Source organism: Arvicanthis niloticus, chromosome 13 (genome assembly GCF_011762505.2).
Source record: "Arvicanthis niloticus isolate mArvNil1 chromosome 13, mArvNil1.pat.X, whole genome shotgun sequence".
NCBI lineage: Eukaryota > Metazoa > Chordata > Mammalia > Rodentia > Muridae > Arvicanthis > Arvicanthis niloticus.
Window position 1 is genome coordinate 39,956,724 of NC_047670.1, and position 72,089 is coordinate 40,028,812.

At 44.3% G+C, this 72,089-nt stretch overlaps 2 protein-coding genes across 2 annotated transcripts in view; one reads left to right on the forward strand and one right to left on the reverse strand.

The window, feature by feature from the left end:
• Nucleotides 1-43,267: 43,267 nt before the first annotated feature.
• Gsdmc (gasdermin C) lies at nucleotides 43,268-58,944 on the reverse strand. Its single transcript, XM_076911405.1, is given in 14 exon segments — nucleotides 43,268-43,449; nucleotides 43,451-43,675; nucleotides 44,219-44,292; nucleotides 44,714-44,843; nucleotides 45,345-45,484; nucleotides 46,287-46,313; nucleotides 46,517-46,546; nucleotides 46,768-46,791; nucleotides 46,971-47,102; nucleotides 49,621-49,732; nucleotides 52,289-52,451; nucleotides 53,721-53,904; nucleotides 54,513-54,727; nucleotides 58,594-58,944. Coding segments are annotated over 13 exon segments (1,506 nt in total). The 5' UTR covers nucleotides 54,724-54,727; nucleotides 58,594-58,944; the 3' UTR covers nucleotides 43,268-43,395.
• Nucleotides 58,945-64,665: 5,721 nt separating this feature from the next.
• Nucleotides 64,666-72,089, forward strand: part of LOC117719115 (gasdermin-A-like) — an 8,454-nt gene continuing 1,030 nt past the window's right edge. The window contains exons 1-8 of the mRNA XM_076911406.1: nucleotides 64,666-64,967; nucleotides 66,267-66,453; nucleotides 67,077-67,251; nucleotides 69,250-69,355; nucleotides 70,035-70,082; nucleotides 70,683-70,858; nucleotides 71,237-71,378; nucleotides 71,811-71,884. Of these exons, the coding sequence (XP_076767521.1) occupies nucleotides 64,748-64,967; nucleotides 66,267-66,453; nucleotides 67,077-67,251; nucleotides 69,250-69,355; nucleotides 70,035-70,082; nucleotides 70,683-70,858; nucleotides 71,237-71,378; nucleotides 71,811-71,884 (1,128 nt within the window). The 5' untranslated portion in view covers nucleotides 64,666-64,747. The remainder of the gene's footprint in view (nucleotides 64,968-66,266; nucleotides 66,454-67,076; nucleotides 67,252-69,249; nucleotides 69,356-70,034; nucleotides 70,083-70,682; nucleotides 70,859-71,236; nucleotides 71,379-71,810; nucleotides 71,885-72,089) is intronic.

Consider the following 72,089-nt stretch of genomic DNA (forward strand, 5'->3'; position numbering starts at 1 on the left):
GAAGAACATACGGCCAGTGGGCAGTTTTCAAGATGATAGCCCCAAATGTTGCTCCAAACAAAAAGTTCAAAGCACCTTACAACTGATTCTGGTGCAAAACAAGGCTGACATTCAAGCAGGACACACTGACAAGTGTCCATTCTGACATGTTCAGAGATGGTATCATAGTATCCAATACTGTCACTGTCACCCCTGAACGGAGTCATGTAGAGAAATGTTAAATGTTGGTGGTAGGAAGGGCAGAGTGCTCACAATGTGTTGGGGGGGAGCTCATGTGTACATGCTATGACATAGGAAACATGGATGAAAGCAGGGATGGCAGGGAAGAGCCATGGCACAGCACCCTGCTGGTCTAGATTCCTTCACCCAGAACTGTTCTGTTCATCTACTCGGACATGTACTTCTTTGAAGAGAAGGGAAAGTGAAAGCATTATCGTTACACTGTTAAAACAATCTTAACAAACTTGTAAAGCAAGACTTTCTAGGATGAAAACTAAGGACCATAGTAATTTAGTGACATCAGCAGGATTACCCAGTAAGTGAAACTGCACTGACTGACAGCTATGACCGGAATCTCGAACTCTGTTCGTTTATCTGTTGCTTCTGAAGCAACTGCCTCAGTAGTCCAGCCCCACAGCCTTGGCTTTACAGTGTCAGTACCTTGGTTCCCATAACTCCCCTTCAGGTACAACAGCGCCACACTCCAAAGAAGGGTCCGCATCCAGGACAGCAGAGGTTGTCGGACAGAGCAGTCAGAATCCCTGCAGGAAGTGTGGTCTTCACCAGGCTCAGGCAGCCTAACTTCCAGGCTGTTGCTATGGACTCCTTGCTAGGAAATCTTGTGCTAATCAGATCTTCCTGCCCACTGTACCTTTGCCTTCCCAAGCACTAACAGCCAGGCTTTATCTGACTGAGAAATGTCCAGAGCATAGGGCCGTTGAGATAGTTCTCGGAACACAATGGCGAGGCACATGTTTTCACAGAGAAGATAGGAAGGAGGCAAAAGAACATGGTGACTACCAAGATGCTTCTAAGAACGAGCCTTTATCTACCCCGACCCAGCTCTAGACACTTGGGCTGGTGTCATAACTGCTTCATCAGGTATTTGTGTAAAGTCCAAAGTGATCCAGAGGTAAGGATGCACAGAAACACCAATAAGAGTCATCTGTCAACTACCACAATGAATTACCAGTGAAGAACAGGCTTAGTGACACATATCTGAAATACCAGGACTTGGGATAGAAATTCAGGAGGATCAAGAGTTTGAATCTGGCTTAAACTATATGGACAGACCCTGTCTCAAGCTAGAGAGATGGCTTAGCCGTTGAGAGTAATTGGTTCTCTTGCAGAATGCCACACGCAATTCAGTTCCCAGCACCCATACAAGGCAGCTCACAACAGCCTGAAACTCCAGCTTCAGGGGAACCATTGCCTTCTTCTGACCTCTGGGTACACAAGCACTCATGGACATGGACGCATACACATAATTAAAAACAAATCTTTTTTAAAAATAAATATACAATAAATTTCTGGAAACCAAACCCCTACCATGGAGGGGTTCACTGAACTTAGTCAAAATGGAATGTCTGTATGGGGTCTTTCCTCAGGAAAACCTAATTCTATAAGCAGGGTGCTATGCATCTCTTACGAATGAGGTGGATATAAGATCCCAATAATTATCCTAAGAAAGGAAAGGGAAGAGGGAAGAGTTGCAAATGAAGGAAGCAGGGGAGAAGAAAGGAAGAGAGAGGGAAAGGTTGAGGGAACAGAAAAGACAAGACGGAAAGAAAAAAACAGAGGATACTAAGTAAGTACTATAGGGTCAGGGATGACCAGATAAATAGTATATAAGTAATTCCCAGAAGGGGGTGTCAGCAAGACAGTTAGCAACATTAGGCTTAACTGTGCCTACCATCTATCGACTACCCAATAGGAATTCCTTTATCCAAAATGCCTCAAGGTCTGAATAAATAATAGCTCCACATCATGGGGGAGGGGGGAACCTTGAGCTGAAACACAGAAAGACTAAGTGTCCTCTGCCAGAGGAATTCAGCTTTGGAACACCATGGGCAAGTGAAGCTCTGTTTGACTCTAAGTCCTGGTGTTTTCTGACCATCTCCAGCCATGTAGGATGAGGAAGGAGGTCATGAGTAAGCTTAAGAGGAAACAGGGATTGTTGCAGACAGCAACATCTGATATCACAGACAAAAAGAAAAGGCAAACTCAGGACCATTAAAGAGATGGAAGGTTCTGGAATGTGCAGTATACACTGAATGCTTACTATCCTAGTAAAAGGAGCCTCACACAGATCACCTCCTTGTGCCCTGAGGATAATACTGTAAAGTGCCAAGTAGCATCCTTCCAGAGAACAGGAAAAAAAATTGAGGCAAAGAGAAGTTAATTAAGTTGCCCAAGGTACATAATTGGACAGTCATAGAGGGAGACCGAAAGTCTATGCTCTTAGTCACCTTGTACTTAAGGAAGTTTGTGGTAAACAGGATGGGAGGGCTGGTCAACCAGAGCATCCCTTCACATGGCCAGATGTCTGCATTTAATCCTTCTGCAGAAAAGCAAATGGAATTATGGTCAAGTAACTGTTCTTGGAGAAATCAAGACCTGGCAAGGAGGGTTTCAAGTGTTCTCAACACAAACAGGTGACAAATGTCTAAAGTGATGGATACACCTGAGCATTACACACCGTGGACATGCCATGAAGTGTTACTCTTTTACCCCATAAATGTGCAATTACTATCTTATCAGTTAAAGATTCAAAATAGGCAAGTGACTAAGGAAAAATTAAAACAGCAAGCAGAGAAGTTGTCCACCAGACCCCCCCCACCCCCGTGTCAGCCACAACATTCCTCTTATCCCTCTGAGTTTTCTTTATTTCAGGGTCATGGCCAACATATGATAATAGTAGAGGAGTTGGGGGCTGAGGAGTTGGGGGCTTAGTGGATCCAGTGCTTGTTGCACAAGCATGAAGACCAGAGTTTATATCCCAGCAGTCAAAGTTGGTCAGGCTTGTCTGCCTGTAATCTCAGCTTTCAGGGAGATCTAATGTGGAGAGAGGGGAACGGACCTTCCAGGGCAGGCTGCTAGCAAGACTAGCAGGTCTTGCTAAACCATAGCTCTGTGTTCAGAGAAACTCTGCCTCAATTTAATCAAGTAGAAAGTGATGGAGGAAGACAACTGCCATCAAAATCTAGCCTAGACATGAATGTACATGCATGCATCCACATAACAGGCAAACACCACCCACACATATATACTCAGAAGGAAGGAAGGAAGGAAGGAAGGAAGGAAGGAAGGGAGGGAGGGAGGGAGGGAGGGAGGGAGGGAGGGAGGGAGGGAAGGAAAAAAGGAAAGAAGGAAAGAAGGAAGGAAAAAAAGAAAAAGGTTCTTTGTGGAACTGTGGAGGGCAGGGGATGACTGACAGGAGAACAGTGGAAACCAGGCATGAAGTCCACAGATTGACAGCTTTCTAGTAGGGGAGAAATCATGGGAAGGTTGGATGTTGGAGGAGCTGACTGTGCCCTAGGAAGTCAAGGCAAGCCTATCTCCTGTTTGTTCATTACCCTCTACATACACACAGCAGAGGAGTTCCTAGCCCTGGGAGTTCTTCAGGAGAAGGTAGTACTCAAGGAGCCCGTTCTCACAGGAATCCAACTTAGGGGTTTTCAGATTCTCCTCTTTAGAAATCTTCAAAAAGCTCTGTGGATTGATGGAGGGTGCGACCTGTCAAAAGGAGACTTAATGTGTTAACTCTCTTAACTCCATCCACCCCTTCCAAAAGCAAGGAGCAGAGCTCTGGGGATGCACAGCAAAGAGTATGAGTTTATCAACTCCCTAGCAGCTCTCTTGGGTGATAAGATGCAATGCATCTTGGGAGTACAAAGCCAAAATAAGCTTGGCTAAGACAGGAGCATGGAGAAAGGCAATAAGCAAAGAAAGCATAGATGTTATTTCCAAATTGAGGTGAGTCCCTCCTCCCTAAAAGGACATTTTAGGAATTTTATTTCGGAACTTTACAGATACTCATATTAAAAAAGCACTTTAGAGACATGCTCATTCCCAAGCATTCAAGGTTAGAGTTTAGGATGGAAAGACAGCAAATACATTTTTGAACATGCTTAGCTCAAGGTCACAAAGCACATGTTTTAAAGGTTAAAATGACAGGAACACGTTGGCGCATTCTCAGTATATGTTATAATGACTGTGGACAGAAGCATGCTCAGTACCCCTCATGAAAACACTGCACAGGAACATCTTTGAGCATGCTGAGCCTGAATCATAAAGATGGTGGACAGAGACAAGATGCCCTTAGGCTTGCTCAAGACGAACTGTATGGTTTTAGCTGAAAGCAAAAAGAAAAGGACACTTTGGTGGTATATGACATGAGAATTTGTCTCTAAAAGGTGCCTGGTGCCTTTAATAAGTAACACACATGCTCCCAGTGGCAGATGAAAGAAATCATTTTCATGTCGCACAACTAAGAAAGAAAGACTCAAAGCTGGATACTTACTGCCTTTTCCTTTTTCTGAGACGAGAAAGTGGGTCTACTTCTTCACAAATTCACAGATGAAAAACAGTCAAGGCCCTGAGACTTCAGACAAGAAAATGCTAGAACAAGACAGTACTGCAGATCTTACACCCCCATCTTGTCACATTGCCTCCTACTGGGCCATGTGAGTACATGTGTGTTTTCCCCTCAGTAGATGTCAAGTCCCTTGAAGAAATGGGTCCAGCATTCCCTCTGACATCTCTACTGTGCCCACTCCAAGGATGGCCTCTGGAGACATTCAGTGAGGCTGGTTTCCTTGTTGGAAGAGCCACTTGTAAGACCACATGTCTTTCTTTGACAGCAACACTTCACTTCTGTCCTTCCCTCATCCCACTACTGAAGTATAGTGTTTAAGCCTACACAGTAAATTATCACTAGCTCCACTAACAAATTCAATCCTTTTCCTCTTTCAAAGCTTGTCTCAAATGCCATCTTTCCAGGTAAGCATTCTATATTCCTCCCGTGACACTCCCCTGTGCCCCCTTCCCTGTGACGCTCCCCTGTGCCCCCTTCCCCATGACACTCCCCTGTGCCCCCTTCCCTGTGACACTCCCCTGTGCCCCCTTCCCTGTGAAGCTCCCCTGTGCCCCCTTCCCCATGACACTCCCCTGTGCCCCCTTCCCTGTGACACTCCCCTGTGCCCCCTTCCCCATGACACTCCCCTCTACCACTTACAGTGTCTCCTCCACGGCATTGATCCTTTCCTGGAGGCACCTTTGTATCTCTAATAAATGCTGGTGAGCAAACATTTAAAGAGTGCATGAGTGAAGAATGGCTGATTTAGTCGATGAATAAGTAAATACAGATATCCAATGCGAGGGAGGTGACATGTGGGAACCCAGGGGCTAAAACGCAGTGAGAGGCCCCAAACTCTAACCAGAGCTCCAGCCCTGAGTTTTGTGTGATCTCGATGAGGTTGCTTCTCTTCTCATGGCTTTCTTTCCACTCACTCCTGAGCACACAAAGATACCCAAGGATCCCTCCGTCCCACCATAGAGATATATACACACTCGTGTTCATAGCTTCACTGTTCACAATAGCCAAGAAACGGAGCCAACCTAGATATCTACCAACAGATGGAGAGGTAAAGAAAACGTGGGATATACGTGCAATGGAATTCCATCGTGAAGGGAAATGAGGTGCATAGGACTTCCAGGTAAAGGGATGTAACTGGAAGTCATCATTACATAAAACAAACGAGGCTCAGGAAGCCATACTGTGCATCTTATCATATACGCAGATGCTAGACTTCAATGCATTTCTATGGAATATAATATATGCATATATAATGTGTAAGCGTAGGTTATGAAACTAGAAAGGAGACTGTGAGAGAGGAAAGGAATCTTAAGAAGGATGGAAGGTAGCACTAGGATGTGTGTGACCTGAATGCAGCAGGGGGCAACTGGTGGGAGCAAAGCAAGCAGGGGTGCGAGGAGATGGGTAGGGGAGAGGGAAAGAAAGACCAACCAAGGCAATGTATGAAAATGCCATAATAAAGCCCATTATTTACGTGCTTAATTTATTTCTTTTTTAAAAAGAAGCTAACATGTGTTTTTCTTAAAAGAAGGGCTCAGACTTGAATTGTCACAACCCCCTGTTCAATTCTGTGAATGAAAGATGTCCTTGGACAAAAATTCGGTAACGAACGTTTTTTGTGCCTCTGCCCTTGAAAACAACAATTAGCCTCACCCAGCCCTTATCTCCAGCAACAGACTCTCCTCTACCCTCATCTGCACCAGAAACACCACTGTCTCAAGAGAGACCTCCTTTGGGTGTTGGCGAACAGAAGTGACTGTCACATCTGGTCACTCTCCCCTGCCGTGGCCTGCCCTTTGGGAAACATGAATGGACTGTGAACACTTGGGCCTCTTGAAGGCTAGAAAGACAGCCTCTGCTCTCTTGAAATGATTGTGCAACTCTGTGCTGCTATCAGGGCTGACAAGGAAGCCACTCCTAGCCCTGGACCCTTCAGCTAGGTTCAACTCCAGGTCAAGTCAGGGGCCCCCAGCAGCTTAGGGGCACAGGATCCACAGGAAGAAATTCCAGGACTTTGCCAGAAGCTAACAACAGTTCCCAGCTGTTCCCAGCCGCCTCCTGCCATTCACGATGTTTAGAGTGGGGGTCTTTGCACAAATTTCATCAGAAGGAAGGTCAGATGGATGCCTTTGCCTCTGGGTCAGGGCACAGGACAGGCCACAGAGAAACAACAGCCTCTTTGTTGCTGTCAGCTCCTGCACAGCTCCTTGACAGAGACCTCCCTCTTCCTGGATCCCTTGGGGACCTTGACATCAGTTGTACTGCTATGGCTAGCCTTATATAATGACTTTAAGTCTTTCCTGCAAGCTCAAGGAGGGCCTACAGCCTTGCTCTGCAGTTCCTCTGGGGCACATGCTACAGAACTTTCTTATCAAAGACAGTTCTTGATCAGGGCACTGTTGAGCAGTAGCAAAGCAATATTCACCTTAAAATAAATGTTGCTTGCCAAGCCTGCTGTCTGATTTTTTCCTCACACACCCCACCGTATGCCACCTTACTTCCACCATGACAGACTGTTAGATTCCTTTTTTGTCATTATCTAGGGCTCAGCTTTTAAGTCTCCAACTCAGAAATGCTTTCCCTGCCCATCTTTAGCAACCAACCTAAGCCCTTCCTTCTAATACATCCATTCAGTGTCTCTGCTCTTCCTTTGTGGACACCAGTCACACACAGCTCACATTTGTGTGTGTGTGTATTTGCCCAGAGGTCATGCCCCCACTGGGACCTCAGCCTCATGTTGGTTCACATAGTGCCTGGTACACAGTAAAGGATCGTGGGATAGTTGTGGGAAAGAACGCATAGATTCAAAACTGACATAATCTTCAGAACCCTAGAAAAGAAAATGTTTTTATTTATAAATGCTGTGAAGGCCTTAGAGGATGGTATCTCAATTGTTTCTTTTGTTCTTTGCTGTGTGTGCATGAGAGAGAGAGAGAGAGAGAGAGAGAGAGAGAGAGAGAGAGAGAGAGAATGTCTGTGTGTCTGTGTGTGTGCGTGCACGCGCACGTGCACGCGCCCATGAATGTGTTCAGGTGTATACACAGCTCTGTTTCTTTGCTCTTATGTAAAATAAATGCAGACTGGAGAAGAGAAATATTTGCTCTCAAGGAGATCACAGGCCACTGGGGAAGACAGTTAAGTCATTTGGAATTGCCAACACAGCATTCTCAAGGAAAGCACAAATGTGTGAGCGTGTGAGAGTATGCACTGAGTGGCAGGGACTCTGAGGTACAGAAGCACTAAGGTCAAACCATAGAGCCGGCAAGCAGCAGAACTAGGATCTAGGTCTGTCAACTCTCTCTCAACAAAGGTCTCTAGTGGCCTTCCTCCTGCCCTTCCCGATGAGGATGGCTTGGAATCCTTGCATCTGGCAGTAGGTGGATGCTGCATCCTGGAACTCCACACCTTGCCGGGAGAGCCTCTCCCAGGGGCACGAAGTACTTCAGAAACCTGTTCTCTAGTCCACTGCACAGCTGAGGAGTCCTGAGAAGAAAGTCGGGCCATGGCTGCAGGGGACATGATAGCCAGGCTGAACCATCTTCACTTTTTTTCCTGCTTCAGGAACATTAGGGTTTGTGCCTCTGAGGACTTCCTTTAAAGCATACGGGGTACACACATTCCATTAGTAGTCTCACAGCAGGCTCTGGCCTGCTGGGCAGCATGCACTCCCCAAAGGAAAGTCTCTGACTTAATGGACAAGGCCCTGGTGACCAGAAGCTCCCCGAGCTGCAAAGTACAAACTGTGCATTTACAAAACCGCATCATCTGGGGTGAGTTGCTCAAACTGATGCTTAGTTTCTTAATCTGAAAAGTCGATTCTTAGAGCCGATGTAAAGGCCAAATATACGACATCAAACCCCATCCCCATTGGTCACTCTGTAGCTACCCTTACTATCACCTTTTGGTGCTCTGGCTTTGAACTCTCATTCTCCTCCCCTACTTCCTGTTCTCTCTCTCCCCCACTTCCTGTTCTCTTCCCTCATCCCCTCCCCCTCCATCTCTCTCTTCCTCTCCCCCTCCACCTGCCCCACACACATACACACACCTAGAGCTTTGAAGAGCTGCACTTCAAGCTGGCTTTGAATGTGAAATCCCCCTGCCTCAGCTTTCTGAGCCTCCAGGATTATAACTACTGTACCCAGACACACCATCTTTCCCGATCTTTATCTCCTACCATTTTTGGCCATTTCTTTCCCTCCATCAAGGTTTTCTAGACTCTGACTATCTATAGAGAGCAGCTCCCAACTCCCTGGGAGGTGAGCTCATAGCATGGCCTGAAAGGAAGTGTAACCCACGCTCTGGAGGAAGTAATGGAGAAAAGCAGGATTAGGCGGTGGCCAGGAAGTGTCTGAAGTTATTCTATGGAAGAGATGGGATGGCTCTGATCAAGACAACAGACGGGGAGGTCAGAGATGGAGGAGTCAGCCGAGAGACATACCTGATATGTGACACACAACATTAGGCGATGGATTTAAACAGGAGGCGGCAGAAAGCATGTCTGAAGGCTGGCCTCGAGTGTCACCAGTAAAAGAAATCCGGAATACAGGAGCAGCACACCCATGGCAGGAAGAGACAATGACTTAAGCTGCTTTCTCTTCTAGCCGTGTTTCCCATGTCAGCATGGGATTGAGATGCCCAAGGTGTGTGCGCGTGTACACACCCCCCCACACACACACACCCACACACACACACCACAGGAAGGCATTCAAGAGTGTTGCTTAGAGCTTGCACAGTGGCTCTGGGAAATGAAGCAGCCTCCACTTCCCAGGCAGTGCTGCCCGGCCCTCCACATCAGTGTCACCATACAGACAGTGTGAAGTGACCTATGTGACACCCAGGAAATGTCCAAAAGGTACACAGCAAATAGACCTGGGGAGGAATTGAGATGTCTGCATCAGCAACGTGGTTTGTGGCCTTTGACATGAAGATATTTGGCAGAAGCTAGACAGGAATGATTTTTTAAAAAAATGCTAGTGTTATCCCTGTACCCAAGTGCTCCAAGGAAGTCAAAGCAGGGAGAGGTGAACTCAAGTTCCAGGCCAGCCTGGGCTACAGAATGAGATGATGCTTCAACACAGAGAGAGAAAGAGTAACAGAGAGAGAGAGAGAGAGAGAGAGAGAGATGCACACACACACACACACACACACACACACACATATATATATATATATATATATATATATATATATATATATACTATTTTTTTTAAAAAAAAATCATTACTGAGATCAGAAAAAGAGACATGGGGCTCACACAAATTTAAACCTAAGTTAAAAATCACAAAACGTTGGTATAGAATAATTTCTAAATAAAGCAAAACAAAAATAAAAAGTCATTTATGATCCTATCCACCAAAATACCAAACACTGCTAATGGGAACACACTTCTTTTTGGTCTTTTAAGTACCTCTTGTATTTAAAAAAAAAAAATGAGATTGTTCAATTAACAAGCCCAAGTGTGGTCTCACTATTTTAAAAACCCATATGTTAACCAAATAAGTGAGGTTCACACAGGAAAAGTGGGAGGGAGGGAAGGAGAGATAGGAGGAGGGAGGGAGGGAGGGAGGGAGGGAGGGAGGGAGGGAGGGAGGGACGGATAGAAGTAGGAGGAAGGGAGGGATGGAGGGAGAGGGAGAGGGAGAGGGAGAGGGAGAGGGAGAGGGAGAGGGAGAGAGAGAGAGAGAGAGAGAGAGAGAGAGAGAGAGAGAGAGAGAGAGAGAAACAAAAGGGCAAAGCCTGGGAGTGGGCAACAGACCTTGATGAACCCAACAGAGGCCTGAGAATAGGGCAGGTTTGAGAAGGCTCTGGTTTCTTCAAATTGGTTTTAAATATTACCTAAAACTTGGGAGTACACAAAGCCTTTTGCCATTTTTTTTAAAGAGAAGAAAGCAAAAAGGGAGAGCCTGTTCTTTCCAGTTCAAGACACGGTCCACAACTGTCCTTCGTGTAGCAACACCTCCACCTGCTGGACATGAGTGGTATCATCACAGACCACAAGGCAAGGCAGGTTGGCATACCCAGGACCCCAAAGATGTGAAAGTCAGCTCAGACCCATATGAAGACCTCATCCAGATGTACCTTCACCCTAACTCGCTCTTCAGTGGCTCCTTCATCATCTCATGTGCACCAAGAACTGAGTATTGAACATTCCCAAGAAATAGAGAGGCCTTGGCCCCCGCTGAATGCCAGGTGGTGCAAACGTGACTCAAACTATTTTGCAGCAAAAATGCAAATTCATATGAGACAAATTCATCTCCTCACCAGTGTGGTAGGTTCAGACAGCCCACAACATGTTCACAGGTAGATGAGTAGCCAGCATCTACGTCAACTCTGTAGTGTTTTAATATAATAATTTATTCATTCTTTAGGAATTTCATACATGTTTACAATGCATTTTGAACATATTCACCCCACTTCTCCTAGATCCTCCCTCTTCCTTTAAAATTTCATGTTTTCTTTCTGTTTGTTTGTTTGTTTGTTTGTTTGTTTGATGCACTGAGTCCAATCTGTGCTCTCCGTATGCTTATGAGTGTAAGGCCATTCACAGGAGCACAGTCAACCTAAGAGAGACTACTCAGTGACTCTCTGGAAAGCTATTACCTATAATAGCTATGCACTTATGGGTCTCATGAACCCCTCCCCAGTCTGTTCTAGAATGTTGACTGGCTTGATTCCACGCAGGTCTTGTGCAGGCAACCAAACTACTCTGTTGTATCTCTGATATTCTTTGAGTGCAGTAGTCCTGTCAAGTCCAAAAGACAGCTTCACTCCAATCCCCCAAGCTTCGACTCTTATAATTTTTAACCTCGTCTTTAGTGATGATCTGTGTGTTCTGGAGATGGGGTATGATACAAAACCCACTCATGGCTAAGCACTCTTCAGATTCTTGATCTCTGCCCTCTAACCCATTGAGAGTGTCCGCACTAACTGCCACAAAGAAGCTTCCCTGATGGGATCTGAGAGCCACATTGTTTGTCTATAACCACAGACATACAAATTTAGAGGACTGTTTGATATCATATCCATTTAGCAAAATAATATCTGTAGGTTTACCCCTGGGACCTTTAAGCTCCTCATCCATGGGTTCTTGGCCAGATTTACAGTACTAGGCATGTGTTTCCTCCTGTGGAGTAGGCTTTAAAGCCAATGAAAAAGTGGTTGGTGACTGCTGTAATGTTATACCACTATTGCGCCCATCGGTGCCTCCTGCTATGCTGGTCACTATTGTAGTTCCCATGTGTATGAAACTGTTGATGACCTTTGTGTACCAGCAGCCTGAAGTGCACCCTCCTGTACTATGAGAGCCTGCCAGCAGAGAGGAAGGTTCCTGATCCGTACCATATCAGTCTCTACATATCCTGCATCTGAAGAGTGAGGTGTCATCAGAAACAGGGTCTTACCTGCAAGTTCTGGTGGACAACCAAGAACAATGACAATAGGCTGTATTGTTCTGGGAACAGGGCATCTCCAGGACACTTCTGACTAACACCTCAAGGGAAATGTCTTGTACCTGGCGCTGAGATTTTCATTTGATAACCTATGACTTTGGAGAAGAGAGTTAGTCCCTCTGTAGAATAACATCAATTAAATACCAATGTCCCCCATTGCCCTGACCTCCCGTCCCTCTCTCCACTTAAACCCCATTCCTCTTCATATCACCTGTGCTCTACTATGCTCCCACTAAAATCTGTCTTCTTGCCAATGGTCCCTTTCTAATTTCCTGGCATTTATAGGTACTCCTTTATCCCTTCACCAAGCTCCACGTGTGGCTGGGAGCATATGACATTTGTCTTCTGGGTCTGAGTTACCTCACTCAACTTAATGTTTTCCAGTTCCATCCATTTACCTGCAGATTTCATAATTTCATTTTTCTTTACAACTGGGTAGAATCTCATTTTCCACAGATACCACATTTTCATTGCCCAGTCATCAGGTTATGGATATCTAGGCTGTTCCAATGTTCTCATAGCTATCAACATAGACATGCAGGTGTCTCTGACACAGGAAATAGGAGTCCTTTGAGTATATATACAGGAGGGTTTGAGTTGAGTCCCAGGATTGCACCAACAGTGTATGAACATTCCCATCCCCCTCCTACTCTCTCCCATCCTCCTCACCAGCATTTGTTGGCCTTTGGTTTCTCAATCCTATTTATTCTGGTTTTGGTAAGATGTATTTTAAATGTTCATTTCCCTAATGACTAAGGATGGTAAATGCTTTTTAAAATATGTCTTAGCCATTGTATTTTTCTGAAAACGGTCATGTTTTATAGCCTACCATTAATTGCTTCATTTTTTTTCTTTCTTGGTGTTCAACTCTTGAGTTTTTGTATAGTCTAGATGTTAATCTTCTGTCAGAGATATAGCTGGCAAAAAAAAAAAATTTATTGATTCTCTAGGCTCCCTCTTTAGCTAACTAATACTTTCCTTTGCAGTACAAATTTTAATTTCACGAGTCTCACCTGTTGATTGTTGGTCCTGTTTCTGGGTGATCAGAGTTCTATTCAGAAAGTTCTTGTCTGAGCCTATATCCTGAAGTGCACTCCCTACCGTTTCTTCTAGAACTTTCAGAATTTCTGGTCTAACATTGAGATCTTTTATCCATTTGAAACTGATGTGTGTGGGGGTTAAGAAATATAGACGTGATTTCACTCTTCTACGTGTAGCGTCCCACTTGACCAGCACCATCTGTTGACGATGATGCCTTTTTCCAATGTGTACTTTGGCCTCTTTGTCCAAATCAAGTGACTGTAAAGAGTGGGCTTGTGAATGGGTCCTCAGTTCTATCCCATTGATCAGTGTGTCTGTTTTTATGCCAGTACCATGATCTTTTAATTACAATAGCTGTGTAGTAGAATGTGACATCAGGGACGGTGATGTTTCCTATAATGTTTTTATTTTTCAGGATAGTCTTGCCTATTCTGCATCTTTTATGCTCCCATATGAATTTTTAAGTTTGTTTTTTTTTTTCAATTTCTGTAAAGAATTGTGTTGGGGTTTTTATAGGCATTGCATTAAATGTGTAGATTTGCTTTTGGAAGGGTGGTCATTTTTACAATATTAACCCTACCAATTCCTGAGATGGCCTCACTATTTTCTAGTTCCTTTCTCAATTTCTTTCTTTGGTGTTTTGCAGTTTTTATTGCATACATTTTTATTCTGAGAAAAAATTTTAGGCTACTGCAAATGGGACTGTTTTCCTGGCTTATTTTTCAATCCTTGCTATATAAGAAGGCTACTGGGTTTTCTATGTTAATTTTGTAACCTGCCGATTTGCTGAGAGTGTTTATCCAGCATGCAATCTTAACAGTAATTGAGTTAGTTTTCTAACTACCTGTCTCTTCTCCCAATTTCTTAATAGGTTGTAGACTTTGAGTAATGGAGCAAGTGTAATTAGCTAGCATCTCCAAGCTTTATTCTCTGGAAAAGGGTATCTATTTAACAAAGGCCAGTTAACACTGTCATAGGGGACCAGGGGACTTTTCAGAGCCCCTCCGAGAAGATATTTCAAATGAGAAGCTTGTCTTCTTCTCTTCCTTACATATGAAGCCACCCTTGGACCTTTAACTGTAGTTCTAAGGTGAGGCATATTTTATTCTCTTTCTTTATTCACATAGATAGCCCCAGAAACAAATGAGACTGCAAGATTACCATGTAGAAAAGGTGATAGTCCCTAACCCCCAGGACTGGTTTCACCATGGCTAATCACTGGGGACAAATGGCAGCTAAGCAAACAGATGTTGCCTAACAGCTGCCTCTAGCTGAAAGAGAGGCCAGGGGAGGAGGCATGCCACCAAGCAAGAAGTTGGCAGAAACAAGGACAATAAGAGAAGAGGGCCTCCTCACTACCCTCTGCATTACAGAGCCAGAGCCCAGGAGCCAGCTTCTAAAACCAGCCACTGCCATGACATCACCCTTCTCCCTAGACATTCCACTAACCAAATGAACAGAAAAAGGGAGATTTCTGGTAAATGAAAAAAAAAGAATAATGTGCTGTTAGTGAAGAGGCACACAAAAATGCCAGCTAGTATACCACTAAGTAGTAACATTCATTGTCTCTAAAATCATCAGTAAAGGCTGTCAAGTCACTGATGTTTGCTGTGCTATGCTTTCATTAGCACAGAGGGTCTATTTAGAACCAGTGAAGTCAAGCATGGATAGTCACCACAGCAGACAGCTGGCTCAGTGCAACAGACCCATGTTCCACCCTCCTGGTGTTCGCAGCCATGGTAGTGACATCTTGGTGAGAGCTTAGGGACCAGACAACCAGGGTTCCTACCCACCACTTCCACCTTAATACTTGGGGATAGGTTACTTCATCTGTGTTATGGTCCCTCATCTGAAAGATGCAGATTCCAATAGCACTGTCCTCATGAGAGAAGTGAATGCTCTGTGAGGTCCCAGGAACTAACTTACAGCTGTGCCAGATGCACAGCAGTGCTTAATAAATGTGCATAATAATCATGCTGCAAGTCCAAGGGGTCCTCTTTGTTCTAAAGCAATAACCATGCTGAACAGCACAGACTACAGATTTAGCAGGGAGGAGAATACACTGACTCAAAACATTGCTTAGCTATGATGATAAGCTGAATAATGCCTTCTTAAAGACGCCTGTGCCCTGATTCCTGCAATTTGTGGATATTGTTTTATACCAGGAAAAAAAACACCTGGGAAGGTATGCTGGGTTACTTGGGTGAGTCCAATATAATCAGAAAGGTCCGTGTAAGGGGAACACTCTGGATCATGGTCAGAGACAGTAGAAGGCAATGTGATCATAGAGGTAGAGTGAAAGAAGGACCTGCCTGTGATGTGAGACTAAGAGCCATGGAACATATACACATCCAAGGAAATGGGGGCAGGGAATGGGTGTCTTTAGATGGATGCAGCCCTACAAACACCTTGACCTCAGCTCTTTAGAATTCCTTTCAGACTTATGGCCTCCAAAACTATATGAGAATGTTTAAGTTGTTATAATCCACAACGTTAGTGACTGCTCATCAAAGCCACAATTAGGAAACCATCCCAAACTTGCGTACGAACATCAATGCATCTCCTTTGTACACATCTCTTTTGAAAGGCAGCCTGACAGAACAGAAAGAGCAGTGCGCTTGCTGTGAGAAGTGTCGATTTATATTGTTTCTTCCTTTGCGTAAGTGGCCGGACTTCTCACAGTCGTTAAGTGTTCCATCTCTGAAATGGAACTAAACATGATCATTTGAGGTATACACTGCAAACGCACACAGAAGGTACTCAAGAGCTGTAGAATTCCTCCCGTGAAAGATGCACAGCATCCTGTCTTTCCCCCACAGAGCTAGTCATTACAGACCCAGCTCACAGACTACTCTCCATTTCTAAGATCTGACTTGTAGCTACTTTTCAAGGTTCTGTCTGAAAGATGGGATCCGCTATGACCCCCAAGAGATAATGCTTTGGTTTTCATTGCCACCCCCTTACGGATACAGCTCATCACTCTCCTCCTGTCCTCGTTCACGAGTCAGAGGTCCCTCCTGATGATCTGTTATTAGCTTAAAGCCACATTGCCAGGAGTACACCAGCTCACCACTCTCTCGCTTTACTCAGAGTGATAGAGATGTCCAGAACCTTTCCCTTGCCCATTGGGAATAACACTGTCATCATAATTGCTAAGAACACCAATGATGGTGGGTAAATGCTGGGTACTGAGCTCTATACTGAGGACTGGAGAAGGAACTGAGGTTCCTTTTTCATCCTTCCCATTTCTCCCCCTGGGAGGATGCTTCCAAAGCTGACATACTGGAATTATGCAATAAGAGATTCAGACAATCGGTATGCCACTATAGAAGGGGAAAGGTCTCATGAGGCCCCCACCCCTTGTGAGGCACAATTGGCAGTTAATAGTTTCTTGGGGTGAGGTCACTTTCTTCCATGGTTTAACCACTTGCTTTGGTAAATAACTTCTGACCCATGCTCATGCAGACAACCCTAATTGAATTCACTGAGTCGCACACCTACACAAGACAGACATGAGGATAGAAGGGGTTTGTTGGGGAGATATATTTCAATGAACAGGGCAGAAGGCTGGGTAGGGTACAAGGATACTAACAAGACTAAAATGCATGCTAAACGGCTATGAAATTGTTTGAGTATGTGTGAAACTGAGAGATCCTGTCTCCAAAAGAACCTGAAGTGGGTGACATCTGAATAAGACTGGCCAAGGTTGTCATCTGACTTCTTCATGCATAGTAATAAATAATAAAGAGAATAAAAGAATAAAAGGTAGTTCTTTAAAAGTTTGCTCTCGAGATGTTTCGCTCATCAACAATGGCAGGTCCCCTCCCTGCTCTACCTCTGCCTCTGCTCCAGCTACAAAAGGGACCCACATGAGCCTTATTCAAACTGTAAGCTTCAAGAAAAGACAAGACAGAGTTAGTGGGGCCAGAATATGAGCTCTCAAGGTGCACAGCAAAGGAAAGAGAGTGTGTCATAGAAGAGATTGAAGGAGAAAAGTCAAGGAAGAAGGCCTAGGGGACAGCCATATCAGACGCAAAAGGAAATCTCTTTCTTGCTCCTCTTCTGGACTCTGTCTCTATTGCACAGCCATTGAATCGTATGGTTTTTTTTCTCCCGGTAATGAACTTCACCTGTGTATCTTTCTAAAGGTTCTAAACAGCTGAGATGCTGTATGTACACACATCACTTCATTTAGGCTCACTCAAGAACCTGTTAAGATGAATACAATGTTCCCATAATGTAGATGGGGCTAAATGCCCGCGGATTCATGTGTCCAATCCTAGTTGAATCTTGGATCCCAACCGTGTTGGCCTGGCCCCAAAGCTTGTGCTCTTCCCAGGCACTGCCCACTGTGGTAGCTGCTGCCAGCTTCCCCTCCCCATAAAGTGGCAGCCAGAGCCAAGAACATTTCCAGGGTCTCTTCCAACACAGGCTGAGCTTTGGGTGGTCCAGGAATACTTAGTTTTATCCTGGAACAAATGGAAGTGAAGGTTCCCTTTGCAAGCTGGAAACAGCTGGTCCCAGCTGAGGAGGAGGGAAGAAGAAAAAAAAAAAAAAAACAATCCCCTCTTGAAGAAGCTCTTTGACAGAAGGCCCCACTATCACAGATTCTTGGAAGGAGGCCAGAGGGGTGTGCTGAAAGTAGGCACGGGTGTGCAGAAGGATAGACGAAGGATGCTGGGCAGCTGCTGGGGGAAGCCACATAGAACGGGAGGCCTATGGGATGTTTTGGGGGGCTCTGAGCTGGAACTGAGGCTAAGAGATAACCATGCAAAATCCTCACTGCACATGGAAGCGGGTGGGAGAAACAGATGTTCCTGGACCATCTCCTGTGAATTGCAAGCATCAGGCTGTGAGCTTGGAAGAGTGCACCTGAAGCACCAGAGGCTCTTTAAGGTCAAAGCCTCTTCACTCCTAGGCAACAGGACACCTGTAAGGTTGCTCAGCACAGTCTGGGTGTTTCTGTGGTGTGCCTCCTGTTTTGAACTAGGCTGTGACACCTCTTTCCAAAGAGGCCTAGCTTGTCCAGCTCCCCCAAGGTTCAGGTTATAATCCTTTAGTAAACATGATAACCCTTGATCCCTTAATCTAGATTCCTTGGGCTGAAAAACACGTAGGCCATATCACAAGTGTGCGTACGCGTAGGCATGAAGAAGTCAGAGAACCTTGGCCAGTCTTATTCAGATGTCACACACATCAGGTTTTTTTGTAGATAGGATCTCTCATTGACTTAAGAAACTCCCTAAGTAGGGTAGGCTAACTGACCAGTAAGCTTCAGAAATCCACCCGTGTCTGCCTCCCTAGCTCTTGGATTACAAGTTTGTGGCCACCACGCCCAGATTTTTCTACAGGAGTTCTGGAGACTGAACTCTGGTCCTGACGCTTGCAAGGTAAGCGCTTTACAAACTGAGCTACCATTCCAGCCCTCTTCTGTGAGATCAACAATAGCAAGCACATCATCCTGCTGGTCCTGTTCCCACCAAGCATCTAGGCCAGCTTCCAGCATCTTCATTTCAACAGTGCATTTGGTATCAGTACCAAGTACAACAATCCAGGTTTGGCTCCTCACAAAACACCTGACAATAAGGTCTATCCTGTATCCTCCTAGTGGAGATGTGCACACTGCCATGTCAGCTGCATACAAAAAAAAAAAAATTGTCTTAGATGCTTTGATCTCTCTCATCTCTCTCCTCCCTCCCTTGGCTCAACTCTTTTCTTTTGCAGTTTGGTATCTTTTTCCTCCTCTACCCTGCACTACCCTGATCCACCTTGGACCCAAAGATCTTCATGTGTCCCTTGTCTTCCAAAGGTCCACCGCCAGAGAGAGGTTCTTACGGCATTTGGAAGTTCTCAAGAGCCATGTATACGGCTTGGCTAAAAAGAGAGACCGTATAGCACACAGGGCATTGGTGGATGCTAATGATCAGGAAGACAGAATAGTGTACACACAGGAAACTAGTACAATCCCTCAAGGAAAATCTTGCCTGGGTTCCTCCATGTCGTGGATTGAAAACTGAGGCTCAAACAGAAGCAGCCTGCCCAGATACAAGGGCCTGGCGGATAGTGTAGAGCCATGAAAACAAGTCCATCCCATGGCCCACCCGGGGCTCTGTCTCCTAGCCATGCTGTTCCCAGCATTACACATTTCCTTTACAGTACCTGGCTTCTCATTCATCACGAGGCTTCAAGGGCTTCTGTGAGAGGCACGAAATTGCTCTGCTCCGACCTGCAATAAATCACCCATCTAATGATCTCCAAACTCCTCAGACCATCTGCAGGCAGTCCTGTGCTCACTCACTTGGGCAATAAAACAGCTGAAGCTGCTGCCCTCCTTGAGGGAGGGGGTGGAAGTCGGGGAGGGGGGGGGGATTCAAAGGGGTAGGCTGGACTTCTATTGCTGGCCCTTCCACACTCCCTTTCTCGTACCTCTTTCTTTTTTTTTCTCTGCTCCTCCTTCCTCCCCTTATTCCCTTCTATATCGTATACGATGACACTAGAAACTGGATGAAATCTTTGGCCCTTGTCTTCTATACAAGATGTGTCTCCCCATCACAGGCTCGGTAGCTTGAACAGTTTTTGGCCACTTCTGGGCCAAGCTTCAACCATGGAAGTTTTTTGGCATCCTTAGGTCCCACCTACCTTGAACCTGGTCTTCTCCCTCTGTGCTCTGCAGCCTGGGTCTTCTTCACTGCTCTTGAGTCATAGGCATTTCTCTCCCCATCTGTGGAGGACGCCATCCTCATCATGGTGTCAAGCTGAGTACTTTCAGGAGTTCTCACAATTTTGTTTTGTTTTTCTTTTCTCCTTCCTCCCCTCCCCTAAGCCTCCCTTCCCCCACCTTCCCTTTCCCCCATATCCACCTCTTCCTCCCCTCAGAAGAGAACATGCCTCCAAGGAACAACAACCAAACATAGCATAACAAGCTACAACAAGACCAGTCACACTCTTTTTTTTATTGGATATTTTATTTACATTTCAGATGCCATCTGCTTTCCCCATTTCCCCTCCCTAGAAACCCCTGTCTCATGCCCCCTTTTCCTTTTTGCTTTTATACAATTTTTTAAAATGTTAATCAAAGGCTTTATAAGTTTGGTAATGCTCAATCAGAAGTGTAACCCAATACCCAACCTAGATATATCAACTATCTTTGGCTGGTGGAGACACATGAACATCTGCCTCCATGTCCTCCCCCCTCTCTTTCTCTCTCTTTCTCTCTCACATCACCTAGCTTCTCCCTCCTTCTCCTCCTCCTCTCCTTATTCCTTCTCTTCCTCTCGGTACTCCTCCAGTCACTCTTAAGACTCTTCTCCTAAGGACCAGATCTGTGTCAATTGTTGCCCTCTGTCTCGGTTTTCTCTTCTATAGAATGATAGAGTTTATTTATAAGATTACCAAAAGGATCAAATAAATTAGTACATACATTGAATGCCATGCGGAAGCCACAGTGTAAGTGATTAATACTATTGATGGAAATGCTACAGCTGCCAAAAAGAATGGTTCTTTGGGCAGCATTAATTAGAATATAGTTACAGTGATAGTGGATAGAAGAGTCCTTATGTGACCCCACTGCTCAGCCTGCAATGCCATCTCAGGGCTAAGAAATCTTTGAGTAAACCGAAAGTTGTTAAGAAGAGACAGGTCTAATAATTAATACCCTCTCAGACAAAAGGAGATGGAAGGCAAGAAGCTAATCCTGAAACCTAGAGGAGAAGAGGGGACACCAGAGTTGCCCTCAAATATACAAGAGGTGTGTGTCTCCCAAGTCCTGGTTGAGGGTTTAGCATTTGGCTTGTGCTTGGAAATGTCAGCTAATGCCTAACAAATAACAATAATCAGCAAACTAGTACATACATTCATATGGACAGACAGACAGACATATGATAGTAGAAATCAGAGTAACATAGAATGGTAACCAACCAATGCATACATTCCTATGGACAGACAACCTGTTGTTCCATCGGTATGACGTTAGTTGTATGTATATGATGACAGGGATGACTACTTAGTATTAAACAGCCAATGGGGGCTCTTCCCTGGTGAAAACTATTTCTCTTGCTCTCAGAATTCTTTAGTTAGCTGTAATTTGTTGTCTAGAATTGAGGCCCATGATATTTCCCATTCCATGTTAACCTGCCTATTGGTGTCAACCTTGCTCACATCATGTTAAGAAGCCGTGTTGATAAGACTTCATAGGTGTTGCTTCTCTGACTCCATGCTAGCATGCCTATTGGTGTCAGCCTTCTTCAAATCATGTTAGGTAGCCATGTTCATGAGATGTCATGGGTGTAGCTTCTCTGACATTTATAGGAGATGCAGTCTCACTGCAAGCTTCCTGTTCCCTGGGCTCTTATATTCTTTCTGCTTCTTCAATGATGTTCCTCCATAGTCCTTATTCTTTTGCCTACAGGTCTGTCTAATCTTTTGATGTTGCAACAAGACATTGTCATCTAAAGAGTTCACATTCAAGAATTAGGCACAGAGTTGGAAAGAGGAGGAGGGAGAAGAGGAAAAAGGAGGACCAAGAGGAAAGAAGAGAGGGAAGAGATGGGGAGGAGGAGAAGGAATAGAAAAGGTCCCAATGATTTAAGTTTATGATTTTGTATTGAGCCACATTCATAGTTGTAATGTTACACAGTGTATATGACCTATGGGTTACAGGTTGCATATGTCTGATATATATATATATATATATATATATATATATATATATATATCACCCGAATCTCTCTTCTCTCTCTCTCTCTCTCTCTATAGATATAGATATAGATATAGATATAGATAGATATAGATATATATATATATATATAGAGAGAGAGAGAGAGATCTCCCACTCCAACAATAAAGCTAAGCCTTCAGTAGATGCTCAGCATACATTTTTTTTTGTCCCTCATCAACCATCACTTTTGGCATAAATGTTTGACTAATACAGGAAATATCACAAATACGTTGCTATGATAGAATGAGATGCCTCGGTAATTTGTGCTTCTTGGAATGTTATTACCTTCATTAGACCTCTAAAGTGAGATTTAATTCCAATGCCTACCTTGTGCACAACCCAAAGATCCACCCGAATGCTTAAGAGCATTATGAATGCCCAGTGGGAAAGACATACTCTGCATCTCTTCTCTCTCTTATGCATTCTCTGTTGTTCCATACAATCCACTTAGAAAATAATCTCAAAGATAAAAGAACTAATAATTTCAAGACTGTGGCCATGGTGCTTTGAGCCAGACATTAAGACTCTAAGTGATACACAGGTCACGTGTCCACCGAGTTTTCTTCATCTCTATGCCATTTATGCCAAACATGGTGGTTGATGATAGGGACGCAGCCCAGGAAATGGTCCTTGAAGTACAGTTTACTAATCCATGCAAAGTCAGCCAGCTATGTCCATGTAAAGAGTGAATATTGGCTCTTATGGGAGCTTCTGTAGTAAGGAGAAAGATCCCTCTCCCTACAGGAAGAAAAGCAAGAGACTTAAGAGAGAGGAAATAGCCAAGACTGCACTTTCACAATCACCAGGACTCAGAGGTCCAAGACCTTCCAGTCATAGACACAGAAGAACCTCCTCTGACACAGATGAGGATTGCCATAGAGACAGAAATAGGGAGGAGCCACTGGAGCTGATGAAAGTCAGACAGCACTAGCAACGCAGTCAGGTGACATGAGATGGTTTATTCCTGGCCTTCATCAGTGGGAGATGAAAATTTGAAATGCCCTATGCCGTGGTTTGGATCTTAAAGTCCCCACATAGTCTCCTGTGCTGAAGGCTTAGTCCCAGTACAATGATGTTCTTGGACCATGAGGGCTCAGAACTTATTCATGGCTTTAAGTAATTGCAGATCCACAGCTGAATGGACTGTTGAGAGGTGATGGAGACTTTAGGAAGTGGGGCCTATTGGAGGAACGAGGTCATTGAGGTTGTGCCTATTAGGGGCATGTTTTGTCTCCAGTGTGCATACTCACTCCCACTCACTGTCTCACCCTCCCCCCTTCCCCTTTGCTCCCTCTCATTCCCTGAACTGTGGGACATGAGCAGCTCTGCACCATGATGCTTCCCACCAAGACAACTGCCTTCCTACCAGCAGAAAACCAATGGGATGCCCATGCACTGAGGCCTCTAAAACTGTGAACCTAGATAACTCTTCCTTTAAGCAGTGTTTCTTGTGGCCCTTGTCATGGAGATGGAAAGCTGGCTAATATACACCATCCTCAAATGGCAGCAGAGGAAACAGAGAAATCTCTTTTAGAGCACAATGTCTTCTTCAGCTGTGATGAACCGCTGGTTTTGTCTCTACTGCACTCGCTGGTTGTGGAAAGTTCCCCAACTCCAGACCTACTGGCCAAATGACCTTGGCTAGTTACCTTTATGGGCCTCAGTTTCCACATCTGAAAGTAGAAGTAACAATGTCTTAATGCCTGCTTCGTAAAGATGCTCTTCACATTGGAAGGGGCGTACATAGAAGGAGCTGCCTCTTTCCCTCCTTGAGCTTCCTCCTTGCTCTGCTTGTTCTGTTCTTCCTATCCAGAGTGTATTCCCTGTGCTCTGAATCCAATAAGGCATTTAAAACTCTTAGCCATTTATAGGGCTTCCAGTTCCAGTTCTTAATAATGTCTCCGAATGGTCAACAATAACATAAGGTTTGTTTCTGTCCCACACATTGAAGTAATCCGTCCCATTTGGTCGGCTGAACGCTATAGAAAACAGCAATAAATAACTCGAGACAAGTTTCTAAACCGGTAGGTATTTGTCTTCTTAGGAGAGTCCACAAACTCCTGTCACAGCCTGCTCTACGACCTTTTCCTAAATCTACTGCCTTATCTCCTATTCTACCCATCATTAACTTCCAACTCCACACACCCATTTTCAAAGCTTCTTTTCAAAAAATATGTATCTTGGGCCATGGAGATAGTTAAGTGGGTACAGGGGCTTGTCACCAAGCCTGATGGCCTAAGTTTTATCCCCAGAGCCCACATGGTGGAAGAGCAAACCCAATTCCTGTAATTTTGCTACACACAGACATACACACACACACATACACACACACACATACACACACACACACAGTGGCACGTGCACTGCTATCATCAAATAAATAAATACAAAAAGAATTTGTGTAATGCTGATCTTTTTCCCATGATAGGGCTCTGCATGTGTTCTTCATTCTCTTTGGAATTCATTTTCCTAACTTCTGGGCAAGCCCAAATCTCTCTTAAAATAGAGATCGCAGTTTTAATTGTGCTGGTCACTTAGACTACAGCAGTTTCCCGAGTTTCCATGAGTGAAGAAATTATATCTTCCTTGCTCATCTCCAGACACCAGCATCTAGCATTATGCATAATGCCCAGCTGGAGATTGATAAATTGAATGGATAAAGACATGAAACATACATGAAATAAATAACCCTTCTCTCCTATGCATGTTGTTGTTTTATGAGTGTCTTGCCAATGCAAACAGCATCTCCTATAAGGACACAGGCAGGATAAGAGTTATAGATTTCTTTTGTCCCCAACCCACTAAGCAGTAAAGTACAGTGCTTGTATACAACACTCAAAAAAATGTTTGATGAACAGTAAATAATTGAATGAATGAGCAACTGGGCATGTATCCAAAACTTGCTGGACTGAATTAAGTAGCCCTGTGAGCGTAAAGGAAGTGCCACATCCTCACGACAGCAAACATGTGTTCTGCGTTTTATCAGTGATGGTTGCTTGCTCAGTTCCCCCACATTGTTGTCACCCATCAACCTGATAATGGGATCATAAAGGAAGGGGAGTCAGGGTCCTGGGCTTTGTCGGCATCATCAGCTCAAAGCCCCTCTAATGGGAGTTCCTGACTCAATTGGGTGTGGAGAGAAGAGAAGAGGTGATGGATGGTCCAGACGCAAGGAAACTCAGATACCTGCCTTTGTTCTTATCTCGGGAAGAAGGCAGCATCCAGGCACACGGAGTCACGATGAACTAAGAAACTCAAGAATGTCCCTTGATAAATGTGCCTTGGGTACATGAATGAATGCCTCTGCTGTTGATTACCTTTTAAGTGAATAGGGTCAAAGGTTGGCATTAACCCAAGGCTCATGGGGTAAGATATTCTTTGTGACCTGGCAGGAATTATTACCAAGGGCAGACCAGGCCAGAAGGTTCACATGGCTAATGAAGACAGGGTCACAGGATTGAGGCCCCCCTGGAGACCAGTTATCTATGGGCAGAGGAAAAATCTGCTTCACAGCCATATTGCATGCCCTAATGCTAGGCAACCATCTCGCAAAACCAGGTTTGTTCAGCACAGGAAACTCTAGTGTGGATGCCTCAGCTCGAATACCTCAGCCAAGTCTGAACTGTTCCGTCTGCCTTCACCGGATGCTGCCGTTGCTATGAAGACATGACAGCACCCACTGCTTGCTGAGTGCCTCCTCTGTGCTGAACCCTTTGCAAGGGTTTTCTTCGCATAATCTCCACACGCAGGAATAACCATCTACTTTATAAATGAAACCCCACACACACACCAGAGCTTCAAGTTAACCAGACCCTGTCACACCCTTTCTCCCATGTGACGTGAGTGTGCTGTTGATCTGTGAGGTGGAGTTTATGCCCCTTCTTTTACAGATGAAAAACCTGACTGTGGAGATTTACTGTCCAATACAAGATCACCTAGCTTGGTAGTGACAGATCCTGAACAGGTCCAGTCGTTCTTGCTCTCTATCATTTTCTCTTTAAGTGGAACATTAATTATATGGGCTTTATGGGTAAAGGGTGATGAGTTCAAAACCAGGGGAAGCATGTAGCATTTGACATAGCAAATTCCTAAGAATTGGCCTCAGCAAGGAATATGACATTGGCCAAGGACAAGGAAGTGGACTTCAGGCAGGAATCTGACACTAGGCTAGAACAAAAAAAGTAATTTCAGGCAGGAATCTAAATTTTAGGCTAGAACAAGAAAGTAGGCTTCAGACATGAAAATGACCTTGGGCTAGAACAGGGAAGTAGGCTCAGATATTTTGGTCATCCTGATAAGCCCTTATAAACAGTGATCACAGAGTGTTCATGGAATTTTGTTTATTGCCTTGCTTGTTCACTATTTATGTTTATTGTCTTGCTTGTTCCTTGACTATTTGCATCTATTGTATTGCTAGACGCTCAACCTAGAACTGACATTATTAATACTTGCATGTAATTAAAATGAATATAAAAGCAAAAAGGAGGAGGGGGATGGGATAGGGGTTTTCTAGGGAGGGGAAATGGGGAAAGGGGATGGCATCTGAAGTGTAAATAAATAAAATATCCAACAAAAAAATAAGGAAATAAAAGAATTGGCCTCAGATTAACAAGTTTAGAAGCCTCAAGGGGAGGCTATCAAATGTAGCAGAAGGAACACATCTTCTACGCAGAGGGGTCTTGCTACAAGTTTGAGCTTCATCGTTAACTAAGTGTTGCTAGGTGGGTTATTACATAGCCCTGGGCATAGTGAGTTGGCATTGCCAATGCTTTAAATGGCCCACAGTCACCACAGCAACCATGTGAAATGGACAGCAGTAGCCCTGTTTTATGGGCACAAAACCTGAAAGGCAAAGGCTAAGTATCTTAGCTTGAATCCCTCAGCTGTGGCTCCAACACAAGATTCTGTGTCCTGAAGAAGAAGCTCACTGAGGACAAGAATGACTGGGAAGCAGACCCTTAAGCTACTTTAGTTACTTTTAGTTTTCCTAGTTACCAGTTAACTGGGAAAAGGACATCTTAAGTAAGACCTGAAGTTGAGTTCCTCTTCTCAACTATCCTGCCAGAACACAACTTGTAGATCCAAGAGCCTGGCATAGGGAGGGAGAGGTGACATGGATCAGGCTGAGAACATCCAGCTGGTAGTGAAGAGCTAACCAGGGCTGCAGTCCAGGCAGGGCCTCGACCTCCACAGACTAAGGCTGATGCGCTCCTGTCAGGGACATCAGGGTGAGGATTCCCGCATCTGGTGGAGAGCTAGGCCAGATGACCTGTGCACCTCCAACTCTGCAATCTCATCGCACTGGGCTCTCACGCTCCCTTGTCCCTTCTGGGATCATCACAAGGCGTCTATAAAGGCTAAACAGAGGCACCCCAGGACTGCTTACATGATAACGCTTTACTTCCAAATACGGAGACAGCATGATCCTCTGGAATCTGAACCTGCCAGAGATGTCTCTGGCCATAACTTCCCTAGAGCAGCAAAATGCATCCTGAAATCCGGCATTCCACAGTAATAAGTCTGTTTTTTGACTGTGATGTGACAGGCTACAGGAGGCGGGAACCCTCCCCCCCCCCCCAACTCCTCCCCGCCCCCGAGCACTGCCAAGTCTCTCGAGGATCGCGGATGGGACAATCCCAGCCATCAATGGAGCCTTGTAGCTTCGGTGGAAAGAAGGGAACACCCTGCCTCAGGAATGCACCCTCCAGAGTGCTGAAGAGAGCCACTCTGCCATTATGAAACCCCAAACACTCAGGGTGTGGTGGGGCGTTTAAAAGCGTGCTCTGCTCCCACTGGAAATGTGGAGCGCATACCACCCAACGCTACTGAAGGCCCAGACAGCTCGGACAGACACATGAACAAGGAGCCAATGAGCTCGGGGCAGACTGTCTCAAAGAAATAAACATGTGGCTAAGGTATTTCCATAGCCTGTAAATACTGTCTTTCAGGGGGTTCAGAAGGAGACCAAACAGCCTGCCTCCACTATCCCCCGAGAAAAGAGTGACACTGTATCTAAGGAGGGTTCAGCCAGGCACCAAAGCCAGATTTCCCAACCACCCTCTAATTTATAGGCCATAAATGATGGGGGCTGTGATCTATTGCCCCTGAGTCGGAGATTTATTCCAACCAAGAGCATACACAGGGCCCACTGATATAACGACCGGCCCTGGGTGGGGAAAGGTCGCGTTTTCGCTGAACACTAAGTAAAGATGTTTCCAACAGACATTCGTACTAAGAGATGATTCCAAACGTCACAGAATTCCAAACTAGCACATGCTCCACAGCCCCACCAAGGACACACTGAATGACTGTGATGCTGGAACCAAGAGAGACCACCTCCATTTATTTGCTCTGTGTATGGATTTTGTTGTTGCTTGTATGTGATTAGCAGTACTGACTTTTCCATTGTGGCCATAGACATTTTTATTTTTGTTTAAATTTCCACAAAAAAAAAATCGGGTTAAATAAAATAATAAACAAACAGAGCACAGGTACTGTCATTATTATTAGGAATGCATTTCATTATACAAATGAATTTGCTCAATTGTACAAATAAAATTATTCGCTATGCTCTTTCCATATAGACTGTGATAAAAGAATGTGGTAAAAACTATTTATGTTTGGGGCTGGAGAAACAGCTCAGAAATTAAGAGTACTTGGGACCATAGCCAAGGTTCACTTCCTAGCATCTTCACAAAAACTCACAAGAATCTGTAACTCCAAGTCATCTGATACCCCCTCTTCTGGCCTCCACAGTCCCAGGCATACATGTAATCCACAGATGTCCATGTAGGCAAAACACTCACACACAGAAAAGTTTTAAATTTTAATTTCTTAATATTTAAGGAGGATTGAAAATAATGAAGCTTTGAAAACCATCCCATTAACCAAAGACTTACGGACTGGCAAGAAGTCTAGGGTATAAGGTTCAAAGCAAAGTCCTTCATAAATTAAATTATATTTTCCCAAACATCTAAAGAGATTTTTTCTGTTTTTCTCTTCGGTTTTTATTGGTGACAGATACAATCTAATTTTTTTTATTTTGTAATTAGACATGATTGCAGATTAAGTGTATTTATCCTGCTATGGCATACCCTCCCTTAATAATCCATACCTGGAACTCTAATCCTTGTTATTTTAGACCAGTGGCTCTCAACTTGTGGATCATGATTTGGGAGTCACATATCAGATGTCATATATACCAGATACTTACAGATATTACAATTCATAACAATAGCAAAATTACAGTTATGAAGTAGCAACAAAAATAATTTTATGCTTGGGGGTTTCCCCATAACATAAGAAACTGTATTAAAGGGTTGCAGCATTAGGAAGGTTAAGAACAACTGGTTAATTAATAGTATGACTGTAGTAAAAGATAAATAGACCTTTTAAAGAGTTAAGCAAACAAAAATGAAGCCAGAAGTTAGCCCCTAATCCCATGTCATTGGTGCCTCTCTAAGAGGAAATCTGCTCAGCATGGTCCAGCATTTAGAGGGAGAGATAAGAGAATCAGGAGTTCAAAGCCAAGATGGGCTACATAGAAAGACCCTATCTCAAAAAGAAGGAAATAACAAGATGGCTCAGTGAGTAAAGGCGCTTGCCTCCAGTCCTGACAACCTGATATCAGTCTTTGAAATTCATCTGAGAAGTGAATACTAGTTACTACAAATTCTCTGAGCTCCAAATAAGCACGTGGCATATGAATCCCACCCCAAATACATTGTTCATGAAAAAGGTGTAAAAAAAAAAAAAAAGAAGAAGAAGAAAATGAAATGTAGACACACAGAGACACCAGAGATGAGCACACATTGAGGAGAGACACATGAAAACAGAGAGGACTCAGAAAGAAGGTGACATCTGTCATTGTCTCAGTCTTAGACTTTGGGCTCCTGCTGTGGTAGCCCTGACACAGTCACTACACTGAAGCATGTGCCTTGTGAACACATTTCAGCCAAGGATTGGTTGGTACCTGCAAGTGGGGATGTGTGATGAACGAGTGGGCAAGACCTGCTGAACTTTAATTAGCTAACTTCACCCAGGACTCCCTAGCCTAAAACTTAGTTCATGAGACACATTTATAACCACTGGTGTTTTCCAATAGAATCTTTATTTTATGATCAATATAGACACCTGACAATATCTGTTCCAATAAATTCTGTGAGTGGAAACTCAAAGCTTCTTCCTAATTAAAAAAATGACTTAAAATTCAAGCAGTCTTGCATTAAGTCAGCCACACACACACTGTTCGTGTGTTCGTGTTTGGCAGTCACTTGTTTACAATCTCTACTTAGGAAAAACTCACCGTAGAATTTTTTGATATACCATCAGTTTATCAAGGCCTTCACTAACTTGTATTTTAAATAATTGCATAGTTCTCACAGGTAATTAATGCTGGTCTCACAGAGTATGTTGAGTCTTGGATAAATTGATACATTCCTATGAGAGGGTTGTTATAAAAGAGCAAATTTATTATACAAATACATAGTATCCAAAACCATAGCATTGACTGGTAGTCTCCCAAGGTTTACTTGAACTGTAGTGCAAAGAGGGTGACATCATCTAGATTGTAGGGTGACACCCATGTTTTAGCTGAAGTAGGGAAAAAAAAGCAGCTCCAAATAGAATTGAAATACCAGGTATGAATATTTTAAATCCTAGAGAGAAAAACACTTAAAAACCCACAAAGAGTGATAACCAATAAAGCAATAAATAAATCAACTTGTCATCTCACTGAGAAGTAATAGAATTAATTTATTTATTTCTATTAAAAATAATCTGAGATTCTAGGGAAACCAAGGTCATTTGAGTTTGAAGAAAAAAAAATAATCAGAAAAGAGAAAGCTAAAAGTAGAGACCCTATTTTTAGAGGTTTTCAAAAGCTCTTCCCCAAGTATCTAACTAATTAGCATTTTCTAAGGAATCTACTCAAAGCTGGGGGGGGCAGGGGGGGAGTATAAAAATGTTTATAGGACAGAGGGCTCAACCTTCACTCCAGGTTAGGTTTTCTGGGATGTCAGCAGGGCATCTACAGGGTCTTTTTGTGCCACACTTGTGGGAATAGTGAGCCCAAAGCTGAGCACTGTTCTAGTGCAGCCTAAGAAGTATCCAGAGATCCTGCTTCCAAGATGCTGCACTCAGACCACAGCTCCGAATGGAACTCAGGTCACCAGGCATGGTGGCTAGTTCTCTTACTGAGTCATCTTGCCAGCCTCAAGATGCTTAAATTTGATAAACTTTATTAGCCCAGGTGCAGAATCTTCAATGTGCTGAGTACAAATACTAACAGAAAACTACCTGCCAAAAATTCTGCAACCACTAAACATATTCAAACTACTTTCCCAAACACAGAAGAGCTAAATGAGATCATCACGGACAAAACCACACCATAAAATTTAAATTAGATCAACAGGAAAGATAAAAATATCATTCTATAGACTTTTGTATAGTTACATAAAATTACTGGGGTTTTGTGTAACATGACAGTGGAAATATAGAAAGGGAGATGGATGGTGTGAAAAGGAGAGGGTATGAGATACAGGAGGTAAGATATACCCAAGGTATGTTTGATTCTTATGTGAAAAACATCCTTTTGAAATTCAGAACCATGTGTGATATACAACAATTGAGAAAATAGCATTAATAATAATAATTTTAAATTTCATTCCCAAGTAAGTCAAGAAAAGTAGATTAAATAATATAATGTTCTGATTTTTTTTTGAAAACCAGCAAGATGACGAATATAAATGTATCATTTCACTACTCCCATTAAGTATAAATGGACTAATCCTCCTAACTAAAAAGCAGAGATCTTCGAAATGTGAAAAAATAAACTAAGATCCAATTGTATGCTGCTCATAGGAGAAGCACTTAGACACAAAGACAAATACAACAATAAAAACTTGTGTAAAGCTACAGCATGCTAATGCTAATCTTTCAATAATGGAGTGGCTTATTATATCCAAACAAAAGACACTTCAAAGCAAAGACTGTAAAGGTCATTTCATAGAAATAAGATATTTCAGAATGGAACAATCCCAAATGTTGGCATACCTAATAATGTATAGAGCTTTAAGTTATGTGAAGCAAAATCTCATTTAAACTGAAAGGAAAGTTTTAAAACCAGCAGTTATAGCTTGCAATTTTAATAACCATGACTCAATAATCGATAGAGTGATAAGACAGAAAAAGCAGGATGGATGTAGAAAACTTGAAGGACACTATCAACCACCTTGACCTAATTGACATTTACAGAAAGCATCACTCAGGCATCACCATAGCACACACTTTTTCCGAGCAAACATAAACACTGTGTTCTGAGCTGAGAAGTAACACAATACACTTTAAAGGATTCAAGTCAAACTCTTGAAGATGATAGTAAATTGATAAGAGTCAGAAGAACTCAGTGATACCAAATAGAGGTTCCGGCTCCTAACAAGTCTCAAATCCAATCTTTCACAAGGCTCTGGTGAGAACAAAGTCACCTCTTAGCAACAGTCCTGCTTACCAACACCCAAGACTATAGGAAGTATTTGCAATGTTCTGATACTAGTACATAGCACCTAAATTTTTTTATTAGAGTAAATTCTTTAGACTATATCTTCAATGCTAATAACTTGCTTCCTAACTACTAAATACACTTTATCACCTTAGAAAATATATCATGTACAAATAAATACATTTATCAGAATAATTATGCAGATACTGTGAGTGTTATTTTACATGCATGCATGCTTTATCATCTATAATGCACACATTCACAAGTACCATACGCACACATGCAAAATGCCACCATAAACACAGGTCATCAATAACAAAGGATAGTAATGTCAGTTCATACACATAATTGTTAAGTTATACCTTTAAAACAATTTCATACATATCTGCTCAGTTTCCCCACCCATAGTCAATGCATAGCAGGACCCAAGCGCCTTCTATAGTCGGGAAGATTTTATTTCAAATCCTAGCCTGGTCCATGGTACAAGCTGAATCATAGATATAATGAAAACAAACTCAAGTGAGCCTAGTGGGGACTGACACAAAGCCCCAGCTCCCAGGGGGTCAGGACCACTCATGTCCATACACATACAAACATAGCATTATGGGAAACCTCTTCCATTAATGCCATTGCTTCCTCTAGCATCCCTTTCAGTCAACCCATGACCCATTTTCCTTAATGATATACTGCATGCCCCCTTAGTGCTGTCACTCACTCCACTGCATTTTAATTGCTACTTTAGAATGCCAGTTCTCCATGTTTCCATCCCAAATCTCCATGCACAGGTTGGATGCCAGCGCTGGCAGTCAACGTCTCTACGAACATGTTCATTTCCTCCCCCGAACATGTTCATTTCCTCCCCGTGTCCTTGCTCCTCACTTTCCCTTGACTTCTTTGCTTCTCATCCTCACATTCCCTGATGTTATCATTATCCCATGATGGTAAGTGTTGCGGCTTCATCCCTGATGCCTTCACCCACCACGTTCTCTAATCAAACCCATGCTAACTGCAATCACATCACCATTCTGCGTTAAAGCCTTTCTGCTGACTACTTGTATTAAATATCCCACTTCATGAACCAGGGCACTTGTTAGGGGACATAGCAAAATTCCCACTCAAATTACCTTCAAATTAGCTAGATGACTTATTGACTAATGTAACTGAAATAGGCTTCGGGTAAGGCTGGGTCCAAGCCTTCCTCATTACCAAATAATTCCTTGAGCTGACCTTACTCTCAATAATAACTTTCTTCTGCAATGACCAATACAGTTCAGGGGTTATACTTTAGCAATTAGCAACCTCACTGTTAAGAAGGTGCCGTGTCTATGGTTTCATGATTCCAGTAAACATTACTTTAATGACAATCATGGTTTCAGAACAATGTATGCTGTCTTCTCCTGTTGATCATATATAATCCATTGATCCTACCCTTACTGGGGGCTAGATGAGACCCCCCACCCATCCAAATCACAATGGCTAAGACTGAAGTGCTGCCACTCCAAACTGAGAAGGGCATCTGATGGACAAAAAAAGGAAACAAATTAAAATGGTCTATCTGTCCAATGTGCTTCTGCTGTAGTTACTACTTGCACTTTCACTTGGCTGTATGTCCTATCAGCATCTTTGGTCATTTTATTCCCTTCTGGGCTCAGGAAACCGTGAATTTCCCATTCAAGTGAACACAGTGTTTTCGAAAGAAGAGGAAGAAGGAAGCAGAAAGAGACAGTTTCTGTGAAATAATCAGAATGGCAAGAGGAAGAGCTCTAGCTTTGGTTTCTCTCCAGGGATCAATTGGACACCTTAGACTGGGGTGATATAGCAAGACTGCTATATAGGTACCACCCAGTATGGACATGCCCAACAAAGTTTCCAGAAAGATGGCTGTGGGTAGTTCCAAGGTCCCCAGGTAGCTATCAAGATCGCCACCTCACCTACTGGAGTCTGACGGCTACATGAATTTGTCTCCCTTCTTGTCAGGAGCCTTTCTAAGCTGTTATACCTGGAGACCTGAAATGCATCTATTTTATTTATGTCTGTCTTCCCAGTGCCTAGCTTGACAAATTGTCCTTTTCATATTTATTACTGGGCAAGTGACAGATGTCAAACATTAGCTTTTTTTTTTTTTTTTTTTTTTCATTTCAATAGGGCTTTTAGTCTGGAGTCTTGCATACTGCGCAAGAGACTTTTGTCAGATTTAATTTATTCCAAAAAATCATTTAGAAAATGATCTTAATCTGGAGTAAGGAGAGAAGATGAAGGAGAGGAGAAGCTAGATGATGAGAGAGAGAAAGAGAGAGGGGGCATAGAGGCAGATGTTCACATGTCTCCACCAGTCAAAGATAGTTTTTATATCTAGGTTGGGTATTGGGTTACGCTTCTGATTGAGCATTACCAAACTTATAAATCCTTTGATTAACATTTTTTAAAAATGTATAAAAGCAAAAAAGAAAGGGGGGCATGGGACAGGGTTTTTCTAAGGAGGGGAAATGGGGAAAGGGGATGGCATCTGAAATGTAAAAAAATATAAAAAAAATTTTTTTTAAATGATCTTAATCATATTTTCTTTTTCTGACTCCATGGATGTTATAGAGAACACTGTGAACTGAGTTTTGCCCATGTCCGTGTCCTAAAATGCATAGCTTCTAATCTGAACCTGTGGGGTATTCTCATGTGTTATCTTTCTATGCTATTCTGACTTCAGCACGAGACTTGCTGAAGCAAGCACCAACGACATTTTTAAATAGCTGCTATCCTTTCTCGGATATGGAGTATGTCATTCTTTGCTCTCGTGGGGAGAAAGACTTGCTTCTGTGCACATCTGTTCCCACAGTCTAAGCGGATTCTGTTTCTCCCAGAGCCTTCCCACCTTGACATCCATCCTCAGCGCTGCTAGGTGGGCATCGGAGCTCAGCATCCAGCAGTTTGTCTGCTGCTTGGGAAACCCCAGGAATGTTAATGCTATTGAGCTACTCTGCTCAAATACTCCCAGAGTGAAGGGGAAGCACAGCTCCGGTAGCTAGGCAACCATTACAACCACAGAAGGATCTCCAAAATAAAGAGAGACTGAGAACACACTTGAAACAGGCACAATTGCACTGTTAATTTGCAACTGGTTGACTTGCAGCTTTACTTGGTTTGATGGTCTATTTCTTACTTGAGAAAACATCACTACCTAGGTCTGTTGATTTCTACATAAACTTCAAGTCTCTTTGATCCTCATTATTCACGATTTCCAAAGTCCCAGGAAAAAAAAATAGAGGGGCATTTTTACAATGTTGAGCCTCTTAACAAATACTAGGTGCTCAATAAATATTGATTGAATGAATTAATATGTGGGCACATAGCTTTTAAAGATCTATGAAAACGTGGGCATAGACCTAGAGGGTGATTTTAAAGTATGTTCACAAATTCCTTGGCACCTCCATCTTTTTAAGAGATGAAGCTTTTGTGAGAGCTGCCTTCATAAACTTCTCTTCCTAACCCATCAACAAATGTGGCTAAATCATAAAACATCGATATCCCCCACCCTGGAGAACCATCTCCAGAACACCATTTCTGCCTCGATGAAGCCTTCTGTTGACTTCAGGCTCTGTCAGCATCTGACTACATTTACCTGGAAAGTCTCAAGCTAGACCCACTCAGCAGATCCATTCTTAAATTCCTGACCCACCGAGAAAAAAAAAAAAAAAAAAAAAAGAAATACAAGACAAATCAAATGCTTGTAATCTTAGGCCACTATGTTCCCTGTGCCTTGTCACATAGCAATTAAGACAGGAAAGACATTCTTCTTCCTTTGGAGACAAGTTAGTTTACGAGTGAACCCCTTGAGAACAAAGGTTCTGTCTTCTTGTTCACCTGACCTAGTGTGTGCAATTAACACTGAGAACAACTAGCTTAAATCTTTATGGATATCTGTATGTACTTATTTCTCACACAAAGAAAATACAACTCACTAGACAGCATAGCCATCATAAACAGGGCTATTAGACATCCTGGAGAATTCCCATTCGAACTTCCACAACCCTCCTCCTTACTGAAGCAGCTAAGAGTTAGACAGATTCCCTGGTAGGCAGACAGATAGGGAGAGGGTAAGGAAGAAGCTGGCCATCTTGGAAGTCTGCCACCTTTATTACCTAGCCCTGGCCCTTGTCCCAATCTTCATGCCTACCAAGGAGTCTGTGTCTTAGACTCTCAGAGCTGCAGCTAAAGGAACTCAAGGTCTTGACCTCTGCAAGCTCAGGGCAGCTGGCAAAGGCCCTGCTTCTCAGCAGACTAGGAATCACAAAATGGTATGGCATGCACATCCTACTCGGGATCACTTAGAACTTGTCACTATGGTAACCTTGCCAACCCAACTCCGTTTTGCAAAGGCTGACCAGGCAGCCTCAGGACCTTTCTGACCTGCACTTCTTGAACAGAAAGACTCTCATCCTGCCTCGTGTCTTTGCATGTGAGGGATACGAATCCCTCTTTCCACACTCATATCCCCAGAGTCTTTCTCCAGCCCTTGTCAGACAAGATTATCTACTTCAGGACTGGCTGCATACACATCCTCACATACCAGATAGTGAGCCAAGTAGCAAGTCATTACGAAGCCAACAGACCTTCCAGCAGATAATGTATGTCTGATGCATGCTGTGAAGCAGACAGGTAAAGTAGGATCTGGCTAGGAATGTCAGTCACTAATCACCCCTCCTGAGGGAAGGACATTTCTTTAAAGTGTGTTCAATTGCCCAAGGATACCTCTAAAAACTTAACCTTAAAACACACACCACCTACACACACACACACACACAACTAAATTCAATGCCTCAGAAACTAAGCAATTCTGTCTTCTACCCATTGTTTCTGCATCTCCCCGTTGGCCTCCATATTAGGTTCATAACAAGCCTTATGTTCATCCGTACTTTGTAAGCCTCAGCAGCACTGGTGCTGTGCTTGGTTCACCTGGGTGCTGTGCTGGGTTCTCTATACTTTTTACTTATCTTATTTAATTTAACCTAGTAGAAAAATGGGCCAGGATGTAGTTCAATGGTAGAGCATTGGTCTAGCATGTACAGAGCTTGACTTCAGTTGAGACAGACAGACAGGCGGAGAGTAAGGGGGAGAGGAAAAGGAAGAAGAAGAAGAAAATTGATTATGAAACTCAAAAAATTTGATATACTTTAAACCTATCTCAAACCCATTCCCAAACCCAGGTCCCTCCAGTTTTCTCATGAGAGGCAGCTTTTCAATATTTGAACAGTCTTAGTGTTCCCACCAAGATACTGAATCTTGGTATTTTTACCATTCATGCTTTCTTAGGTATCAACCAAGGTTCTAAGATGTTTAGAAGGATTTTATGGCTGACTGAACTCATTGAGAAGTATTTCCTGACATACTGCAAGGCAGTTAAGACTTCTAGCTGCAATCTTTGCCCAGCCCAAGACAGTCTGATTTATCACATAACCCAGAATAGTTCCAGCATAAGCAGCTGACATTGCACCAAGTCATATTTTCTAAAATATTGAAAATAGCTTCAGGTTCCCCATAACTCAGGTTTTTCCCTTCAGAAAGGTTTGAAGGAGCTAACACAAGCAACACAGTGTTTAAGAGGGAGAGCCTACTTGAAAATGGAAAAAGAGACCAGTGTTAACAACTCCTCTGTCTTGCCCAGTTTCTCCCATTCCACCTTAACCCAACAGGGAGGGAAAGAGGTGTAAGAGGAGCTTGGGGGAGGGGATGGTACCAACAAGCAGTTTGCTGCTGGACAATGCTGCCATCTGCTGGCCAAAATTGGAATTTCATCACACAATTATGCCCGTCTTTCCATTGACCAACCACAATGATATAATCTTAAGTACCCATAAATTGCCTTCAAATCACTTCCAAGCCAGTCTAGTGTTATCAGACTTGAGGGTCACAACTGGTGCTCCACATCGGGTCTAAGAACTGTCTTCAATAAGCCAATTAAAAAGAGGCAAAGTAATAGTAGAAATCCGAAAAAGGGCATTTATACTCAAGGTAGCCACACTGAGAAGAGGAACAAAGAAACCAAGCAGAGCCACCAAGTCTGCCTTTGGGACCCTGAAGTGAGGGTTTATTTAGCTTACTTGTTACGGTCCATCATTAGGAAAGCCGAGGTAGGAACTCGAGGCAAGAGCTTGAAGGCGAAAACTGCAGCAGAGACCTGGCTTCCATCCCCTGGCTTGCTCACCTGGCTTTCTTATACAACCGAGGACTTCCTGCTCAGAAGTGGCCCTGCCCACAGTGGGGTGGGGTCTCCTACCTTAATTAGCAATCAAGAAAATGTTCAACACATGCCTACTGGCCAATCTGATGGAGGCAGGTTGTCAGTTGAACTTGCCTCTTTCCAGGTATGTCCAATTGGCAAGCAAAACTAACCAGCACACTGCTTTCCACGTGCTTACTGAAAAAACAAAACAGAACAAAAAAAAAAAAAAAACCCACTATACAGAGCCTGGTAAATGAGAGAAGCTCCAATATTTACTTAGTGTCTGCTCTCCCTTCCAGTGCTTCTATACTGTCTTAGTCAGGGTTAGCAAGTTGGGGAGGGAAGGGTTATCCAACTTACACTTCTGCATTGCTGTTCATCACCAAAGGAAGTCAGGACTGGAACTCAAATAGGTCAGGAAGCAGGAGCTGATGCAGAGACCATGGAGGGATGCTGCTTACTGACTTGCTTCCCCTGCCTTGCTCAGCTTGCTTTCTTATAGAACCCAGGACAGCCCAGGGATGGCACCACCCACAATGGGCCCTCCCGTCCTTGATCACTAATTGAGAAAATGCCTTACAGCTGGATCTCATGGAGGCATTTCCTCAAGGGAGGCTCCTTTCTCTGTGATAACTCCTGTTTGTGTCAACTCGACACACAAAACCAGCCAGTACACGTACCCAGCAGCCATCTCTTTGGATGAAAAATGAACAGGTCTCTCTGGGCCACAAGGAATCAAAACTGGCCACCAACAAGCCTGATTCCCAACAGAACTAACATTACCCATGTGTTTACCAGGGCTGCTTTCTAAATGCCTGTAGGTGGAACACTCCCCACATCCTGTCTGCTGGAAGCCTGTGGTGGTTTGAACTGGAATGACCCTCATAGGCTCATAGATTTGAATGCTTGGTTATTAGAAAGTGGCACTACTTGAGAGGGATTAGGAGGTGTGGCCTTGAAGTGGGTGTGGCCTTGTTGGATGAAGTGTGTCACTGGGGGGTGGGCTTTAAGGTTTCAAAAGCTCAAGCCAGACCCAGTGTCTCTCTTTTTCTCTTCCTTCTGCCTTCAGGTCTGGAAGTAAAGCTCTCAGCTGCCATAGGTGCCATGTGTACCACCATGTTCCCAGCCATAGGAATAACAGACTAAGCCTCTGAGACTGTTAAAAAGCCCCCAAGTCAACCTTTTTCATTTATTTATTTGTTTGTTTTGTTTTGTTTTTCAAGACAGGGTTTCTCTGTGTATCCCTGGCTGTCCTGAAACTCACTCTGTAGACCAGGCTGGTCTCGAACTCAGAAATCCACCTGCCTCTGTCTCCCAAGTGCTGGGATTAAAGGCGTGCACCACCACTGCGCGGCTCAACCTTTTTTTTATAAAGGTTCCCGTGGTCATGGTGTCTCTTCACAGCACTTACTAGACAGAGCCCCACCCACACCAACCCCACACAGGTAGCGCCTTCAGATACTGCTTTTCTCACACAGCCCCTGTAGTCAGGGAAGCTCCTTTGAAAAGCCACATCACGTTGAGCCTCAGAACTTGCCATTTGGAAACGCATTTTTGTAGACATGTTTCACTAGATTGTTGTCCCAGATTGGAGAGAGACCTAAATCCCCAAAACCAGTGTCCTTGGGGGGAAGGAGGCCAGAAGGAAATCAAGACTCTAAAAAGAAGGACACGTAAAGATAGAGGTGGAAGTTAGAATGGTGTAGCCTCAAGCCAAGGCATGCCAGGATGGCCAGCAGTCAACAGAAAGTAGGAAGCGGCAGCGGTTGTTCTCACCGAAGCCTTGAAAAGTGCAAGGGGGCACCGTGACATCTGGGAACCAGGGCTACAAAGGAATATATCATTGCTTTAAGCCACTTGGTTTGTAGTAATTTGGTGGGACAGCAAAGTGGTGCAGCCAGTCTGGCAATCAGTGTAGAGATGCCTCAAAAGCTAAAGGAAATCTACCAGACGCCCATCAGTTCCAATCCTTAGCCTACGCCCAAAGGACTCAACATCCTATTCCACAGACCTTCATTGCTGTTCTATTCACAATAAGAAACAGACTCAGGCAAGCAGTGCCCAGGGCCCCACGGCCCCGGCACAGGTAGGTGCCACTACAATAAACAAATATGTAATGTAGAGTTGGGAAAGGTAGAAAAACAGAGCAGTGTGTGCAGTATGAAAGGGGGTGGAACTGGAGACGCGATGGTGGTGACAGGTAAAAGAGGGTGACAGGTAAGAGAGAGGGCTGAGGTCGACCTGCTATTATTGCCAGGGGTTGGGGGCGGGGGTGGAGGGGTGGGGACAAGTGCTGCAGCCTGGAGTTTATGCAGATGCAGATTCAGCCCCTGAACTTGCTGCTTGGCAGCGGGATCCCCCTGGCTCTGTGCAAGGATGGAAATGAAGAAAGGTTCACTTGCTGAATTGGGCCGCCTCAAAAGACCACTTTGTGGTCCTTGAAGAGACTGTGTTGGTAATTGTGGCCTGTGCTGCTGCCCCAGGACTTCATGAAGCATACATGCGAATAAAAAAATGGACGTTTGTAGTCAGTGCTGCTGGTGATGTACTGGGGCTTTGCTCCCTCAGGGGCCATCCTGACGTGAGTGGTAAATGTAGCCACTTGGGGTCATGTTGAAGCTCATGGCGCCTGAAGCTGCTCAGTGCCGTGATTGGGTTGGTGGTCCTGCTACCACAGCCAAGGGCTGTGTTGATATCTGTGGCCCTTGTTACCACTAAAGCGGATGCAGATGTTCTGCCACCTGAAGTCATGTTAATATCCATGGACGATGGAGAGCCAGCTCTGCTGCCCCTCCCAGGAGAGCTGTGTGTGTGTCCCCCACCTCCACCCCACCACCGCTGGAGAGCCGGCCCAGCCCCTTGCTGTCCGGGCAGTACTGGTGGAGGCCCACACACAGGAGAGTTAGTCCCACACCTTCTGGCCCACACCTTTTGACCCACACCATGATGATGATACAGGCAGTGGCATATATCACACACATTCCACACACAGAAGGGCTGGCCCCACCTCTCACTGAGGCAAGCAGTGGTGTAGGTGTGGAATATCTACCTGCCCCTCGCTGACAGCCATAGTGCTCTATCAGTTGAAGGCTTCTGGTTGGATGCAAGTGGAAAAAAGATGTCATTTTCTGTGGGGAGCTGGGCCACTAAGAATGTAACCATGCTCCAGTGAATATATAGCCAAAACAAAATGGATTTTCTTTTTATGGGAGGGAGTTATGGAGGAAGGGGTGGGCATGGGAAGACTGAGAGGTGAGCATAATTGTGGTGCATGATACGAGATTCCTAATCAATTTAAAAATACATATTCAAAAAAAAAAGAAAAAAAAATAGAAACAACCTAAATGTCCTTTAACTGATGAGTGGATAATGATATGTGGTGTGTACACAGTATGAAATACTATTCAGTTGTAAAGAAAAATAAACTCATGAAATCTGAAGGCAAATGAATAGAACTAGGAAACAAAAATGATATTGAGTGAGATAAGCCAGGCCCAGAAAGACAAACACTGCATGTTCTTGAGCCTCCCAGAGCCAAGTCTTCAGATGAGAGTACATGTCCTGGAGCAACTACAGAGACCAGGAGAGTAAAGGGGCCACCACGGGAGGGGCCACGGGAGGGTGGGAGCAGAGAGCAGTAGGAGAAGAATACAGAAGGAGACAGCAGGGTACAAGTGATCTGATAGGGGAAATGGAGAAAAGGGGGGGGGCTCTAATTAGAAAGGAGAAGAAAAATAAGCACAGAAGGAAGGAGGATAAACAAGGTAATAAGAAAACATACTGAGCACAGGGACCCCAGTGGAGGAGTTAGGGGAAGGACTGAAGGAGCTGAAGAGATTTGTAAACCAATAGGAAGAACATTATCAACCAACCAGTCTTCCCAACGCTCCCAAGAACTAAATCACCAACTAAAGAATACACATGGAGGTACCCATGGCTCCAGCTGCATATGTAGCAGAGGATGCCCTTGTCTGGCATCAATGGGAGGAGAGGCCATTAGTCCTATGAAGGCTCGATGCCCCAGTGTAGGGGAATGTTAGGGTGGGGAGGTGGGAGTGGGTGGGTGGGTGGGGGAGCACCCTCATAGAAGCAGGGGATTGGTGGCATGGGGGTTTGTGAAGGGGAAACAGGGAAGGGGATAACATTTGAAATCTAAATAAATAAAATAACCAATAAAAAAGTAATCATACTATTAACTATCTACCTAAAAATATCCCCAATTTATTTCTGATGTATTTCAAAGTTACTGACACCAGTAACTTTTACCCAAAACAACTCAAAATGCACACAGTTAAGTACAAGTAACACCTGTATTCTTTTATATAGAGGAAAATGTCTAAATCTTTAGCATGCTATTTGAGGATTTTTTTTTTTTTTTTTTTTAGACATGGTAACGGCATGGCATAGCTGTTAAACTCATAAACTCAAAAGTAGCAATGGGTACCTACCTGCACAAGACCAAGCAAGACCTTAGCCCAGCAACATTCCACAGGGATGGAGAAGGGGCCTGTAAGACCCCACCCTCTTTAAAACACTGTAGGCTGTTAATGCTGCTGAGGAGGGGGTAGCCTCAGGAAGGTTTCCCTTTTTCAAGTTAATAATCCCATACTCGTGCAAACAACCCTAATCACATGCAGCAAAGCATCAAACAAACAAACAAATGATGAATGAGAAGTTGTTCGGAAGAAGGGACTTGGAAGGGGTGGATTAAAAGGGACAATGGGGGGGGGGGGAGGTGGAATCTGACCTGAGTATATTATTTATATAATTGTGAATGAATAGTACATCTTAAAAAGAGAAAGAACCGGTAGCATCTTTATTCCCACCAGCCTAAAGCATGCACTCAAATCACCACTCTTGTGTATGTCATGGTGCCATATCTCAAATGTATCCAGAACTGAAGCCAGACTTGGGGGAAGTTTTAGGCTTCTGCAAGTTGCTGTAAAAATGACAGGCTCCCATAGAGAGCAGACAGGGGCATCTTGGCTTCCAAATCCCAAGTTGACCTGGGATTATTCAGCTCCATCTTCAGCCCACACTCCTTCAGCAGTTCATAAGTAATGGCCAAGCCCTCCCCCTGGAGTGGGGCAAGAAGCTGAGGTTGGAGTGTGAAGGGGATGTTCCAGGGATACTTGAAGTTTGGCTGTAGGATGTTCTTCACCTAGAACAAAAATTATCAAATAGGGCAAACCAGGCTCTGACCCCAGGGTGAGAAATCTTCTGTCCCAACACCCAGGAGCCACACAGGATAAAGAACTAGTAAGGAAGACCTAAAGCACTATGCATTGTCTTCTCACCTACAACACAATATGGCCTATGCTACACAAGAGTGTTATCCGCATGTGTGTGTACACATGTATGCCTATGGCTATACACACTTTTGTATTTAGAGACAAATATATAGGGGGAGAAAAGGCAATTTGCAAACGGTAACCGTAAACAAAGGGTGTGACTGACTTGTATCCCTTACTTCTTACAAAGATGTCTTCTTAGACAGATAACTTAGACCTAGTGGGCCTTGCTCCCAAGGCTTCCATAAATGCAGAGATGCTCCTGATAAGGTTGAACCCAACCTGCCTGCTCCCCAGAAGGTTCCCGACTCCCCTCCTTGTAGAAACTTTATTGCTTTCTTCTAGAATGTTCTTTCTGTTCCTGCTTTCCTTTTCCCCCCTCCATGGACTGCCAGCCCCTGGGGGTTTCTTACCAGCTCTCGTTGATGCAGGAGGAGCTGCATCTCCATAGACTGGGCAAGCAGGTTGAGTTGGGTATCGCTCAGCACTGTGGGGAGGAAAATGTATTTTCTTCTTACTATGAACTAGGAAATCCAATGAGAGGAAAACTCTGAGACACAGGAATATGTCCCATTAGACTTGAAGGTCAAATTAAAGGTGGTCTGCCCTTGAGATGGACTCCCAGCTCATAAGCGACATGACCCAAAGCCAGAAAGTCTAAGGCCTGAGGCAGGAATCACCTTCCACCAAGGATGTGTTAGGTGACTGGCAACTGCTCACTTTGTAGACCTCAGACTCCATCTGGTCCATGCACTGTTATCACGCTGAGCCTTGCTGGCATTAGAGACAAGGGGTGATGTAAGAATAGCCATGATAACCCAAAGGCTCTGGGGAGGTGGCATCTGAAACAGCCTTCTGAGGACCAACATGAGGACTCTCCCCCCACACTCCCCTCAAATCGTCCTTACCCATGAGGGCTTGAAGGAGATAAAGAATGAGGTCCTTTAGGTCAATCCACGGGGGGCTTGAGTCCTTTCGCAGCTCATGTAGGATTATGCCACCTGGGCCATCCATATGCCCCAACTGATCCAACTCCAGCTACAAAAGACGGGTGTTCTGTTAATAACATCATTCCCAGTGCTGGGGACAGGATGGCTTTATACATGCTGAGTAAGTACGTTACCACAAAGCTACACTCGGCCTCCTTTACCCTTCATTTTCTTTATTCATGTGACAGGGTCTCAGGCTGGTGCCCAAGCCAGCTTCGAACTCAACTATGTAGTCCAGAAAGACCTTGAACTTTCGACTTTCCTTCAAGTAGCTTCAGCTTCCCATATCTGGCTCAAAACTATTCTTGTGTAATGTGCCTATTTCCAGAGGAGCTAAGCACCTCCCCCATGGGGATTCTGAGCAGAACCAGGGGGCCACACTCACTAACCCTCTACATTGTGCATGGAGCCAGAGTCCCCAACCTTTGACATCTTTCTCAGCCTCCTCAGCATCATATACAATCCTCCTCCCTCATGTATCTTGGCATCCCCCTCTCCCAAACTGACCGTTACAGGCTTGATCCTCTCTAGGCAGCTATGGAACTCTCACCATGTTCATCAGGTCATACAGCACCTCCCTGTCACTGAGCATGTGCAGGAGACTGGAGAACACAACATCTTGAACATCCTTGGAGAGCATAGCCAGTAGCTCGGTTTTTAGGGAAACTTCATTTTGCAGGCATTTGAAATCTGCTCGCAGACAGCAACACCCATCAGAAAGTGAGGGCAATTCTTCGATTAAATATCCCTGGGGTGGTAAGTCCTTCATTACCATTTCCAGGAGCTAAAAATGTCTCCAGTGACAGCCTACTTGAGCCCCTGGAAGGCAACTATCATGTAGCTAGAAGCCAGGCAGCATTAGCACTCTGAAAGGAGAGGACACAGTACTGAGGGTAGAGATGGAAATCTGAACACTGGTTATTGCAAGCGGAAGAAAAATAACCACGTATTCATTTCTGGGATATGTCAGGAATGAAATGTACTGTTGGGCTCTGGTGATAGCAATCCTTAGTGTTCATGATCAGTTTCCATGTGCGGGGATGTGGTGAGGAGTCAACACGTTTGTGATTCTTAGGCACCTGGCACATAAGAGCTACACTTACTGGTAAGTATCTCTGAAGTCTATAAAGAATTAGCCAAGTACTGCATTTGAGGATGTTCTGGCTCTTCCAAATGTCTCACGGGTGATCCGTGGCAGTGGGAGGGTACCACAGTGAAAGCATCAAAGTACATCTGTCTGACTCTTTCACAAGTGCCCATGCTGAAGCAATACCTGATCCCCAGTTTGTCGTCACTGAACGTCAGTGCACACAACTGCACAGGCGTGAATTGAACTAACAAAAAGAAAATGTGAAAGTATATCTTCATTTTCTGAATTCCAAAGAAAGTTCTCATTTGAGTTCCGAGCCTATGGTTTCCCACTAGAAGCCTGGGTTTCCTCTTCAAACACACACACACACACACACACACACACACACACACACACACTCACCTAGATGGACAGGCTCCTCTATACTTCCTAGAAAGAGAAACACAAGCTGTTACCTTTCTTCATGAGACACACATAGGAGAGTCTCTCCTACCATCTCCTCCCTCCTGCCCCACACCCAGTCTATGCCTTCACCACATTGGCCTTCCATAAATTTTCCCATCCCACAGGAACCAGAGCCAGGGCTAGTAGCATCACCCAGATCTCCACCCTCAACCCCACCAGACACTCACCAATTGGAGGAATGTCATTTATCCACAAGCCTAGAAAGAGATGATATATTGGCCCACCCAAGAATTAGTATCTGTCCTTATGTCCCCTATATCTTCCCCCATTTTTTCCTACCCCTCTCCCCACCCAACCCCTTATGCTGAAGACCAGATCTCAAGACCTTGGGTGAAGACAATTAGGTGGGTTTTTGTTATTCAGTTGTCTGCATGAGGAAGCAGGTTGGACTTTCATCGCCCAGGAACTACTTACTCACCTAGTCGTCTTGTTGAATATGGCTCTGGAAAGAGAAAGTACAGGGTTTACTCCCCAAGACTCACTCTCTCCATTCCTCCCCTGACCTCTGACCTTCCCAACTCCTCCATCCGTCCTTGCTTTTCACCTTGCAATTCTCCTCTTATGAGAAACTTCCTATGCTAAACCCATCCCCAGGCAGATCTCTGTTCAACAGTGTCATACCTGTCTCAATGCTTAGATCATCAGATGGTGGCAGGTCAATTCTCATGGGCTGGGCAGCAAAACCACACCTAGGTACCATATTAAATATGCTGGGAAAGGTCTTCTTCTTAGCATTACCAGAAAGGAGAATGGCTGAAGGGAAAAGAAACTCAAGTTAGGGGAGGTGAGGTTACACCAGCTAGAGTTCTTCCCACACCCCACTTGGGGACTCCCAGACCAAAGTGCAGTCAACCTAAGAACCTGTGTGTCCTGTGCTTTCACAGGTGCCCTGAAACTTGCATTTTATTATGTTTGTTTATTTATTGTGTGTGCATGTGCATGTGTCTCTTGGAGCACCTACAGAGTCAAGGGACAACTTTGGAAGTCAGTTATCTCCTTCCAACATGTGGGCCACAGAGTTCTGAAGAACTCAAGTCATGAGGCCTGGCAGCAAGCACTTTTACGAGCTAATCCATCTCACCAGCCTGAAACTTGGATCTTAAATAAGCACTTTAGGTCACCATTACACCCTCTGACATTCAAGAATTACTCCATGAGGGCTGGAGAGATAGATCAACAGTTAAGAGTCATGCAGCTCTTGCAAAGAACCAAAATTCAGTTCAAGAACCCACACGACAGCGCCCTCCTCTGGTCTCCACGGACCCTGCATGCACTTGGTCCGCTTAGGCGCAGGCAAAACACAAATGCGCACACAATAAAAACAACCAAATAAATACTCCATGAGGTAAAGCAGACGGGTTTCCTCCTGCCCTGACATACAGGTCTCTTGTTAGCCTTCAGTTACTAGCTGGCCTTTCTTTATCTACTCTCAATCTGGTGATTTTGCATTGTTTTGCATTCACATTCACAGAGTGGTGCTGAGGTCTAAAACTTGCCTAACAACAAAATTCAAGCATTTGGCCCACGAAATGAGCCTGTGAAGAAAACAAAGATGACAACATTTAACGTGTGAACTAAAGGAAGTTAAAACAAAAAGCAAACCTCAAAGAGTGTCTGCAAGTCACATACTGGGCACTAGGGGGCGAGCAGGGCATCTTGTTTACAGAATCAGGTATGGAAGGGAATCAACAGGGACAATGTGCTGACCGGCAAGCACAAATTTAGTCCTCATAACAGACCAAACAGACTTAATAATTGCCTTATCGCTGCCCAGCAGCTTCAATGAAAACTAGTCTTCTCGTGTGTAAGGGGGAAGCGACGGTGTTGCTTCTTTCCCAAGCTGACATGAAGAAAGGAGGTAGAGTAAGTGACCGGCAATACTACATCCGGCTCCAATCTGTCTTCACTGCTTCAGTTCACTGAGCACTTTGCCTGACCTGACAATAACTGGGCTCTGCATCTTCAGAACCCCTCATCCCAGAGCCTCCTCCCACCATTGCCTCTTCTCACTCACCTAGTCAGCTCCCCTAACTGTCCTCTACTTGGGGCCTCACTTGCTCTCCTTCCGTGCACACCTCAACCTATAGAGTTTATCCGCCAGAAAACACTCCACCCCCACCCCCCAGATTCAGCCTCCACAAGCATGGCCTTGGTTCTCTGGGTACAACAACATCTGATCTAATCCCACCGTTTACTTTTTGTTTTGCTGTTAATATTTTGTGTAAAGGGTTTATTTTTTTTTCCCCTCTATAAATGAAAACATTTACAGTAAGGTCATCTCCCCCAGACATTTTAAAGGCATCTCCAACCTTGTTCCCATTTCCCATCCTATGACCCAATCAAGGGTGCTCTAAGAACGTGAACAATTTCTCTAGACGCCATCAGCCACTAACTGTACTTACTACATTGGAGAGCCCAGCTTCTTTGTCTCTTGCCGATGACTAGAGAATAGGCTCCAGGACTTTGCCTTGACCAGAAACTACAAGGTAGATACTGCAGAAATGCATGTGGATACACACACACACACACACATGTGTGTGGGGGGGTGTACATATGTGTGCAAAGCATGTGGGGGCGTGCATGTGCGCGCACACACACACCTATAGGGCATCCCCTCCTCTCTGAGGAGCTGCCCTCCACACTGAGGAATAACTTGGGGCTCTGAGACCTACTCATATTCTGGCACTCATATCACACACAGCTCCATGCCTAATACAAACACTCAGGCCCCATGGCAGACTGAATGTATGTGTATGGGGGGGGTGATGTGTGTATGTTGTGTGTGGTGTGTGTATTGGGGGGGGGTGGTACATCTCAAGGTGAGAGTCTCGGGGAAAAAAATCCTATACTATGTTCAGGCATTCTGTCTACAGTTTTCAACTGACGTTACGTTGTGCTCCTGTTATTTTAAGGTGCTTTAATGTGAGTTTATGGGTCACCTGGTCAACCTGGCAGCTCCCTACTGTGCTTCTGAGCGTGGCAGGACCTTGAATGGCTAGACATGAATGCTTAGAGATGGCTGGGACTAGCCTGGACTTCACCCAGCTAAAGCTACCTCCATTTGAACACTCCAAGTCAGATCCCTTCTTATGCAGGAGGCTACCTCTGCAACTACAGCTAGCAGTATTTGAGCTTGGCCATGCTTAGAGGTGACTGAAAACTGAACATGTGCCTGAGACAGTGAGGAGTAACCCTGGCCTGTAGTCAGGAGAGAAGAGGAGGTCCATGCCTTTGGACACCCCATCCTCACCAAGCCCCCACTGATGCTCACCGCAAGTGTTATTCTCAATGACCAGTTGTTTCTTCTTGTAGGCCAACACCGCGCCCTTTAGGATAGGTACTGAATCCGTTCTGTCCCTTTGCCACTGTCCCTGGGCTTGACCCTGGAGAGATAAAACATTTCTAGGGATTTATAGCTCTTTGTCTCATTGCACCATTAAAAATGTTTACTTTTAATCCAAAATATATATGCCTGTAATTTACAAGTCAAATAAATCTAGAAAGCTCATGAGAAAACACTAGCATTCCCTTCCCTCTCCTCCCTCCTGGTCCCCATGTCCAGTTGCTGCTTCTCTCCCTTGTATGACAATATTTACCTACACTGAAATTTGGGAGGTGTGCCTAGAGAGGCCTAGAGCTTGAATTCAGAGCACCGTGGATGCCAGGCTAGTATTTACCACTGAGCCATAGCAGCAGAGCTACTGCAATGTCTTAAGTTTTCCAAACTAGGTATATGATTTATTGTCTCCTCCTAATGTTGGGGTTTCATTCTAATTCATCCATATTCATATCTGGGTTTCTACGTAGGTCTGTATTCTCTGCTAGCTGTTGGTAAAGACTGCTTCTCCTCATTCCAGATCTTATCTCAATCAGTCAATGTGGTGTCTTCTATTGTTGAGGTTTCATTCTGACTCACCCATATTCCCACTTGAGTTTCTACATAGGTCTGTATTCTCTGCTAGCTGTTGGGAGAGACTGCATCTCCTCATTCCAGATCTAAACTCCATCAGTCTATTTAACGTCTTCTGTATCTCCTGTCCTGTTACTCGTTATCTCCTTGGGAGCCTAGAGGTACCATCTACCGAACTCATCAGCCTCGCAGGGTGTGAGAGAGGACATGAAGCATTTGTCTTTCAGGGCCTGGATTACCTCATTCAGGATTATTATTTCCAGCTACATACACTTTCATGAAAGTTTCATAATTTCACACATCTTTGCAGGTAAATAAAATTTCATTGTGTTTATTGCCACATTTTCATTGCATACATCAAGACATACCTTTATGTACCTTTACGTATATAAGTGTTTGATTTATGAAGCTAAGTATACCCATGCTTGGTGAAAATATGATGTCTTAGTTAGGGTTTCTGATGCTGTGAAGAGACACCAGGACCAAGGCAACTCTTATAAAGGCAACTATTGAAGTAGTGCTGGCTTACAGATTCAAAGGTTTACTCCTCTAGCATCATAGCAGGACATATGGCAGCATCCAGGTAGAAACAGAGCTGAAGGAGTCTGGAGTTCTATATCTTGATCCAAAGGCACCCAAGAGAAGACTATCTTCCAGGCAGCTAGGAGGAGGGTCTCAAAGCCCACCCCCACAGTGACACACTTCCTCCAACAAGGCCACATCTACTCCAACAAGGCTATATCTCCTAATAGTGCCACTCCATGGGCCAAGCATATTCAAACCACCACATGCATTTAGGATTATAATGTCTTTGTGTTGGACTGCTCTCTTGATCTGTGTGGACTGACATTCTTTCTTCTGATTATTTTTGGATTCAAGTCTATTTCATTGGATTTTACTATAGCAATTGCTGTCAGTCTACTTCTATTGTGCTTTGAATATCTTTGCCTAACCTTTTACCCTAAGACAGTTTCTATCTTTGGTGATTGAGGTATGCTCCTTGGAGACAGAAAATTGGTCCTGCGTTTTTAAATTTAGACTGCTAATATGTGTCTTTTGATTAGGGAGTTTAAACCACTAAGTTTATTGATTTCTGCCACTTTGTTTACTTTTATGGTGTTTGTGGTCCTTTGTTTAATCACTGACTTAATGTTAGTGCTGCTTGTACATCTTACGCTTTGCTTCATGCACAAATATTCTTTTTAGTCTCCGCTGCATGGCTAGCCTCGTGATCATAAATTCTTTCACATGTTTATTGTGGAAAGGTTTTCTTTCTCCTTTGATTATGACTGACAGTTCTGCTGGGTATAATTGCCCAGGGTGGCATTTGTATTCTTTTAGGGCTTGAAGTATATTCATTTGAGCTTTTCTTGGTTTTAAAGTCACCATAGAGAAAGTGGCTGTTATTTTGACAAGCCTGACTTCATATGGGACTTGGTCATACATCATGTAAATCACAAATACTTGAAGGTATTTAAATCTTGCCCCTTTAAACATTTATTACCATAGCCAGGCATGGTGAAACATATCTACAATCCTAGCATTTGGAAAGTGAAAGCAAGAGGGCCAAGAGTTCAAAGTCAGCCTTAGGTCCATAGTCAGTTGAAGGCAATCTAGGCTATGTAAGACCACATCTCAAAAAATATCTGTTATCAGATGATCATAAAACATAGATTAACAGGTACAATTTAGTAAAGGTGTTCCTGTGTTTTTCCAACAATGAAACTGTGTGTGTAGATAATGCAGAATCCTGACATTTCTATTTCTACAGCATCAATTGTTTACTCAAAACATGGTACCAAATAATAACACCTAGTCTGGAATTTATTAATATACACTGATCCTATGTTTTAAAGCATTGTAAACAAGGGTATTGGAATATAATCTAAGATCAAAAGTTAGCATATACTACACATGAGCAGTGGAAAATAATGACCCCATCCTTCTGACCCCTAGAAACTGGTCCCCAGAATCCCCCAAGAAGCAAGAGTACAGTAGCTGGACTAGCTTTCTTGCCCCCATCCCATACCTTGACAAACTGAGGGATGAGCGCTTTGGCTGAAAGGCCGATACTGCTGCTGCCTTCCAGCACGGTACCCTTGATCACTTCAAAGGCCTCTGTCACCACATACAGCCTGTTCTTTCCCAGCCGGCAATTCGTCACAAATGATGGCTCCTGACCCAACAGTTTCCTGAAGATGTAAGTAAACAAAAATGAAAAGATCCAAATAGCTAATTTCATAGAAACAGAGACCAAATCATGAACAAATAAACAAACAACAGAAAATGTGAACCAGCCTTTAAAAACTAAAGAGATTGAGTCAGCTTCAGTCTGGGGATGTGGCTCAATCAAGAAAGTGCCGGCCACGGGGGGTGTGAGGACATAAATTTAGGTCCCCAGATAACATGTGGTTATAGTTGATAATATGCTACATGTGCTTGAAATCTGCTAAGACAGTAGGCAGTAAATGTTCTTGCCATAAAAATAGCAGTTACTGCCGGGCAGTGGTGGCACACGCCCTTAATCCCAGCACTTGGGAGGCAGAGGCAGGTTGTATTTCTGAGTTCGAGGCCAGCCTGGTCTACAAAGTGAGATCCAGGACAGCCAGGGCTACACTGAGAAACCCTGTCTCAAAAACCCAAAAAAGTAAAAAAAATAAAATAAAAAAAATAGCAGTTACTGAGCTGGCAAGACGGCTGAGCAGGTAGAAGTGGTTGCTGCAGGCCCTGAGGACCTGAGTTTGATTCTCAGATACACACAGCAAAAGGAGACATCTGACTCTCTGCAAGTTGTCCTCTGACTTCCACATGTGAGTCATGGCATGCATGCATATGCATGTACACACACAAAGAGAGAGAGGGAGAGAGAGAGAGAGAGAGAGAGACAGAGAGAGAGAGAGAGAGAGAGAGAATAATAAATGTAATAAAATATTTTAAACAATGGTTACCAGAGGCAGTGATAATATGTTAGAGACTTACATGCTTATGTCACACCAAAATGCTACACATGAGACATGAATTTCTACTTCTAAATTATATACCGAGAGAGATGTGATTAAAAAGTCAATCTAAATCCCTAAGCACTGGGATGTTGATTGCCTAAAGTGATTGTTACAATCTCTGGCATATTTTAATCAATATTCTAACCTTCACTTCTACTGCTTTGTTTTTCATTACATGCCCATCCTCTGTACAATGAACAGAAAGTTCTAGCATACCAGAACCTTTGTCTGTCTGTCTTGTTTTTCTATTCCCGTCCCATTAATAGAACAGTAATGGATAATTCCACCCTAATGGGTATTATTAGTGAACAATACATCATTATTTCAACAATTTTTTTATGTAGAATAAATTGAGTTGTCATCCACCCCAGCAACAGAACCTGTTTACTGCCTCTCTGTCTATAAGAACACATCCTGAAACTCGTCTGAGCCGTCCTTTACCCACCCCAGTGACCTTGCCTGTTTTGAAGACTTTCCAGTTTTGAATCTGGGATGCTCGTACTCTGAACCTCGATGTCATATCCACAGGACTGAGCAAACTCTGCGGATGCACCTCCTTCTGCAATGGCTTTGACATCCACGTTAGCCTTCAGTTTCTGGGATACGGTGTGTTTGAGGGGGATGGGAGCTGACACTTCAGGCTCTGAAGAAGAAAACGCACACAAGTTTAGATCAGAATTCACTGTGGAACAGCTGTTCTGGAGAATGGGAGAAATAAGGCTAGTTCCCCTCCTCATTTAAATCTTAGGCAAGAAGCTAGCTAATAATAAATATTTGAAATGTAAATTACCACAGAGGGCAAATTCTGGAACCCATGCAAGCATGGTCTTCATTCTAAGAAAGAAAAGTATCATTTGTGCAGTGTCTAGAAGTCCCTGGGGAAGCATCTTTCCAAGGAGAGAATCCAGCCCCAGGGTATCTTGCTGACATAGAAAAACACCTGGGACTTGAGGATAGACTGACCTCAGTCTGGCTCTTAACTCTACCAGTTTGAACTATGTAACTTTCGACATGTTTAAGGAACCTTGATTACTTTTTGTGAGCTGTGTATCATATCTCTATTTAAAGGGACTCTTGAAAGTCTTCTAAGACCAAATGCATGGATGAGTGGACTCCTAAAGGGCCTTCCTTGTCCTCTGCCTTTAAGCAGAATGGCTCACGAGCTGCCTGTCTGAGCACCTCATGGACTCTGGGAAGCTGCAGACTGAAAATGCTGATTTTCACATTTCTCTGCCCCTCGACTGACAATACCTGGGACAGGAAAATTGGGCTCCAAGATCTTCAGAAGGGAATATCCAACTGGAGTATCTTCGGATTTAAAAAACAGTGACTGGGGAGACTTCTGAAGTATGTCAAACTGGCGGAATTTGGTTGCATCTGACAGGCGTGTGACAGGCCTCAGATCTTTTCCTTGAAGCTTTTTGACCACATCCTTGCTAACCCAGTCAAATGTGTAGGACATGTTGCTAGGATCAGATAGAAGGAAGCACAAAGTTTAGATGAGAAAAGAAAGAGTGTAACTGACTCTCAGTGATTTGTGATGTTTTTCATAAGCCACCGATATGTGGGAGAACCCCCAAATCAGCACACAGCAGAAATATATACAGCCAAGTTATCCAGGGACTATTCCAAAAAGCCAGAATACAGACTTGACCTAGATGGCCACCAGAAGATGAATGGGTGCAAGGGCTGGAGAGATGGCTCAGAGGTTAACAGAGAACCCCGGTTCAATTCCCAGCTCTTACATGATGGATCACAACTATCTGTAATTCCATTTCCAGGGGACCCTACAACCTCTTTTGACTTCATCAGGCACCAGGCACATATGTGCTATACAGACATACTTGCAGGTAAGACATCCATACACATAAAAATAAATAATTTTTTACAAGATGAATGGAGAAAGAAAATGTGGTATAGATGCACGATTACATTTTATTCATCCATCAACTGTAAAATTACACCATGTACAGGAAAACAGATGGAATTCAGGATCATCATGCCAAATAGACTAAACTCTGAAACACAGATATCCCATGCTTTTTGTATACACATATACTATATCATATATATATACATATATATATATATACATAAATACACATATATAAAATAAGTATATATAAATTAAGAAATAAGAAAGGGCTACTTTTCAGAAAGATAGGGCCTTTGGGTGGATCAGGAGAACAAGAATAATAATGGGTGAACATGACGAACTATATAATATGTTGTGTGAGAATGTCATAATAAAACCCATTATTTCATGCTAATTTAAAATAACAATAAATACAAAAAGAAGAAATCAGAGAGCTAATGACTTGGATAGACATTTCCATAAATAATGCAATCAGTTACTTATCTAGTGGATTGGAATCCTTCCTTAGTATGTATAAGGACCTGAGTTCAAGACCCAGTGCTACCAAAAAGAAATACAAATAACCAATTAGTATACATAAAGACAATGTCACCACTAATCATAAAAAAATGTTGATCAAAACCACAATGAGGCATTATATCTCCCAGGATGCTGTTACAAAAAATATAAAGGCAATGGCTGTTGGTATTAATGTTAAAAATGAAACCAGGTACACTGAAAGAATGTAAAATATCTCCTCTACAGAAATCAACTAGGTTTCTCAAAAAGCTTAGGAATAGAACTGAGGATCCAATAGGATTGGAGATATGGGGATAGGAGTACTGCCTGCTCTTCCAGAGGTCCTAAGTTCAATTCCCATCAACCACAGGGTGGCTCACAACCATCTGTAATGGGATCCAATGCCCTCTTTTGGTGTGTCTGAGGACAGCAACAGTGTGCTCGCACACATAAAATAAAAATAAATTTAAAAAAAGAATAGAATTGAAGACAGTATCTCAACAACACAGTAGCACATTCATGATCATTGCAGACTATTTACAAAGGCCAAACACATCAGAACAACTGAAATATCTGTCAATAGAATGAGGAAAATATGACATCTTGCTGTGGACTATTACCAGCCTTAAAGGAAAAGAAATTCTACAAAATGCAATAATTTGATAAATCTTGAGGATGCTGAACTATATGTCAGTCAAAAACAAACACACATGATTCTACTTATATGAATCATTTCAAACTCTCCAAGACCCAGAGGGTACAACAGTGTTCTACCAGAGAGAGCTCTGTAAAGAAGGAGAAAGGCAATGTTGTTAGTCAATCTGCTTAGTGTTTCCTTTACACAGATGAGGCAACTGCATATCTGCTAGGAAGGTTTGGATCTGTACTCTGTTGAAGGCAGATCTCATGCTGTGGATTTTACCACAGTATACTGAATATTATAGAAAACATTTTCCACACATACAGTCATAATTTTATATAACTGGGTTTTCTAGTCTCTGAATAGATATCAAAATCTGCATATGACCACAAACTCCCGGGAACATTTAAGTTGTCTCTAGAATACTTAAAATGCTATTGGATTAGTAACTTTTTAAAAGTTCTATGAAAAACTACCTGACATAAAGGACTTAATGGAGAAGAGACTAATTTTGATACAGAGTTTCAAAAGGGCAGTCCCTTGAGCCCTGTGCATTCTGACAGAGCATCATCTGGGCTGGGAACTGAACTGAGGTCCTTTGGAAGAGCATCAAGAGCAGGTCTTAGCTGCTGAACTATTTCTCTGGCCCCTAAATATTTTCCTTTTATAAACATACATATATGTGTGATATGTATGCATGTATGTATGCATGGTTGGGTGTATGGTGGTACATATTTCTATGAACGCTCATCCATGTGTGCATGTGAAGGCCTGTGGTTGGCATTGAATTACTTGGTCAATCACTCTCCACCTTCTATACTGAGGCAAAGTCTCTTGCTGATCCTGGAAGTCTTCACCTCAGCTAGTCTGGCTAATCAGCTTGCCCCGGAGGTCTCCTCTCTATACCTCCTGTGTGCTGAGATTACAAGCTGGCACTTTGCCCACTGGGTTTTCCATGGTTCTCTAGGACTAGAAGTCTGATACTTATTGGGACAGTGGAATCTAAACCCTTTAAACCCAGTACTTGGGAGGCAGAGGCAGGTGGATCTCCAAAGTTGAGCCCAGCCTGGTCTACAGAGTGAGTTCCAGGACAGAAAAAAACTAAAAAAAAAAAAAAAAAAAAAAAAAAAAAACCTACAAAAAAAAAAAAAAAAAAAAAAAACCAAAGTCTGATCCTCATGCATATACAATGTTATACCTGCTGAACCATCTTCCCAAGCCCTTTTCTGAATATGTTCTTTCAATAGTCAGTTTATTCCAAAGCTGTGGAATCCATGAATCCATAAGGCCAATGGTACTACCAATGAGCAATATATAGTATACACACACATATACACTAAGGAGTGTATATATATATATATATATATATATATATATATATATATATATATACACACACACACACACACACACTCTCAGCAGGAAGAAGCAGGCATAGCTCTGTGAATTCAAGGCCACACCAGTCTACAAAATGAGGACAGCTAGGACTCTGTTACACAGAAAAACCCTGTCTTAAAAAAAAATTCAGCACCAAAGAATGTAAGTACTTCTGAGACTATTCATAGCAATATTCAAATAAGACATATCTGCAACTTAAGGTGAAGACTCAAGACTGCTACAGAATTTAAAAGAATTAATGATGGGTTTTATGCTAACCATAGAGAAAAGGAGGAGTGCAGAGGACCTCAGGGTTCCTAGATCAGGCAACATGATGGAGGTGGTACCGTTTCCCTGATTGTCATTTCCAAGCAGAGAAGGAAAGTGAATTCATATCTCAGCACATTGATTTTGAGAGTCAAGGAAAGATTAATCACACATACTAGCACAGGATAGTAGAAACTGTCATAGAGATAAAATGTTTGAGACAAAGGTATGTGGGTAAAAATCAAAACCTTGGTTGTGAACTTGCATATGTTAACAATACTTTGCAGAAAAGACTAAGATTAATCTGCTTAAATCACTTTCTTTACAGCAAAGAACAAGATTTCCAATGACAAGGAACTGAGTTTTGAACGATATGAATATAATAAGATGGAACTCTCAATAATTGTGACAGAGTCCTCATGGGACTACTTTCAGTTATGTCCCCAACACCAAACCTGAACAGTGATGTGTCAGAGACCAGCCTTTGCCCTTCCACGCTCTCATGAGCTCTCCACTAATTCTCTTATGGACAACATAAGAAGTGCTTCCTTCCCTGCAGGTCACATTACTTAGGAAAACCCATCAACTCATTTCGCAAACCAGCCTGAAGAACTCTGTCTCTGACCACACAGCCTCCTCTCCTCATTTAGTCCCTCATCCCCATCAGCACTTACCAGGCAGAAGCCGGTGTTTCTCCCCTAGAGGAAGTACGACTGAATGTGACTCCTTAGTCCTTGGACCTTCTAATCCAAGTATAACCTGTACGAACTCCAGGACCAAATCAACGTGATCCTCTTTACTATGTCTCCTTCCTTTTAGCAGGTCTGAGTCAATTTTCAATGCAGTATTCTGGCCAGGTGAGCACAGGGATGAACTCTTTTCTCCAGGAACTAAGCTCTGAGCTCAGAACCAGTGTTCAAAGCCACCATCCAAAAGAGTGGGGATCAGCATCAAAGAGCATTTGTAGGTGCACCTAGAAGGCTCTCCCGGCTCAGAGGAGGGAGGATTCTTAGGAAACTCTCTCTCTTCACAAAGAAAACCAGCTGAACAAGTCTGATTCATGATTGTCAAGAAGTGGGGTTGGAAGGATTCACACACCTCTGGGTGTGACGTGTGTTGGGTGTGACATGTGACTGCAATGGGAAGATAGGGTTTTGCTGACACTGCAATGTGGTGTCATTCATTGCCATAACCAATGCCTGACAGAAAGCAACTCCAAGAAGGAAAGGTTTATTCAGTTGGGTTTAAGTACAGAACTTAACCTCACAAACAAGTTAAGCACCAAAATATTAATTCACTAGAGAAAAACAAAATCAAGTTTACATTTTAAAAACTTGAAACTCACTAGAAATCACAAGACATAATTTTGAGAATCTAGTTACATTTTGATTAAGAAAAGGGTTTTTTTCATTTAATTTATTTTTTAAGTTTTTCTTTTCTTTTAAAGATTTATTTGTCACTCCTCTTCAGACACACCAGAAGAGTCACCAGATTCCATTACAGATACTTGTGGTTGCTGGGAATTGAAATCAGGACCCCTGGCCAAGCAATCAGTCCTCTTAACCTCTGAACCATCTCTCCAGCCCCAAAAGTTTGTTGTTGTTGTTGTTGTTGTTGTTTTAAGATAAGTACTTTTTTTTTCATCAATGATGTAATGACAATGACTCTCATGCAAATATTGATAGAAAAAAAAACATGACAACATTTCTGTTAGTAGTAGTATATACCAAAATTCCCAAGAAAGTTAATATCATAAGCTTTTAATTCCTCATATACAAATATGCTTTAATAAAATAATAAAAAATAACAAATATTTAGGTATAAATATTCATTAGGGCATAATTCAAAATACTAAAGAACTTCCTAGATAATGTAATAACACACACCTTTAATCCCAGCACTTAGAGACAAATGGTAGACTCAGGAAGTGCTCTGTAAGGTTAAAGCCAACATGGTTCTACATAGTAAGTTCCAGACCAGCCATAGTTACATAGTGAAACATGGTCTCAAATACACACACACACACACACACACACACACATACACACACATACACAAAGCAAGAGGACCTAAACTGTGAACACAAACTTAACTATGAAGTTAAATACTAAACCTATATAACCCACTTTCTAAAATAAGTTAAATCTAAGAAAGAAACCAGATATCCAATAGTAGGTCCAATATTGTGGGTTTAACGGGACTCAGTGAAGTTCATACATATTTCTGTTCAACTGTATCCGAAACCCACCTTGCTCTCTCATAAGAAGGTACAGAGCTTTACTTCACACACACACACACACACACACACACACACACACACACACACACACAAACCCTAATTGTCTTGTTGAACCCAGTAAAGACCAAAAGAAAAGAAAATAGAAGAATAGAAGGAAGACAAGAGGCATCAATATTCCAAAGATGGAGGCACATAAATTGCATGAATGAAGAACCCTTGGGAGGGTCAGGGACTGGGGTAGAAATGAGCTGCTTCCTCACCGTGGAGGAGTGGTTGGAAATGTGTGAACAGCTCCCTCAATTCTCAGACCTCCCTCTCCAGTTCTGAAGCCAAGCAGCTATCTTTGCCCACCTTGAAAAAGTGTTCCCGGTGAATTTGGTGAGAACTGTTACACTAATAGAAGTCAGTAAGTACCATACAGCAGGAGAATGAATAAGATGGTCTGTGATGCCAAAGAAAGTAGGCAAACTCCACGAGGAGGTGGTCCTTCCTCAATGGCCTTCACGCCTGCTAATATCTAACTAACTAACATTATCCTCTAAGAAATGAGACCCTAAGATTACCTAGGAGATGGACATTGAATCAACCTAGCTGTTTCCAACTGAAACTGGGACTTAGATTCTCCCTTTGCTTGCCTCTCACAACTTGAAGACTCTGTTGTTGAAGATACCACACAGTTCAGACACAGGAGGAGCTGAGCTAGGACTGATCTGGAAGCTGTCTGCTTCCTTGCTTCCACCAAGGAGGAAATCAAGAAAGCAATCAGTAATCCTATCAAGCTGTAAAGCCATTAAATGACAATAATGACCATCATGGCAAGCTCTGCCCAAAGGTATATTAGTGGCATCTTTATCTTTGGGACAACCAACAACCTCCTAATTTAAGGTCTTCAGGAGGAAGGAATTCGTGCCTGGTATTATAAACCTATGGCTGATTAGGTCATGGACCCTAAAGCAAACCCTACTGCTTCCATTTTCCTAAACCAGTATTATTTCTAACTGTGTTCTAAACACTTATCCTTTTACTCACAGATAACTATAGCTCTTGGCCATCAACAAAGAAACTTTCTTCAGCAGAGACTGAGGTAGTTTGAATAAGTATGACTCTCATGGGCTCGTGCATTTGGGTGCTTAGTCCCCAGTTGTTAAACTGTTTGGGAAATATTAGGAATACAGCCATATTGGGTAGGTGTGTCCTTTAGGAAGAGGTGTGTCACTGGCAGTGGGCTTTAAATCCTATACCAGGCCCTGCTCGCTCTCTCTGTCTCTCTGTCTGTCTGTCTGTCTGTCTGTCTGTCTCTCTGTCTCTGTCTCTCTGTCTCTGTCTCTGTCTGTCTCTCTCTCTCTCTCTCTCTCTCTCTCTCTCTCTCTCTCTCTCTCTCTCTCTCTCTCTCTCTCTCTCTCTCTCCCCTTGCCCCACTGCCTATGGATCCCAGTGAAAACCTCAGCTATTTCTGCAGCACCATGCCTGCCCCCATGCCACCATGTTCCTCACCTTGACAATGGACTAACTCTCTGAAAGTTTAAGCAAGCCCCAGTTAAATATTTTCATAAACATTGCCTTGATCCTGGTGTCTCTTCACAGAAATAGGACAATGACTAAGACAGGGACCATTACAGAAATGTGCAACTCGTCAAAACGCTGAGACAAATTAACCATGCGATTCCCACCCATCGTTGAGACATCTATAAAATATTCCCTACACCCAAGGCTCAAGGAACATCGTGGAAGAGGAATGGAAAGACTGTAAGGGATCAGGAAGTCTTCTGTGAGATTTAGGCTTCAAAAGTTTTATCAGGTGGGGGACATTTAAAAATTTGGACAGAAGCTGTAAGTCTTAAATGCCTATATATCAACACAGATCTGGCTGCCAGCTTTTCCCAGCATCCTTTAGTCCTTACTTGTTAGAGTATGGCTGGCTTACCATCCCTACTTCCCCAGAGGAACTTCCCTATACAATCCAGCCATTTGTCCACCCGCCCTCCTTTCTACCTTTTGCCCTCTTGGCTGCTGCACCTGGCTTCCCCTCTCTCTCTTCCCTCCCCCTCTCACATGGTTCAGGGTCATGTCCACTCCAGACTCCCCCAGATGTTGACACCTCTGGCTATGCTCTCCCTCATATCTACAATAAATTCCTCTTTCATACCTAGGAAGACTCATGGCCTTTCCTTATTTTTTTTCACAAGTTTTACAAGATGAGGAAGATTATAATATTTTAATTCTGTTGCATAAGGTTTAAGACGGTGAGGTGGTTATAGAATCCCGAGCTTTGGTGGCCTAGCTACTTTGGATAGAAAAAAGAAATTCTCCCATGAGCACAAGTAACAAACTGCTGCACATGTATGAACAAAATAACCACACACTGAAATCACATGAGTACATTTAACCATCGAGAAAGGTAAACTAGTGACACTCATGTCTGTGCAGATAGCCTGAGCCTTTGGTAAGAGTTTTCCTGTAGAGGGGAGGTGTAGCTGGAAGTCAATTTGCTCAATTTATCTCCCCCGCCCCTTCTGGAAGAATGAGTATCTTCTTTTTTACTATAGGTCAGCTTGAAAACTGCCTTGCAGTTGGGTGGAGGAAGGTAAGGGGTGGGGGTCGAAACGTTGTGTCTCAGGTGTGGCTCCCATAGTGAGAAAGGAAAATGAAAACAGGGTGCAGTCTTCGACAGACCAGAGAAGCAGTTTGGAATTCTGTGAACATAGATTAGCATTTTCAAAACCGGAACCCTTGAACCAGCCAGGTATGAGGGTCCTATAAGGAATGATTGTAAGTCAGTAAGATCAGGAGTGGGTGGAAACAGACTTGACACAGTTTAGAGAGACTGAGAGTTCAGGATTTGCATTGATTGATCTAGGCTGTCAAGAAACGATTCTAGGTGGAAGCCGGGGGAGGGGGGCTTTGGGAGGGGGAGGGGGTGATGGGAGCGGGCTTCAGGATAGAATCAATAGCTAGTTCCTAATGGCTCGCAGGCCTAGAAGCAGAAGTGGGGTGGGTGCCCATACAGAGTGTAATGGCTAAGGATGGCGGTGTTAATGCCCCCCCCCCCCAGTTCCAGTCGGATGGGAGAAGCAGAAAGAAGTGAAGAGCCTTGCTACACCCATGAGCTACTATGTGTATCAGAAGGGAAGAAAAAACAAAGATTGAGGAGCTGGGTGTTGCCATCCTGGAGAAGAGAGAACTGGGGGGGATGGAGGTGGGGCTAGGAAGGAGAGCTGAAACAGCTTTACCTCGCTCAGGAGGAGCTGAAGTCTACAGTTATCCAGAAAAGAGCTTTGTGGATACAGCAGGGGCAGAGCTGGAATCCTGCGGTCTAGAACGAGGGTCCAAAGGAGTCCCACGTGGCCAGAACCGCCTTGCGCAGGCGCAGAGGCCTTGGCATCCGGTAGGTCAGCCGGGTGGCACCCACCATCAGCTACACTGAGATGCGAAGCTGAGGGACGTGTCCCAAAGCCTCAGGTCCATCCTTGCCCTGCTCTCTTGGGTGTTCTGAACACCAGTTCAGCCCACCTCCTCCTGACCCCCAATCCTTAGTGTGACCCCTCTTTTGCCCTGCGGAGTGTTACCATTGCCCTGCCAGTGTTAGGGCCCAGATTCCTCTCCTCCTCTCTCTTGTAGGTCCCAGAAGAATGACACTAAAGGACCCAGGTGCCTTCTCTTTCCCCAAACCTTGCTGCCACAGAAATATTAAAAATTATCATTTAATACAGTTGGGATAAAGAATATAGAATATACCTCTCTTTTTTGTATTGTGGCATACTAAAAAGTTTTATTTCCCTTCTTCCTGTTTTAAAACAAATCAGATACTTTTCTGAATCCCTCAAAGTGACTGTAGGTCCTAGGAACTACCTCAGAGAGAGGTGGAGCCAGCATCTCCAGTCATTACCAGAGCTGTGTGCCAGGCTGTCTTCTCTAGGCTCCCAGTCACCCCTAGACCAGCTCCCACCTGCCCTAGTTTGTTTTCTTTCCCCCTGCCGCAGCCCAAAGCTCATCCTAAAATCAACACCTGGGACAAATGCAACAGGTGAATCCCAGAGCCCACTTCAGGGAGGTCCTGGCTTCGACAAGACATGATACAATGCGGCTGGATATGAGAGGAAACCGAGGTCTCGCCCTAGATACTTCCACATAGGAATTTATACAAACACAGGGAAGGCAAGTAGGATTCCTGCTCCTTCCTCAACCCAAATCCTCCTTCTGTAGACCACACCTGGGTCCCCAATGCCTTTGGAAAAGAAAGGGCCCAGAATGCAGAGCTATGGTGTATGGACCTAGGCTAGCTGCTGAAGGTCTTCACAGTCATTAACAGAGATTCATGGAGACGGAATTTTCTAAATATGACTAAACCACCAGTGGTGTTCCCAAAGGAACAGCCCTATAACCCAGAGAAGTATGTCTGTGGTCCTGAACTTCTCAGAGTCCAGTGTTGTCTGCTGGAGTAACCTAGCTCTGGATCAGGTGTGACTCAGGCAGTCAGCCTGGGCTCCTAGTCTTCACGTCTCCGTTTCCAGCTCTGCCCAGCCAGCAGCTCTCACGGAGGCCTCCCATATCCGGCCCTGGATAATATTGTTCCTTGCCTCTCAAGGAGCATGTCGTCCTTGTTCTTGAGGAGCACCAAGAGCCTGGTGAGAGAGCTGGGCAGGAAGGGTGAGCTGGTGCCTGTGGACAGCCTGAACAGCTCCCAGCGCCTGCGCCCCTTCTGCTTGGTAAGGAAGAAACACAAGCATCACTTCTGGCCTTGGGACACGCCCCTCATCCCCACAGACTTCTCCCTCCTGGATGTGCTGGAGCCTGGCTGCCCTGACCCAGGTATCTTCTGAGAGCAGCTGCGGTAGAGTGACGTGGGACTCCCAAGGGAGGCAGCTGAATGTGCTGAGACACTGAACAGGCTGCTGCCTGGTATCCAGAAACCCCTGGGTAAGGCTAGCAGGAGCATGGCCCCATAATCATGTCACGTGACTGTATGTATGAGAGAAACAATCTTTTTTTTCTCCTGCGTTCCTTCTTGTAATGTGAGCAAATTGTTATTTGGTTTTTATTAATTTTCTAAGTTAAGAGTCCAAAACAGTGGGTTTCATCATGGCATTTTCTTTTTAACAGATTTTTTTTTTTTTTTTTTTTTTTTTTTTTTTTTTTGGTTTACTCTTTGTGGGTGTTGTGTGGTGGTCATACGTGTGCTGCAGCACTGATGTGCAGGTCAGAGATCAACTTTCCGGAGTCAGTTCTCTCCGTCCACCATGTGTGTACCAAGGATTAAACTCTGGTCCGCAGAGTGGCCCTTCCTGCCATTTCACACACATGTATATTAATTTGTTCATATTTCTGTACCTTCCCCCAGCCCTCCCCCTCTTCTTGCTGGTCCCCTTCCTTCCAGACAGTGCTCCTTCTGCTTTTTATGTCACAAAGATGCCCTTACACTCCTGCCCTCCCTTCCCCCCTTTAGATTTCTTCCTCTTTCTATTTTCATGCCATATACATACATACATATATACATATACACATATACACATATACACATATACACATATATACATATATACAAACAATATATGCACACTTAAGCAATTATTTTAAGATTTTCTCTCTCTCTCTCTCTCTCTCTCTCTCTGTGTGTGTGTGTGTGTGTGTGTGTGTGTGTGTGTGTGTGTGTGTCCTGTGTGTATACCAGGTCAGTGCAGGTACCTTCAGAGGCCAGAAGAGGTTATAGATCCCCCTGGACTAACAAGTGGTTGTAAGCAGGCCAACATGGGTGCTGGGAACTGAATAAGGTCTTCTGGAGGCAAGCGCTCTATTTGCTGAGCCATCTCTCCAGCCCCAACAGTAATCCACTATAAAGGCTATTATGGATTCCAGGCTTCCTGTGCTTGAGACCACATTGCCAAATCAGCCTTCCATCCTCAAATCCCCCTCAGAGGAAGCCCTGATGCTCTTTCTCCCTGGCATGTAGATGAGGACATTGAGGCTTTGAGAGTTCAGTGGCTTCCGTATGGCTTCTGTATGGCAGCCATTTTTGAGACCTGGCTGAAGTCAAAAGTGCACAATGAGCCACCCTGCAACCTGTCTCCTTACCTTGCCAGGCACCTGTAGCTTGTGCTTCTCTCTCTGCAGAGGTGAGCCACAGCAGGCCCATCTACACCTGGGAGAAGGAGGCAGGGGGATTGGCAGGGGCTGTGAGCCTCAGCGCTGGGCTGCAGGGCCAGGTGACCGGAAGCGGGAAGAGCACCTGCCTCTCTGCCTTGGCTGTGCAGACACTCTGGGTCTCCCCTTGCACCTGGGAGATGCTACTTGAGAAGAGGTGAGAGTCAGGGAAGGTTTGTGGGTGGAATCCCAGATGGGGACAATGGGCACAGTTACTTCGGGTATTAGGGCAAAGCCAAGCATACCGCCAGTCCATCTCCTGGAGAGGCACTTAAGACAGTAGACCCATGGGAGGGAGTCCTGGGCCCACATGTAGACTCAGAGGCTTCAGGCCAGAAGCATCCGGGGCCAGGAAAGAAAACCGGATTGTAGGAGTGTGTGGCAACAGGGAGTGGTGGCAACTGCAGCAAACTGGAGACTCCTGCCTGAAGCTGGTGGATGGGTATTCAGTTGCTGCCAGGTTTTCCCAGGTTAGCAATCTGGGTCCTTTTCATCCATTTTAATATTATCTCTCAAATTTTAAGTCTCATTTGGGCCTATGTTTGGATATCTGAAACCTTGAGGACGGTTCCTGGCTTTCCTCACTTTTCCCCTTTTCAGGTGACCGCCACTCACTTTATAAAAGCAGTCCTCTCATCCCCAGCCCCCACAGGCCAGAACATTGTTTCTCCATAGCTACTGAGCTCAAATGCAAAGAGCACCAAGCCAGGAAGGACTCCCCAGCTGAACAGATAGATCCCCTGTCCAGCTCTGATCGTCTGTGCTTTCTGCACCCTTCAGGAAACTGAAGTCGCCTAGGCCCTCCTTCCTCCGGGAACTACAGAGCCGGAAGGAGAGGGAGAGCCTTTATGTGGTAACTGAGGCTGTGGAGACCCTGCAAGATACCATACTTCAGAGCCACGGCCAAATGCTAGGAGCTGGACAGCTGTCCCTCCTTCATCTGGGCCATGTTCAGGTGGGCAGTGTGCCAGAGTGGGAACATGGGGGGGGGGGGGGCGGTGGGGTTGGAATAATGGCTATCATCAACCTCGTGAAGATGCTCTACCCAGAAGTCTCCCGATCCCGAAGGAGAATGCAGTCCTTGGAAGATGGCGTGGGCTCAGCTCTGCCTGCATGTTTTACTGAGGTTTCTCATGTTCACACCCTAGTGTCCCCTCTTTCCCTCTGTTTTGAATCAGGGTCTTAGGATATTGCCCAATCTGGACCCAAATGACCTCCTATCTCTACCACCCAGGTACCTGGTGGTACAGATGTGATGCAGTACAAGCCCCGACTCCGTTATCATGGGTCTGAAGTAGCACACAATCACTGGCTTGGTTTGAGTTTTTCTGGAAGATTCCTGCATGTGTCCTTCACAGTAGGAAGATTTGCACACCTGGTTACAAGCATCCATTCTTAGGTCGTTTACTTCATCCTCTCACACAAGAAGGCTGACGTCACATGAACATTCTAGGTTCTGGGACTCACTGCCTCCCACTGATTAGCTGCAGGCCCAGGTGGCTTAGCTCGCCCACGAATGCAAGTGCCTACAGGTAGGTACCACTTTCCGGGAGAGCCTCCTACCCATGATGGAGTACTGCCTGTAAGCACTCAACAGACCTCATCCATTCATCCTGATGATTCCAGGAGGTGTGTCTGTTAAGTCTGTTTCCTTATCTGAGGAAACCAGAACACGAAGAGGCTCCTTGCCGAGAACCACACTGCCAGTAAGAGGTGGGGTTCAAGTTCAAGTCTGATGTATGTTTTCAACTCATATTTGGTCAAGCCAGTGAGCGGGTGCATAGCCTGCAATTCTAATCATATGCTTTCTAAGCACATGTTTCAATTGCATGTCTTCCTAATCACATGTTCCTGAAGCCAAGTGACAGTCTTTGGCCCAGCTGATGCAATGGTGCAGGCAACTGGGACAAGGACAGTATCTTGCAATTAAACATTTATTGTTGATATTGTTATGGGGTCCAACAACCCCATACACAACTCAACTCAAACACTAGGTCAATGCAGAAAAGAAAGGTTTATTGGAATAAAGCCACTACTGATGGACCAGAGATGCAGAACACAGTCGTGAGCTGAACTGCAACCAGGAACCAGAATGTTAGAGAGTTCTTAGGCTTGAAAATCACAAGTTTCTGTGCCAAGTTACAGTTACATTTTCCAACAATCATAATCAGGGATAGGGGACTTTCTTAGAAACATTCATTTGTGGTACATTTATCCTGTTATCATTGGTTGGTTTATTCAAACTGTGGCATGGTAACTTGCCTACCTTTCATGCCTCAACTTGTCAACTAGGATGCTAGTTACCCAGGTACACCTCTCTTTCTGCCAAGCAGATGTCAGTTACCCAGGAAGGTCTTGGAAACTTAAACTTGACTTGACTCCTATTCAAAAATAGAAGTTTTATTCAAAATGGCTTCAGTTTGGGTCTTTCTTACAATATCCTAATACATGGAGCTACTGAGTGTCATAAGGCAAAAAAAGGCTGTGACAACAGACAAACATCATCAAAGCCTAGCTTCCAGGGCCAACTTCCTCCCATGCCTTTACTTCTTGAAGCCTTAGTTGCCAGGTGGAGTAGAGATAGACCAGCCATGCCCCAATGCCTGCACCTCAGCATTTTCCAAGTGAGTGTCTCAAAATAAGTGTAGCATATTTAATAGGACAGAGAGCACTAGTGTCTCCGTTGTGTTATGTCTTAGAACTTGACCAAGCCAGGTGCATTGAGTTCTGAGTGCCTTAGGCTGTTTTCTAGAAACACCGTTTATGCAAGCGTAGTTTTTCTTGCGGCACATGGGGATCTGTCTGGCCTCAACCTTCATCTACCTGTGAAGCCAGCTCTCCTGGAATCTTGTCATCAAGAGCCTGGTAGTTTTCCTATCTGCCCCCCAAACCCATTGCTGAAGCTTCTAGAGCCTGGAGGGCTGCTATTCTTTTCTCCCTGCCTCCTTCACAGGTCCAGGGACAGAGCCTTGTGGACACAGAGAAGATGGTGAGCATCCCACAGGGCAGTGTACTGGCCTACAGGGTTCTGCAGCTGCTGGTGGAAGAAGACGGCTGGGGTAAGCCTCTTTATCCCTGCTCTCTACCCTTCCCACCCCCTACCAGCTCACAGATACCAGCTAGCAGTGAGGGGCAGAAAGAAGGTCCTAGGTCTCCTGTCCCACTGACTGAGCAGCATGCAGGTCAGGCCACCTAAAAGAACTTGACTTTTATAGAAGGATGCTGAGGTCATGCTGGGGGGAGGGGGGCTAAACCCCGCTTGTCCCTGCCTGCCCTGGGAAAGGGCCCTTGTTACCCCATTGGAACAAAGTCTCTCTGCACATTTGTAGTCAGGAAGTGAGCAGAGAGACACAGTGGACCTTGCTGCCCCCATCCATGTCCCAAACCAGAGATACATCTGGAAACTGCCTGGATGGCACCAGATCTCTGCACTAACACTGGCCACTGGATCTCTTGGCTTGGCCTTGGAGTGGGAAGAGGGAGCAAATGGAGACAGCTTCTTTGTCCCCATGGGAGGGAAAAGCACAAGTTCAGGAGCCAACCACTGTCACCTGTTGCCCTGGCCACAACCCCGCAGCACTCTCTGTAGCAGGGCTTGGACTGCTTTAGGATTCCCTGTAGAGTAATCCTGCAGGGCCGTACCTCTGCTGTCCAGCACAGGAGATGCACTCTCTCTGACCAGATGTCCTGCTTCTTTTTTTGTGTTTGTTTGTATCGTCCTTGCTTGGCTACACACAGCTGTTCGTTACTTCCCTGAAAGAAAGCTCTGCAGGAACATTGGGGTAGGTGAGTGACTACCAAGGTTGGTGACTGCCCTGACATGGTTCTGTGGTCTACAAATGCTATGTGGTGCTCCCAGGTCCTTTTGGAGGCCTCCACCAGAAAAGGTAAAGTGAGCCAGAACTGCCAAGAGGAACGTGTGCCAGAAATGCCTCACTGGAGATTCAACTGTTCTAAGCCCTGGTTCCCTCTCCTGAATACAGAAGTGATGCTTGTTTCTCCAGCCTGGAGGATGTGAGCTGGAGCCTCAGAACCCGGGGTCCAGAAATAGAGAGGTCTAGCAGCCCTGGAAGAGAAAGCTAGGACAGGCTTTGTTCTTTCTGTGGGAGTACTGTTGAAAGGAGGAAGGGGAAATAGGAAGTCGGTGAAGTGACAGGCAGGAAGGCTGGCAGAAATCTGGCATAGCTGGTGTGGACAAGACGCCCTGCAAATGTTTGCTGAGGGTGCAGAGGAGGGATGAGGTAAGTAAATATGGCACATTTTGTGTTAAGAGAGCTGTACAGGGTCACTCTTGTGCCACTGGGTTTCCTGGGGAAGTTTGGAATAAAAAGGACCCCCTGAGGTGACTGGCACAAAACTGAATGGCAGCCCATCTGATCTCTACAGGTAAAGCCTTCAGTCAGGAATCAGGAGAGGAGTCTAGCTTCTACGGTTTGCGGGACAAAGCAGCTAGCCAGTTGCAGGACCTGGTCACACTGTCCTCCAAGCAACGGGACACATTGTTGGGTGCCCTCCAGGAGCTACTACAAGATCGCCAGGCACTCCAGGAGCTGGAGGACACGGTGATGGACCTACTTACCAGACTTGGGAAAGACCCCAGATCTAGGCAGCCAGGGAGAGGCAAAGTGGGCAGGAACAGAGCATGGTTCTATGTCCACAGCTGACAGGGCTTCACTGAGGCCCTCACACACTTCTGGGAATGTAAGGCAGGGATCTGTATGGACTGGCATGCCTTAGAGTCTGCTACTGTATCAGACCCTGAAGTCCAGAACTCCACTAACCCACCCAATTAGGAGGAAGCTGGATCAGCTAAGCTCAAGCCCAAACCCAGTCTCTTTGCAAACTAGTGGATTCCCAGAGGCAGGAGTGACTCCTTCTTGAATAGACAGAGTCATTGAATGCACGAACAGGGACCTCTTCCTAATATCCCTTTCCTGCAGCTGGAACAAGCTCTGGACACGGGGCTGCTGGCACAGCTGGAGGGCCCTGGAGGCTGTGTCTTAAGCAATCTCCAAGACTCTACAGGCAACTTGTCGTGCTCGACAAGCAGGGCTGTCCTCTTCATTCTTGGAGCCCTAGCAGGTAAGAGTGAGGGTCAATGACTGAAAGCAGATCCTGAAGGGTGAACAAGAGGGAGGACCTTGTGCTGAAGCTTGGGCTGCTAGAGTATGATGTCCCGGGACTGCACTAACAGTATGAGTGGCCTTGATCAAGTCTTCCCAAACCCTGGCTAATCACTATTGCTCAAGAACACTATTAGTGGAACAGCCTGTACATGTGGAAACCCTTTGTGTCTGACATTCGTTGCCAGCTCTAGGTAGACTGTTTCTCAGTGCTGTAGTTTCTACCTTTTAGAGTCTTTTGGGAAAGACAGCTTCAGAGGTACCAGAATTAGAAGAGTTTCTTTTTACCAAAGGACTCCTGATGTGCAGCCCTCCCTCCATCAGAGTCCACAAAGGACACAATACCTGGGACTTCCTTTACTTGGTAACCTCCCTCTCTTATGTCTCACAGCACTGAGTGAACCCCAGCATTGCCTGTTGGCCGAGTCCATAGAAAGACAAATCCTATCTGAGGAACTGGAGCTGGTGAGAGCCACAAAGGAATGGGTACTAGAGTACAGGGAGGTACAGGGAGAGATGTGGAACAGATGGAGCAGCTTTGTAGAAAGAACTGATTGCCATCCCCTGTGCCTGTCCACAGCTCATTTGTGCAGCCCCTACACAGAGGGAGCAGGCTCTGGGTCTGGCCTTGCAACTTGTAGCTCTAAGTAGCCATATACTGGGGGTCCCA